This window comes from Hypanus sabinus, chromosome 17 (genome assembly GCF_030144855.1).
Source record: "Hypanus sabinus isolate sHypSab1 chromosome 17, sHypSab1.hap1, whole genome shotgun sequence".
Classification (NCBI taxonomy): Eukaryota; Metazoa; Chordata; class Chondrichthyes; order Myliobatiformes; family Dasyatidae; genus Hypanus; species Hypanus sabinus.
In genome coordinates, this window is record NC_082722.1 from 84983582 (window position 1) to 85044529 (window position 60948).

The following is a 60948-nucleotide window of genomic DNA, read 5'->3' on the forward strand; positions in this document are numbered from 1 at the left end:
CTAATTTTTTCCAAGTTTAAACATGCTATCATTTGGGAAAACCATTGAAATGTGGTAGGGGATTGGAATCTTTCTATTTAAGTAAAATTGATCTTCTGGCTATTAATATAACAAATGCAAATAGACGACAAGCTGATGAGAATAAATGACTGGAGTCTATCATTGGTAGTCCAAAAATTGCAGTAATAGGATAGGGTTGTAAATCAAAACGCGGGACTACTGAACTAATATCAAAAATATCTTTCCAATATTTTCCCAGAAGAAGGCAAGACCAGAACATATGTGTCATGGAAGCTACTCCAGAATTACATCTATCACAAGCAGGACTTATATGGCAGTAAAAGCGAGCTTATCGTTGGACATATGAGCACTATGAACCACCTTAAATTGTCTCAAAGCATGTCTGGAACACATTGAAGAAGTATTAACTAGTTGAAGAATTTTCAACTGGGTTAGAGATATATAGTAACAGGTCATCTGCATATAGTGATACTTTATGTGTCCCACTCCCACGAATAATGCCAAATATATTGGGTGAATCACATAGAGTGATTGCCAGGGGCTTCAGGGTAATATCAAATAGTAAAGGGCTTAAAGGACAGCCCTGTCTCATACCTCGAAAAAGCCTTAGAAAAGGGGATCTCTGATTATTGGTACATACAACATCCAAAGGTATATGATATATCAATTGAAATTAAGATATAAAATTTGGGCTAAAATTAAATTTCTCAAGTATATTAAATGAATATTCCCATTCAAGTCTATAAAACATCTTCTCAACGTCAAGCGAAATAACACATTCTGGAGTATTAGATGAAGTAGTGTATACAACATTCATTAACCTCCTAACATTAAAATGTGAGTAACAATTTCAAATAAATCATGCCTGATCCTCGGGGACAATTTGTGGGAAAGTCTTCTCTAATCTAATTCATAATATTTTGGAAAAGATTTTAGAATCCACATTCAACAAAGATATAGGTCTGTATGATACACATTCAGTGGGATCTTTATCTTTTTTAGGAATTAAAGAAATAGATGCTTCATAAAAGGATTGTGGTAATTCACCTACAAATAAAGCATCTTTAAAAATTCTACATAACCAGGGAGAAAGTAAATCTGAAAAAGATTTAAAGAGTTCAGCTGTATACCCATCCGGGCCAGATGCTTTACCAGAGTTCATTGAAAAAATTGCTTTCTTTATTTCCTCTTCAGTAATGGGCGTATCTGCTAAACATCCATCACCTGGTAATTTCGGAATATTCAATTTCCTTAAAAATTCATGCATTATGGTAGGATCATCAGGAAATTCTGATTGGTATACATTGGTATAAAATTATTGAAAAGATTTGTTAATTTCATCATGGCCAATCATCAAAATACCATGATTCCTGATGAAGGGTCTCAGCCCGAAATGTCAACAGCACTTCTTCCTATAGATGCTGCCTGGCCTGCTACGTTCCACCAGCATTTTGAGTGTGTTTCTTAGTTTTAAGTAATTTGTTTCAATCCAGGATGTTAATCACAAACTATGTTGCATCTGAAGTTCAACTCTCTCTTTATAAAGCTCCAGATTGGGAGCAATAGAATATTTTTTATCAATTTCTTTAATCTTATCAACCAATGTACGTATTTCACTATTAATTCCATTTTTTCAATCCCGCAGAGTATGGAATAATTTGCCCATGGATATATACTTTAAAGGTATCCCATAATATCCCACTGGAAATTACTTCCATTGAGTTAATTGAACAGAAAAATGCAATCTATTCTTTAATGAAATTAACAAAATTTAAATCCTGAAGCAAAGTAGAGTTGAACCTCCATTGTCTAGTACTAAAAGTCACGTCAATTAATTTAATTGGTAATTTCAAAGGCTCATGATTGGAAATGGCCATTGCATCATACTCACAGGCAGTGACAAATGAAACTAATCAAGAATTAATAAAGAAGTAATCAATTCTAGAGTAATAATGATATACATGAGAAAAGTGTTACATACCCCGTAACTGGGTTAACAAGCCAGCAGAAATGGACTGATACATTGGAGTCTGGTGGTACTGTAACTAAAGGTGTTTATTAGTAAACTAAGTAATACAGTATCAAAAATGCAAATATACATATAAAACAGGTTAGCAATGATAAATACAGAAGTGTAGGAATAAGAATCAAAACTAGGCTCTATCAAAGTCTAGGGGTAAATGAATAGTCTTCAGATAATGTAGAGTTCAGTTCAGTTCAGTTTAAGTTGAGGTAGTTGCTGTTGTGACATTTGGAGAGTGAGAGAGAGAGAGAGAGAGAGAGATGAGCAGCTGCAGCCAGCAAGCCTTCCGTTGTCTTCTTGTTCCGTTGTACTGATGTGGTCATTCAGTTATGACCCCTCCGTTCTCGGCTAGACCATTCTTCTGTGGGGGACTCGTCACTCTGGCATGAGTGGACACACGCACAAGCCCCCACCAGTCCTGCCGTCACACTGTGAGCTTTGTGACCGATCACCCGATTCGGTCCTCCAAGCCCCCACCTTCCTGTGGGTGCACAACACTCTTACAGTGTCCCATGGCATGTGTCCCGGTGTCTCAGCAGACCCATCTTTTATCTCCACTGACCGGGTATCAGCTATCCATCAACTCCATGTCCATCAAACTGACCGCTCCCTGTTGTCTCCACAGGAATGTTAACGAGCAAAGAAGTGTCCTTGAGCAAAAGATAAATAATCAGTGAAGAAGCCATAATACTAAATCATGTGTGTGTGTGTGCCTCTCTCTCTTATCTGTATCAGATGCCTCTCCCTCTGTTCTCCATCTCTCTCTCTCTCATTAGTAGCATAGTTCACGGGGGGGGGGGGGTCAACTCTGGTCCCCATCTCCATCTGATTTTCTCATCACATATAACAAAAGAAAGATAACTCTTTATCATTAGGATGTAAAAACCTCCAAATTTCTAAAATTCCAGAGTCAACTAAAAAGGAATTTATAAAAGTAGCAGATTTGAAAGTACCTGATTGGGCACAGACCTATCCATCATAGGATTCAGACAACAATTAAAATCTCCATCCATTATTAATATATATTCATTTAAATTGGGAAACGATACAAATAAATGCTTAAGGAATTCGGGATAGTCAGTATTTGTGCATAAATATTAACCGAAACTACTTTGTGGTTATAAAGTAAACCAGTAATTAATAGAAATCTACCATATAGGTCTGAGACTGTATCATAACGAACAAATGAGATCGAGGAGTCTATAAAAATGGAAACACCTTTCACTTTGGTTGATGAGTTAGAATGAAACTGTTGACCTTTCCAAAACCTAAAAAAGCACTGATTATCCTCCTTCCTCACATGAGTCTCCTGTGCAAAAATAATCCAAGCATTCAATCTATGAAAAACTTTAAAAATCTTCTTCCGTTTAATTGGATGATTCAAACCATTCATGTTCCATGAAACAAAATTAATAATATTATCCATTTTCTTTAAATAAACCATACAGTATGTAAAGGGTTAACCATATTGCATAGGAAACTCATGAGTCAGGAAGAGAGAAAAAAGCTTAAAGAGGAATTGGAAATTACGACAATACAGAGATTTTTGCAGTTTCAAATCAGCCCAAATGAAAAAATACTGAACTAAAAATAGCCCCCCACCCAAAAAGACCTGAAACTTGGCCAAATAGACAGCCAGAAAACTATCTAAGAACCTCCCTACCACAATCTCTCTTGAGGGCAAGTCTCAAAATTAAAAAAATTTTTAAAACACCCATAGTCAAAACATTGCAAAAGGAATGCCAAACACATGTTAAGAAAAAAAAACAATTTGCAGACCATTTCAAAAGACAAGGTCTTAAAAATGAAGCAGAAAAAAACAAATAATCACTGGTCAGAATCTTAATAATTTCCAAAAGTGAACAATTAAAAATAATAAAGTAAAATAATAAAGGAAAAAGAAAGGAACTTTAACAAAGAAACATAATAAACATCCGTACGCCAAAGCAAGGTATCAGAAGAATCAGCCCAAGGGCAAAGTTCTATGAACTTAAAATGTCCAAATCTATAAGCTGGTTATTAACTAATAAACCAGATGTATACAAACATAAAGGAATGGTAAATTTATTAAACATCTGAGCTCAAACAATAATCCTCAAGAAATTGTTGTGCATCATCCACAGATTTAAACCATTTAAACGATTGATCAGGCAGAACAACCCTTAGACGAGTGAAGTATAGCAAAGCCAGTCGGAGATTCCTTTGATATAATTCCAACATCACCGATTGAAAACACAATCTTTCTTGCATTACCTCAGGACAATAATCTTCAACCAGACGAAACTTAAGATTTTGATGTTGAATAATTCCTTTCCAACGAGCAATTCGAAGTAAATGCTCCTTAGTATTCACATAGTGAAATTGAAGAATCACAGGGCGTGGTTTTAACTCTTTCGACTGTCTGGGTCTTAACACCCGATGCGCGTGGTCGAGTACTGGAGGGGAGGAAAATACCTCCAAGCCAAAGACCTCCATTAAGAATTGAGAAAAAAATTTAGTAAGATCCCTGCTCTCAATGTCTTCACTGAGTCCTATTATTCGCAAATTCTGTCTGCGACTACAACTCTCCAAATCAATAATCTTGACTTTATACCACTTCAATGTATGAGTGGTCGAAGTTAATTTCTTTTCCAAAGAATTCAATCTGCAATCTCTCTGTTTCCCACCTTCAGTAAGCTCTGAAATTTGTCGCTGCTGTTTTTTGTTCTCCTTTTCAAGTGCTGCCTGTCTACCTTCGTTCTCCTTTAATATTACTTCCAGAACAGCAAACCTTTTATCGAGTTTTTCATCCAAAAGATTCGAGATTGCCTGCAAAGTGAGTTGAGACTGTTTAGGCTGTTCAAAGACAACTTCTTTCTTCCCATTTCCATTACTAGTTTCCTTGCCTTTGGCTAATGCCTTTCTTCCTCTGGTAGTCATTTCGGTCGATTAAAATTCAGAATTCAAGCATATAAAGGTGTTATAAACACTTTGACATATATATATAATAAAAGGATGGTAAGGAAATTAAAAAATGACCAGAGCAGAGCCAAGATGTGACCTACTCCATCTAGCGCCCCCAAGAGAGTCCCCAATGCTATTGCAAAGGAGATAGAATTATGATCACTATCTCCAAAATGCTCTCCCACTGAGAGAATTGACACCTGACTAGGTTCATTTCCCAGTACCAAATCAAGTACAGCTTCTCCTTTTGTAGGCTTCTCTGCATATTGTGTCAAGAAACCTTCCTGAACACACCTAACAAACTCCACCTCATGTAAGCCTCAACCTGTGAGCCAGCCTCCTCTTCCCCAGTCTCCTCAGTTCAGTTCCCAGAGGCACAGGTAGGCTGTTCCCCCACCCCAACAGTACTCAAACAGGAGTACTTATTGTACAGCCACAGGGGTACTCTCTAGTACCTGTCTCTTCCCCTTCCCTCTCCTGATTGTGATCCACTTGTCAGTCTCCCGTAGCCCCAGTGTGACCACCTTCCTATCACCTTCTTGCTCTCCCTGACCAGGCAAAGGTAATCGAGCTGCATCTCCAGTTCCCTAACGCGGTCCCTTAGGAGTTGCAGCTCGACACACAGGGTGCAGATACGGCTGTCCGGTTCAGTTCGGATTTGCGAAAACATCTCTCACTTTACACCTGTGACTGTGTGGCTAAGTACAGCATATACAAGTTTGCTGATGATACCACTATTGTGGGTTGTATCAAAGGTGGTGATGAATCAGCATACAGGAGGGAAATTGAAAACTTGGCTGAGTGGTGTAATAACAACAACCGCTCACTCAACGTCAACAAGACCAAGGAATGAAATGTAGACTTCAGGAGAGGGAAACCAGAGCTCCATGAGCCAGTAATCATCGGAGAATCAGAGGTGGAGAAGGTCAGGAGTTTTAAGTTCCTGTGTGTGAATCCACCCGCCCTAGACCCATCACATAAATAAAATGGTGAAGTAAGCAAAACAGCACCTCTACTTCCTCAGCAGTCCATGGAGATTGGGCATGTCATCGAAAACCTTAGCAAACTTTTATAGGTCTGTGGTGGAAAGTGTGCTGACTGGCTGCATTATGGCCTGGCATGGAAACACCAATGCCTTTGAATGGAAAATCCTACAAAAGGTAGTGGATTTGGCCCTGTACATCATGGGTAAGCCTCCCAACCATTGAGAACATCTACCTGAAATGTTGCCATAGAAAAGCAGCATCCTTCATCAAAGATCCCCACCACCCAGGCCATGCTCTTTTCTCACTACTGCCTTCAGATAGATGGTAAAGGTGCATCAGGATTCACACCACCAGGTTGACGAATGGTTACTATGCCTCAACCATCAGGCTCTTGAACAAAAGGGGTAACTGTGTTAATTTAAGGACTCTTATCTGGTTATTTCATGCTCATTATTTATTCCTATTTATTTATTATCAGAATTTATGCAGTTTACAGTTCCTGATGTTTACAGTTTACATCCTGTTTACAGTTACTGTTCTATAGATTTGCTAAGTCTGAGTCTAGACCTTTGTCAGTCAGAGTTGACCATGGATATTGCATTTCACTGTCTAGATACTCAAGCTGGGCAGTACAATATGGCAATACAAGCTCTTGCCCATGCAGAAAACTCCCCCTTTCCACACACCTGATGAATCCAAAGGAATGGCAGAGACTGATACAGTTTGGTACCAGCAGCATCGCAGGAGTTGCCAGTCAACTTTGAACTCTACGTAAGTCTGCCTTCAGTACTCCAGCTCCAGACTTTCCCCTTGGGGTTTACTCCTGAAGCCTTCCTCATGAGTGGGTATAGCCACAGGGCAGCGAAGGTTTGAGATCTGAGTTTTCCTTCTCCTAGATGAGCTGCCAACCACAGCTGATGAGTCCCATCTGCCAAAGCGACTGGTTTTAAGATACCAGTAACCTGCACTTGCCCTTTCTCCTGTCAGTAGAAACGGTTCCACCAGACTTAGTAGTTCTGCCACATGTGAAGGCCAGATTTGCCAAGTATGCCCACAGAAAAAGAAGCTCAGGGTTGTATGTGATGTCATGCAATGTACAAACGTACTTTTAAATTGACAATGAACTGCAGATTTCATGATCTTTTGAAGGACTCAGCAGACATACAGATATAGCACCTTTAATCAAACACAAAGGCTTCTTGATACACAGGATGGACTGAACTGCTGATTTGGAAAAGGCAAAAGGTGGGGGTGTGTGTTTTATGATAAAACTCTCTGTGGTGCTTAGGCATGACAGTTTTGATGTACTCATGGTCCCCCTGACCTTGAACACCTAATGATCAAATGCCAACAATTCTACTTACCAAAACAGTTCTCCAACATGTTCCTGACCACAGTTTACATTTCACCACTGACCGACTGCAATCAGGCAATTATGGTACTCCATGGTGCCATCTCCAAACAAGAAACAGGCCACCCTGACTCATTTCAACTCATTGTGTGAAAGAGGTGATTGGTGAAAGAGATGATATGGAGTCCAGCTCCTAACTCTTCGTAACTTCTACCATCTGCTACGGGATCCCACCAATAAGCTCATCTTTTCCTCTCCCCCACTTTCTGCTTTCCCTTGTGACTCCCTCGTCCATTCATCCCTCCCTGGCACAGATCCTTGCAAACAAAACAAGTACTACACCTGCCCCTACACCTCCTCCCTCACTACCATTCAGGACCCTAAACAGTCCTTCCAGGTGAGGCGACACTTCACCTGTGAGTGTGTTGGGGTCATCTACTGTGCTTGGAGCTCCTGGTGTGGTCTCCTCTATATTGGTGAGACCCGATGTAGATTAGGAGACCGCTTCACTGAGCACCTATGCGCTGTCCACCAGAAAAAGCGGGATCTCCCAGTGACCACCCATTTTAATTCCACTTCCCATTCCCATTCCCATTCCAACATGTCAATCCATGTCCTCCTCCACTGTCGTGATGAGGCCACACTCAGGTTGGAGGAACAACACTTTATATTGCATCTGGGTAGCCTTCAACCTGGTGGCATGCACATCAATTTCTCAAACTTCGGATAATGCCACACCCACCCCTCCCCACTTCACCATTCCCCACTCTCACCTTATCTTCTTACCTGCCCATCATCTCCCTCTGGTTCTCCCCCTCCCCCCTTCCCTTTCTTCCATGGTCTTCTGTCCTCTCCTTTCAGATTCCCTCTTCTCCAGCCCTGTATCTCTTTCACCAATCAACTTCCCAGCTCTTTATTTCATCCCTCCCCCTCCCAGTTTCACTTACACTCTGTAGTTCTTCCTCTTTTCCCCCCACTTTCTTACTCTGACTCCTCATCTTTTTTCACAGACCAGATGAAGGGTCTCAGCCTGAAAAGTCAATTGTACTCTTTTCCATAGATGCTGCCCGACCTTCTGAGTTCCTCCAGCATTTTGTGCGTGATACATAGATTGACTGTATGTCCACAAAGTAATGTTAGGCACAGGAGCATCTATACACAAGGTGACTGTCAGGAAATGATAAATTAGTGCTGGTTGGGGGTGTGGGGGGGGCGTGTCAGTGGGTGGAGGTGTTGATCAACCTTACTGCTTGGGGAAAGTAACTGTTTTTGAGTCTGGTGATCCTGGTGTAGATGCTACATAATCTCCTCCCTGCTGGGAGTGTAACAAACAGTCCATGAGCAGGGTGGGTGGGATCCTTCATGATGTTACTAGCCCTTTTCTGGTACCTTTCTGTATATATAATGTCCTAAATGGTGGGTAGGCTGGTGTCGGTGATGCGTTCTGTTTGCAGAGCCTTCTGTTACTACTTTACTTCAGCTGTTGACTTGTCTCCCTCTTTACATATGCAAGGTACATTCAGATAAAGAGTTTTCAGCTTCAGCTCTGCACACTTTACTGAAACATATGGGAATACAAGAAAATAGGAGCAGGAGTAGGCCATTCTGTCCCTCAAACCTGTCGCATCACACTCCATGTTTACCTTCTGCTCTTTCCTGTCACTCCTTGAGTTTCATTTTGCTTGTCCCCCATCTTGTGGCAGCACTCATTTCTTTTTTGATATTAACTCTCCATCTCTAAAGCCATGCCTGTGCCACCTCTCTAATTAGTTGGAAGTCCTGTGTACAACAGTTCTGACAATATATATCCTAGCGTTTTGATAGAGAGAGATGGTCATGGAGCTTTTATATTCAGTATTGACTACTAGCCAGGCAGTATTGATTGCTCTTCTTTAACTGCCGGTGAGAAATTGGACGAGTTGCCATCGGGCAGTGATGCAGTAATTCTGGTGAAGGGACTTCCAGTGCTTTAAGGTGGAAATTTCCAGAACTGAGACCCAGTGGCAGTGAAAAGAGAGTGAAAGATCTCCACTGATCTGGGGGTGTGCCTGAAGAAGGTGGTACTCCCACTCATCTGCCATCCTTGACCTCCAGAGATGGTGGATTTGGGACCTGCTGAGCAAGAATTGCAGTGCATTTTTACACATTCAACGACTGTGCGTCAGTGACTGATGAAATCAATACATAGGTTCTTGAGGGATACCCATCAGATGGGCTGTTTTATCCTGCATGGTGTTCATTTCTTGAACAGATTCTGCAGATGATAGCAATCTTGAGCAACACACACAAAATGCTGGAGGAACTCACCAAGTCTGACAGCATCTATGGAGGGGAATTATCAGCTGAAACTTCTTATCAAGAGAGTTGTTGGTGCTGCATCTGCCATGTAAATGATGGAAATGGAATTGAGGAATGGGAAAGGTGTAGTAACACTTATAGGGGTGTATTTTAGACCTAATGGGGAGTGAGAATTGGAGGAGCAAATTTGCAAGGAGATAGCAGATATTTGTAGTAAGCACAGGGTTGTGATTGTGGGAGATTTTAATTTTCCACACAGACTGGGAAGCCCATACTGTAAAAGGGATGGATGGTTTGGAGTTTGTAAAATGTGTATAGGATAGTTTTTTGCAGCAATCCATAGAGGTACTGACTAGAGAAGGGGCAGTGTTGGATCTTCTGTTAGGGAATGAGATAGGTCAGCTGACAGATGTATGTGTTGGGGAGCACTTTGGGTCCAGTGATCACAATAGCATTAGCTTCAATATAATTATGGAGAAGGACAGGACTGGACCTAGAGTTGAGATTTTTGATTGGAGAAAGGCTAACTTTGAGGAGATGCGAAGGGATTTAGAGAGAGTGGATTGGGTCAAGTTGTTTTATGGGAAGGATGTAATAGAGAAATGGAGGTCATTTAGGGTGAAATTATGAGGGTACAGAATCTTTATGTTCCTGTTAGGGTGAAAGGAAAGGTTAAAGGTTTGAGAGCACCATGGTTTTCAAGGGATATTAGAAATTTGGTTCAGAAAAAGAGGGATGTCTACAATAGATATAGGCAGCATGGAGTAAAGGAATTGCTCGAGGAATATAAAGAATGTAAAAGGAATCTTAAGAAAGAGATTAGAAAAGCTAAAAGAAGATACGAGGTTGGTTTGGCAAATAAGGTGAAAGTAAATCTGAAAGGTTTCTACAGTTATATTAAAAGCAAGAGGATAGTGAGGGATAAAATTGGCCCCTTAGAGAATCAGAGTGGACAGCTATGTGTGGAGCCGAAAGAGATGGGGGAGATTTTGAACAATTGCTTTTCTTCGGTATTCACTAAGGAGAAGAATATTGAATTGTGTAAGGTAAGGGAAACAAGTAGGGAAGTTATGAAAGCTATGATGATTAAAGAGGAGGAAGTACTGGTGCTTTTAAGGAATATAAAAGTGGATAAGTCTCCAGGTCCTGACAGGATATTCCCTAGGACCTTGAGGGAAGTTAGTGTGAAAATAGCAGGGGCTCTGATAGAACTATTTCAAATGTCATTAGATACGGGGATGGTGCCGGAGGATTGGCGTATTGCTCATGTGGTTCCATTGTTTAAAAAGGGTTCTAAGAGTAAACCTAGAAATTATAGGCCTGTCAGTTTGTCATCAGTGGTGGGTAAATTAATGGAAGGTATTCTTAGAGATGGTATATATAATTATCTGGATAGACAGGAATAGTCAGCATGGATTTGTGCGTAGAAGGTCATGTTTGACAAATCTTATTGAATTTTTTGAAGAGGTTACGAGGAAAGTTGATGAGGGTAAAGCAGTGGATGTTGTCTATATGGACTTCAGTAAGGCCTTTCACAAGGTTCCACATGGAAGGTTAGTTAGGAAGGTTCAATCGTTAGGTATTAATATTGAAGTAGTAAAATAGATTCAACAGTGGCTGGATGGGAGATTCCAGAGAGTAGTGGTGGATAACTGTTTGTCAGGTTGGAGGCCGGTGACTAGTGGTGTGCCTCAGGGATCTGTACTGGGTCCAATGTTGTTTGTCATATACATTAATGATCTGGATGATGGGGCAGTAAATTGGATTAGTAAATATGCAGGTGATAGTAAGGTAGGTGGCGTTGTGGATAATGAAGTAGGTTTTCAAAGCTTGCAGAAAGATTTAGACCAGTTAGAAGAGTGGGCTGAACAATGGCAGATGGAGTTTAATGCTGATAAGTGTGAACTGCTACATTTTGGTAGGAATAATCCAAATAGGACATACATGGTAAATGGTAGGGCATTGAAGAATGCAGTAGAACAGAGTGATCTAGGAATAATGGTGCATAGTTCCCTGAAGGTGGAATCTCACGTGGATAGGGTGGTGAAGAAAGCATTTGGTATGCTGGCCTTTATAAATCAGAGCATTGAGTATAGGAGTTGGGATGTAATGTTAAAATTATACAAGGCATTGGTAAGGCTGAATTTGGAGTACTGTGTACAGTTCTGGTCACCGAATTATCGGAAAGATGTCAACAAAATAGAGAGTCAGGAGAAGACTTACTAGAATGTTACCTGGGTTTCAGCATCTAAGTTACAGGGAAAGATTGAACAAGTTAGGTCTTTATTCTTTGCAGCGTAGAAGGTTGAGTGGGGTCTTGATAGAGGTATTCAAAATTATGAGGGCGATAGATAGAGTTGACGTGGATAGGCTTTTTCCATTAAGAGTAGGGGAGATTCAAACAAGAGGACATGAGTTGAGACTTAGGGGGCAAAAGTTTAAGGGTAACACGAGGGGGAATTTCTTTACTCAGAGAGTGGTAGCTGTGTGGAATGAGCTTCCAGCAGAAGTGGTAGAGGCAGGTTTGGTATTGTCATTTAAAGTAAAATTGGATTGGGAAATAGACAGAAAAGGAATGGAGGGTTATGGGCTGAGTGCGGGCCAGTGGGACTAGGTGAGAGTAAGTGTTCGGCACGGTCTAGAAAGGTCAAGATGGCCTGTTTTCGTGCTGTAATTGTTATATGGTTCATTATCCAAAATGCCACCTATCTTAGTATCATCTGCATACTTACTAATCCAATTTACCACCCCATCATACAGATACAAAGATCTTTAGGTTCTTACCCATCTGTTTTGGCTCCACAGATTTACCATTCTGGCCTTCCAGAGGACCAATTTTGTCCCTTGTAATCATATTGCTCTTAATATATCTATAGAATCCCTTGGGATTCTCCTTCACCTTGTCTGCTAGAACAACTTCATGCCTTCTTTTAGCTTCCCTGCTTTATTTAAGTTTTCTATACTCCACAAGTACCTCATTTGCTCCTGCTTGCTTATACCTGCTATGCACCTACGATGAGGAACATTATAAGAGTCAGGAGCTCCAAGTACGGAGGGGCAATAACTCTCCAGCAACCAGAGACCAACCATCATGGAGAAGGAGAACCCAATGGACACGTGGAGATCAGGACCATGAGGAACACCTGGCCACCTATTTCTAAGATTTCTAAGTCACTTAAAACAATCTTAGTTTTCTCTACACTTCCTGGCATATTGCTAACATTTTCACAGGGGAATGCTTTAGCAAAATAGGAGTTAAGAGCATTAGCAATGTGCTTCTCTGCATAATTTAATACCCCACTATTATTCTTAATACTTACCTTCCTCCTTGACTTTTCTTTTACTACTAAAGTATTGAAAAAATTTCCTATGGTCACTCTTAGCATTTTTAGCAATATCCTTCTCAACCTGCCTTTGGCCATCTGAATTTCTCTCTTGACTAGCTTTCATCTTTTCATATGCCCTACGGTTAACATCATTACTATTTTTCTATATTCCTTATATTGATGTCTTTTCTTCAATAATTTTTATGTATATCTTTATTCATCCATGTAGTTGATCTATTGTTTTTATTGCTTCTGATCTTGGGTATGAACAATTCCTGCACTGTGTGTATTACCTCTTTAAAATAACCCCACTGTTCCTCATCTGACTCAAACAGTCCCTTCCAGTTTACCTTCTGGGGTTGTTGCCACACCTGCACAAACTTAGCCTTTCTGAAATTCAATTATAATTGCTTTGGTTTATATTGATATACTCTCCCAAAAACTTTGAGACTAACAATGTTATGATCATTTGTTCCTAAAGGCTCAACAACTTCAGTAATTCAAAATTCTATTCTGATTGTTAAAGAACCAAATCTAGACAGGCCTCCCCTCTTGTTGTTGCCTTAATGTACTGGGTCAAAAAACCCATCATTCAATAACTGAATGAATTCACTTTCCTGTAACCCATTAGTCACTATTTCCCACTCAATATTTGGGAAATTAAAGTCCCTCATAAACATAACATCACCCTCAGAACTCAAATGAAATCAAATTAAGTTCTTTGTGTACATACCCAGTAGAGTATTTGGATTATCACAAGGTTCCATACTACAGGCTCTGAACAGAGTTAATATCCCTCACTGATCGCTGGTCACACTCCAACCCTGACCTCAACCCCGGGCACATCACAGACCTGGCCTCAAATGACATCTTAATCTTGACCACTGCCCCAGATCCTGTCTCCTGGACACACACAGGTCCTGACACCTGACCCTGACCACTGACCCACACCCAGGTCTGACCCCTGGTCACACTCCAACCCTGGCCCTGACTACTGGCCTGTAGACTACACCTGGGTCTGACCCCTAGTAACCCACATCTCAACCCTGTCCACTGACCACTCACTGGGGCATCGCTGGCCAACTACGAGGAATGGAACAAACGTGCCCGCTCTCGATGATGACGTAAAGAGGCCGTGGGCGCGCGTTTCGGATTATACATGTGCGCGCCCGGTGGTGACGTCAGTGCGCGGCGGGCGCGCTCCCGAGACAGTGCCGGGATGGAGCAGAGGGCGGCGGTGGGCCCCGGATCGGTAGCGGCGACTTCGGACTCCCGGTCCTCGGCTCCGGGCGCAGGGCCGCCGCGCAACGTGCTGGATCTACCGCCTGAGCTGTTGGTGGAGATCTTCTGCTTCTTGCCCGGGGTCAGTCTGCCCGGCCTGGCCGCCGCCTGCAAGAAATTCCACCAGATCCTCAGCACCGACACCATCTGGAGAAGGCGGTGCCGCGCAGGTCCGGGCAGGCGGGGGAGGAGACAGTCGGGTCCGGACCGCCCGGAGTGGGGAGAGAGGGGTTTTTGGGGAGGGACGTGCTGGGTGGAGGTGGGGAGGGAGGAGTTTTTACAAGTTCAAGTTTAAATGTCATTCACTCCTGCATGAATATAGGCAAACAAAGCAAGATTTGCAGGGGGTGGGGACCGAAGTGAAGAGGCATAGGATGGGGTGGTTAGCGCGTAAGTAGAGACAGCTTGTAGGGAGTTTGTGAGGAAGGATAGGCAGATGATAGAGCAACGATACACTCAACCTGGGAGTTTGCGATTTATCTATTTTAATGCAAGGAATATCATAAGCAAGGGTGATGACTTAAGCGTGGATCAGTACGTGGAACTACGATGTGATCATTGCAGAGACTTGGATGTCTCGGGGGCAGGAATGGCTGCCCAGTGCGCCGGGCCTTAGATGTTTGAAAAATAAACATCGAGGAGCACATAGGGATGCAGATTCTGGAACGGTGCAATAATAACAGGGTTGTTGTGATAGGTGATTTTAACTTTCCTAATATTGACTGACATCTCCTTAGAGCAAGGGGTTTAGATGGGGTGGAATTTGTTAGGTGTGTTCAGGAAGGTTTCCTGAAGCCAACTAGAGGAGAGGCTGTACTTGATCTGGTATTGGGAAATGAACCTGGTCAGGTGGGAGAATATTTTAGAGGTAGTGATCACAACTCTTATTACCTTTACCATAGCGCTGGAGAGGTATAGGAGCAGACAATTTGGGAAAAAAATTTCATTGGGGTAGGAGGAAATATTAGGCAAAACTTCGGAACATAAATTGAGAATAGATGTTCTCAAGGGAAATGCATGGCTGAAATGTGGCAGATGTTCAGCGAACATTTGTTTGGCATTCTGCATAGGTATGTTCCATTGAGGCACCGAAAGGATGGTAGTGTAAAAGAGCCATGGTGTACAAAGGATGTGGAAAATATAGTTAAGAAGAATAACTTACAAAAGGTTCAAGAAACTACATACTATTAGACCTCTAGAAAATTACAAGGGTGCTTGGAAGAAGCACAAGAATGAAATTAGAGCTAGAAGGGGCTGTGAGAAGGGCTTGGTGAGCAGGATTAAGGAAATCCCCAAGGCATTCTCGCGGCTACTTAAGACTCCCGGTCCTCGGCTCCGAGCAAGAGGATGAGCCGGGTGAGAATAGGACCGACCTGCAGCGATAGTGGAAATGTGTGCATGGAGTTGGAGGAGCTAGCAGAGGTACTTGCTGAGTACTCACCAGGGAAAAAGACCTTGGCAATTGTGGGGATGACTTACAGCAAACTGAGTGTATAGACAATAAGAAAAATGATGAGCTGGAGGTTTTGAAGTTAGATAAGTCGGCAGGAGCTAGATGACCTATACCCTGGCTACTGTGAGAAGTGAGGGAGGAGATTGTTGAGCCTCTTGCAATGATCTTTGCATCATCAGTAAAGATGGGAGAAGTACCAGAGGATTGGGGGGGGGGGGGTTGCAAATGCTGTTCCCTTGTTCAAGAAAGGGAGTTGAGCTAACTCAGGAAATTATAGACCAGTGAGTCTGACTTAAGTGATTGGCAATTTGTTGGAGAAGATTCTGAGAGGCAGGATTTATGAACAATTGTCAAGGGCAGGTCGTGCCTTACGACCCTGATTGAATTCTTTGAGGATGTAACAAAACAAATTGATGAAGGTAGAGCAGTGGGTGTAGTGTATATGGATTTCTGTAACACATTTGATAGGGTTCCCCATGCAAAGCTCATTTAGAAAGTAATGAGGCATGGGATCTAAGGAGGCCTTGCTTTGTGGATCCAGAATTGGCTTGAACTCAGAAAGCAAAGGGTGGTTGTAGATGGTTCCTATTCTGCATGGAGGACAGTGTCCAGTGGTGTTCTGCAGGAATCTGTTCTGGGACCTCTCCTCTTTGTGATTTTAATAAATGACATGGATGAGGAAGTAGAAGGGTAGGTTAGTAAGTTTGCTATGACACAAAAGTTTTGGATAGTCCGGGGGTTATCAGAGGTTACAACGGGACGTTGATAGGATGCAGAACTGGGCTGAGAAGTGACAGATGGAGTTCAACCTAGATAAGTGTGAAGTGATTCATTTTGGTAGGTCAAATTTGGAGGCAGAATATAATATTAATGGTAAGACTCTTGGCAGTGTGGAGGATCAGCGAAATCTTGGGGTCCGTGTCCGTAAGTTGCTGCACAGGTTGACAGTGTTATTAAGAAGGCGTATGGTGTGTTGGCTTTCATCAACGGTGGAGATGAGTTCAAGAGCTGTGAGGTAATGTTACAGTTATATAAGACCCAAGTTAGACCCCACTTGGAGTACTGTGTTCAGTTCTGGTCACCTCACTACAGGAAGGATGTGGATACTGTACATAGAGAATAGGTTGAGTGAACTTGGCCTTTTCTCCTTGGAGTGACGGAGGATGAGAGGTGACCTAATAGAGGTGTATAAAATGATTAGAGGCATTGATCGTGTGGATAGTCAGAGGCTTTTTCCCAGGGCTGAAATGGCTAACACGAGGGGGCATAGTTTTAAGGTGCTTGGAAGTAGGTACCGGGGGGATGCTGGGTAAGTTTTTCACACAGATCGTGGTGGGTGCGTGGAATACACTGCACAGCGACAGTGGTAGAGGAGGATACAATAGAGTCTTTTAAGAGATTTGGATAGGTATGTGGAGCTTAGAAAATTAGGGCTATGTGGCAGGGAGATTCTAGGCAGTTTCTAGAGTAGTTTACGTGGGCGGCACAACATTGTGAGCTGAAGGGGCCATGATGTGCTGTAGATTTCTATGTTCTATGTTAATCTGGAGGTAAGGTGTAAAACACAGTATCAATAGTCTCTCACAGCACAAGGCACACAGAGCACATACTGTATAAGACAGCAAGCGAATATAAGATATCAGTACAATACCGTCGCACACTAATATATATTGTCCAAGCCCCATGTTGGGGATTTGGCTGCCAGAGATTGTCCTGGGATGTAACCAGTGGTCGGATGAGGGAAACCAGGCAAGGCATGGATTTCCAGCAGCTCTTTGCTTTACCGATTAAGAGGAAGCTATCTGGCCCATCTAGTCTTTGATCGTGCCACAGTGACCCTTTGACCCATGGATTTGCCTTGATCACTCCCCCAAAAATAATAAGGAAGGAGCAAGCAGAAGGTAACAATACTGAAGGGTCTCGGCCCAAAGCACTGACTGTACAGTCGGCCCTCCATATCCGCGGATTCAACCAACCGCAAATCACAAGAGCCGGGAAGTGCTCTTCCAACACTTGTTGTTCGAGCATGTGCAGACTTATTTTTCTTGTCATTATTCCCTAAACAATGCAGTATAACAACCATTTTACATAGTGTTTACATTGTATTATATATTATAAGTAATCTAGAAATGATTTAAAGTATATGGGAGGATGTGCGTGGGTTATCGTGCATCGGGATTGAAAAAAATCAGAAGTTCTCTTACGTAATTACTGTTACTGTTCTCTTACTGTTGTGCCAATGTTACGTAAGTCGGAACAGGTACATCCGGTATTATTTAGTGTCAGTTAGTCAAATGTTTGTCTTAGTATATAGTATATACTTCACCTTTCTATGCATATAAAACACTTAAGAACGTATGTTTCAGCGCCCGGCTCGGGAACGGAAGTTCTCAGGACTCGGGACATACCGCTCCTGAGTGCGCTCTCCACCGTGCCGGGTTGATGTGGGGTATCAAAAACCCAATAATTAAACCACTGTGTTGCTTAGTAATAATTGTAGCTTTCATCAGGGCAGAGTTTTTCTCACTTTATCCTTTAAAATTGTTCCGATCGTTGACCGATGTAGCCTAACACTTTTCCAATGACCGATGGCGTTTCACCTCTTTCCGGTCGCTTTATTATTTCCACTTTATTTTCAATTGTGATCGTGACTATTTTCGTGAACAGAAACACTGCGCATTCAGAGCTCTGGCACCAGTTCCTAACGTCCTGACTGAGACAGGTTGAATAAGGGACTTGAGCATCTGCGAATTTTGGTATCCATGAGGGGTCCTGGAACCAATCCCCCGCGGATGAGGAGGGCCGACTGTACTGTTTTTCCACTGATGCTGCTTGGCCTGGCCTGCTGAGTTCCTCCAGCATTTTGTGTGTGTTGTTTGGAATTCCAGCATCTGCTGATTTTCTGTTTTTAACAATACATTTCATGGCAGTAGCTCTTAGGTGGTATAACTGTGAGACACTTTCAGACAATTTTAATTTCACCTTTAAACTTTTTATAGAATATGGAGTTTCGGAAAATCAACGGCAACTGGAGACAGTGGGGATCGCTTGCCGTGACTTGTACATTAAACGTAAGTAGTGATCAAATCTCATTTTAAGGACTGGTTCCTCTGAATACTTCCTGAGCCCAATGCAGTTGATATCTTGACATCTTCCAGAGCACGATGAGCATTACCTTGACCTGATTAGTCTAGGACTGTTGTCAGGCTCCTAGTATGGCAGTTGGCTGTCATATCTTTAGAAGCTGATGAGTTAAAAATTTGTTGCTTTCTGTTACATCGGGGGTTGGAGGGACCCTAAATCCTTTGGTCAGTTCTACTAAAACTATCCTCAGTCACCTTCTCGTGTCGAGCTGAGAGGGTGTTTGCATTGTGAGTTCATTGCTGGAGGTGCAGGAGGCTGGTGCTCTCAGCATCTGACGATCAATTCAGTCACCAAGGCAAGGTAGACTAAGTGCTGGGAAATGGGGTGAGTGTAGTTGGGTACAGGATGGTTAGCATAGAGATGGTGTGCTGAATGGCCTGTTACTATTTCATATGATTTGATAGGACACTTTTACTCCAAAAATGTAGCAGAAAATAGCCAGTCTTGCTTGCTTCCATAAGTCACATAGATGTCTAATGTGGCAAAAGGAAACACTTCTCTTTTTGGTTCAGATATTCTCTGAGCTATTGGATGTTGTGATGATAATGCATATGGAACTTCATATCCAAAAGTGTTTCATGGGTTAATGTGTTCCGTTTGGTCCACTTGGTCCATGTAGACAAGTTGTGTCAAATACTTGGTCCCCATGCTGACAGGTTTGTGACTGTATGACTGCAATATGAATGTTATTGTCCAAACTTGTGCTGCCCACACCTGGGAGATAGTAGGGTGCAGTTGCTTCTGCTTTCCACAAAGTTTTGTTTTCTAAGCTTTTGGTTGTAGTGCATGCATTTCTAAGATGTAGTGGCATAGAGAGCCCATGACTTCACTTTGAGTTCAGTTTTATTACAAGTGGTATTGTGGAAGGGTGAATTATTTCAGATCTTCTGTGGTGGAGCTTGTATCGGCTTTTGGAAGAGAATTTCTCAAGGTGCTTGCAAGTGTGCTGAGTTTGTGACTGGAGATGTGGAACAGAGTTCAGTCAAGTCTCATTAACCTGTGTGTTTAGGTGTTGATCCGCGGCTCAAATCGCCAAGGTTCGTCAAGTTGCTTCCTGACTGTGTGAAGGTGGATCACCGGAATGTGTACACTCACTGTATGTACCATGGTTTCATTGGTTAATGAGCACTGCATGGCAGTCATCCTGTTTCACTGCTGTGCATAATGCTACGCTAATGGTAGATGCATGCAGGCAATGAGACGAATTTGGAGCAAGACTTTCCTCTCTCAGATACTGGGCAGGATACCTGGTCTGAAAGAAAGGCACTAACCCTCCAGTCATTGCAGTTGTTCCAAAGGTGCCTTTCTGTACAGCCCACTGTTCCATCAAACTGGCCATTCTCCACCTCTCACTGGGACTTTGAGTGGTAACAGGTCTAAAATGAGGTGGTTGAAGATTGTGATCTTCACTCCTTCCTGTTGGAGCAGGAGAAGGCACTAAGGCATTACAGTGACTTTAATTTCCCTTGAGTTTAAAAATCAGCTTGGCTGCTTTACGCTGAGTGGTTTTAGGGGATTTAGGTTGAGGGAATTGGATTAACTGTTTGTGCCAGCTCTTTTGCTGACCGTTTTCCACTGTGTGTAATTGCAGGAAATCACGCTTTGCTGATTCCTTTATCTCCTAGGATGTGCTGGATGCAGTGTTGTGGTGTGGGTGCTCCCTGCACTATTGTGACAGGGGATACCCAAGGACTGTGCTGGGTGTAACTGAGAAAGATACTGGTGGGGAGAGAGCTCGGTGAACGGGGCAGTGGGGAGAGAGCTCGGTGAACGGGGCAGTGAGGAGAGAGCTCGGTTTACGGGGCGGCGAGGAGAGAGCTCGGTTTACGGGGCGGCGAGGAGAGAGCTCGGTGAACGGGGCGGCGGGGAGAGAGCTCGGTGAACGGGGCGGCGGGGAGAGAGCTCGGTGAACGGGGCGGCAGGGAGAGAGCTGGGTGAACGGGGCGGCGGGGAGAGAGCTGGGTGAACGGGGCGGCGGGGAGAGCTGGGTGAACGGGGCGGCGGGGAGAGAGCTGGGTGAACGGGGCGGCGGGGAGAGAGCTCGGTTTACGGGGCGGCGGGGAGAGAGCTCGGTGAACGGGGCGGCGGGGAGAGAGCTGGGCGAACGGGGCAGCTGGAAGAGAGCTGGGCGAACGGGGCGGCGGGGAGAGAGCTCGGTTTACGGGGCGGCGAGGAGAGAGCTGGGCGAACGGGGCGGCGGGGAGAGAGCTCGGTGAACGGGGCGGCGGGAAGAGAGCTGGGTGAACGGGGCGGCGGAGAGAGAGCTGGGTGAACGGGGCGGCGGGGAGAGAGCTCGGTGAACGGGGCGGCGGGGAGAGAGCTCGGTGAACGGGGCGGCGGGGAGAGAGCTGGGTGAACGGGGCGGCGGGGAGAGAGCTGGGTGAACGGGGCGGCGGGGAGAGAGCTCGGTGAACGGGGCGGCGGGGAGAGAGCTGGGTGAACGGGGCGGAGGGGAGAGAGCTGGGTGAACGGGGCGGCGGGGAGAGAGCTGGGTGAACGGGGCGGCGGGGAGAGAGCTCGGTGAACGGGGCGGCGGGGAGAGAGCTGGGTGAACGGGGCGGCGGAGAGAGAGCTGGGTGAACGGGGCGGCGGGGAGAGAGCTGGGTGAACGGGGCGGCGGGGAGAGAGCTGGATGAACGGGGCGGCGGGGAGAGAGCTCGGTGAACGGGGCGGCGGGAAGAGAGCTGGGTGAACGGGGCGGCGGAGAGAGAGCTGGGTGAACGGGGCGGCGGGGAGAGAGCTCGGTGAACGGGGCGGCGGGGAGAGAGCTCGGTGAACGGGGCGGCGGGGAGAGAGCTGGGTGAACGGGGCGGCGGGGAGAGAGCTGGGTGAACGGGGCGGCGGGGAGAGAGCTCGGTGAACGGGGCGGCGGGGAGAGAGCTGGGTGAACGGGGCGGCGGGGAGAGAGCTGGGTGAACGGGGCGGCGGGGAGAGAGCTGGGTGAACGGGGCGGCGGGGAGAGAGCTCGGTGAACGGGGCGGCGGGGAGAGAGCTGGGTGAACGGGGCGGCGGAGAGAGAGCTGGGTGAACGGGGCGGCGGAGAGAGAGCTCGGTGAACGGGGCGGCGGGGAGAGAGATGGGTGAACGGGGCGGCGGGGAGAGAGATAGGTGAACGGGGCGGCGGGGAGAGAGCTGGGTGAACGGGGCGGCGGAGAGAGAGCTGGGTGAACGGGGCGGCGGGGAGAGAGCTGGGTGAACGGGGAGGCGGGGAGAGAGATGGGCGAACGGGGCGGCTGGGAGAGAGCTCAGCGAACGGGGCGGCTGGAAGAGAGCTGGGCGAACGGGGCGGCGGGGAGAGAGATGGGTGAACGGGCGGCGGAGAGAGAGATGGGTGAACGGGCGGCGGGGAGAGAGCTCGGTGAACGGGGCGGCGGGGAGTGAGCTGGGTGAACGGGGCGGCGGGGAGAGAGATGGGTGAACGGGGCGGAGGGGAGAGAGCTCGGTGAACAGGCGGCGGGGAGAGAGCTCGGTGAACGGGGCGGCGGGGAGAGAGCTCGGTGAACGGGGCGGCGGGAAGAGAGCTGGGTGAACGGGGCGGCGGAGAGAGAGCTGGGTGAACGGGGCGGCGGGGAGAGAGCTCGGTGAACGGGGCGTCGGGGAGAGAGCTCGGTGAACGGGGCGGCGGGGAGAGAGCTGGGTGAACGGGGCGGCGGGGAGAGAGCTGGGTGAACGGGGCGGCGGGGAGAGAGCTCGGTGAACGGGGCGGCGGGGAGAGAGCTGGGTGAACGGGGCGGCGGGGAGAGAGCTGGGTGAACGGGGCGGCGGGGAGAGAGCTCGGTGAACGGGGCGGCGGGGAGAGAGCTGGGTGAACGGGGCGGCGGAGAGAGAGCTGGGTGAACGGGGCGGCGGAGAGAGAGCTCGGTGAACGGGGCGGCGGGGAGAGAGATGGGTGAACGGGGCGGCGGGGAGAGAGATAGGTGAACGGGGCGGCGGGGAGAGAGCTGGGTGAACGGGGCGGCGGAGAGAGAGCTGGGTGAACGGGGCGGCGGGGAGAGAGCTGGGTGAACGGGGAGGCGGGGAGAGAGATGGGCGAACGGGGCGGCTGGGAGAGAGCTCAGCGAACGGGGCGGCTGGAAGAGAGCTGGGCGAACGGGGCGGCGGGGAGAGAGATGGGTGAACGGGCGGCGGAGAGAGAGATGGGTGAACGGGCGGCGGGGAGAGAGCTCGGTGAACGGGGCGGCGGGGAGTGAGCTGGGTGAACGGGGCGGCGGGGAGAGAGATGGGTGAACGGGGCGGAGGGGAGAGAGCTCGGTGAACGGGCGGCGGGGAGAGAGCTCGGTGAACGGGGCGGCGGGGAGAGAAATTTGTGAACGGGGCGGCGGGGAGAGAGATGGTTGAACGGGGAGGCGGGGAGAGAGCTGGGTGAACGGGGCGGCGGGGAGAGAGCTGGGTGAACGGGGTGGCGGGGAGAGAGCTGGGTGAACGGGGCGGCGGGGAGAGAGCTGGGTGAACTTGGCGGGGAGAGAGCTCGGTGAACGGGGCGGCGGGGAGAGAGCTCGGTGAACGGGGCGGCGGGGAGAGAGCTGGGTGAACGGGGCGGCGGGGAGAGAGCTCGGTGAACGGGGCGGCGGGGAGAGAGCTCGGTGAACGGGGCGGCGGGGAGAGAGCTGGGTGAACGGGGCGGCAGAGAGAGAGCTGGGTGAACGGGGCGGCGGAGAGAGAGCTTGGTGAACGGGGCGGCGGGGAGAGAGATGGGTGAACGGGGCGGCGGGGAGAGAGATAGGTGAACGGGGCGGCGGGGAGAGAGCTGGGTGAACGGGGCGGCGGAGAGAGAGCTGGGTGAACGGGGCGGCGGGGAGAGAGCTGGGTGAACGGGGAGGCGGGGAGAGAGATGGGCGAACGGGGCGGCTGGGAGAGAGCTCGGCGAACGGGGCGGCTGGAAGAGAGCTGGGCGAACGGGGCGGCGGGGAGAGAGATGGGTGAACGGGCGGCGGAGAGAGAGATGGGTGAACGGGCGGCGGGGAGAGAGCTCGGTGAACGGGGCGGCGGGGAGTGAGCTGGGTGAACGGGGCGGCGGGGAGAGAGATGGGTGAACGGGGCGGAGGGGAGAGAGCTCGGTGAACGGGCGGCGGGGAGAGAGCTCAGTGAACGGGGCGGCGGGGAGAGAGATTTGTGAACGGGGCGGCGGGGAGAGAGATGGTTGAACGGGGAGGCGGGGAGAGAGCTGGGTGAACGGGGCGGCGGGGAGAGAGCTGGGTGAACGGGGTGGCGGGGAGAGAGCTGGGTGAACGGGGCGGCGGGGAGAGAGCTGGGTGAACTTGGCGGGGAGAGAGCTCGGTGAACGGGGCGGCGGGGAGAGAGCTCGGTGAACGGGGCGGCGGGGAGAGAGCTGGGTGAACGGGGCGGCAGGGAGAGAGCTGGGTGAACGGGGCGGCGGGGAGAGAGCTGGGTGAACGGGGCGGCGGGGAGAGCTGGGTGAACGGGGCGGCGGGGAGAGAGCTGGGTGAACTTGGCGGGGAGAGAGCTCGGTGAACGGGGCGGCGGGGAGAGAGCTCGGTGAACGGGGCGGCGGGGAGAGAGCTGGGTGAACGGGGCGGCGGGAAGAGAGCTGGGTGAACGGGGCGGCGGGGAGAGAGCTGGGTGAACGGGGTGGCGGGGAGAGAGCTGGGTGAACGGGGCGGCGGGGAGAGAGCTGGGTGAACGGGGCGGCGGGGAGAGCTGGGTGAACGGGGCGGCGGGGAGAGAGCTGGGTGAACGGGGCGGCGGGGAGAGAGCTCGGTGAACGGGGCGGCGGGGAGAGAGCTGGGTGAACGGGGCGGCGGGGAGAGAGCTCGGTGAACTTGGCATTGCAAGTAAATTGGGTGCAGCTTGACACTCTCTATCAGCAGGCTGTTGAAGATCTTTGTGCCTTGTAGTCTTCCCAGATGGCAAGGAGCAAGAGGAATCAAATTCAAAATAAATCCATTATCAAAGTGCGTATATATTATCAAACAGATTCGTTTTCTTGCAGGAATTTATAGGAAATATACAGAAATTAAAAAATTTCCTTTAAACTGTACATAAACAAAAGACTGACAACCAATGTGCGAAAGAGGATAGACTGTGCAAATAAAAAAAATACTGAGAACAATTTGAAAAGAGTGAATCTGTGGGTTGTATTATGAGTGGTGATTGAAGTTACCCACACTAGGCCTGTCTTCAGCCAGTCAGGTTTGCTGAAAGACTCGTTGGGTAATAAGTGCTGTGTGATTGGATGAGGAATTGGTGATGTGCTCCCATTGCCAAGCAACAGTGCATCCTGCAGAACTTTGAAGATTTAAGCTGCATCCTGTCATATGGTAACTGTTGAAGTTGAATTAAATTCTTAGTGATACTAAACCTTAAACTTCCTGGCAGCTTTGCGCAGAAATAACCATTAGTCCAATTAACAGCACAGAAGGCATAACCCAGGGCTGAGGGCCTGAACTAATCTGCACAGAGCTTGATGCCTGTGACAAAATCCCACTTCACTGACGGTGCCAATGACACCTGATTCTCGTGCATTGCTCCTTGCTGGCTCCAGTTAGTAATATTTGACCTGGTGCATCATAGGTTTGGTGAGTTCTGGGGCCACTCTTTTGTGTTTCAGTGCTGCATCCGTACCGGAATATCCTGGGCTTGTGGCAGCCAGACATTGGACCATATGGAGGGCTACTCAATGTCCTTGTAAGTACATGATTTCACATCTTGATCATCCAGTTCTTGATTTCAATCGCAATTCTTTCAGAATCAGTTGAATTTTATTGTAAGTTTTATTGTTTCTTTATAGAACATTGACCAGCACAGCTTAGTACAGACCTTTTGACTCATAATGTGCTATAGGATCAATCTAACCCTTCCCACTTATACAGCCCTCATCCATGTGCCTACCTCCCTAATGTATTTGCTTTTACCACTACCCCGGTAGGGTGTTCCACGTACCCATCACTCGTGTTTATAAAGAAAAACTTAACTCTGACGTCCACCTATACTTCCCTCCAATCACCTTTTAATTAACCATTTAATTTAATTTCCACCCTGGGGGAAAAATATTCTGGCTGTCCACCCTATCTCTCTAATTCTAAAATCAAAATTCTTGTTTAAACTCATCCATGCACATTGCCTTAAATTTGTACACATTACAGGGATTCTCTGAGGTGATTTGAGACCATGTTCTATACAACTTCACTGATCCTGCAGGAATAAAATCTTCAGACTAGGGGACTGAGGAGGAATCATCTCGTGCTCACTTCCAGTTTTCAAATTGGTATTCCCTCTTTCTAATCGTCTCTCTGTAGTCCTCCTAAATATTCCAGTCTGTCTCTGGAGTCATGATCATTCTATAATTTAACCCATTTCCCCCATCACTAATCCCACTCTTCCCATTGTACTTGTTTTCCTTTCTGTAAAAGAGTGAAGCTTCTTGTGGTTTAGTGACAAATTTAGTCAAAAGCTGCTTTGAAGCATTTTCACTTTGTTTTTGGATTACACCATGGGTTGCCGTAACATTCTGTCTGGTGAGCTCTCTACAATTCTTCATCAACGACTCTGTGGTTGGCAGTTGTACTCTTGGCTGACAAGATCCTATTTGAGCGAAAGCAGAGATAAGATATAGCAGCAGAATCAGGCCGTTTGCCCCACCAAATCTATGCGATTTCATCATAGCTGATCCATTTCCCTCTCAGCCCCAATCCCCTGCCCCCCCCACCCATATCCCTTCATGTCCTGACTAATCATAACATCCTGCACTAGATGCGGGGCAATTGGTTCCTCCTCTGATCACTGGAGTGGTCTTGCTGGGAGGTGTGTATGCATTGGGCAATTAATGCATTGAGTTTGGATTTGCATTTGCTTTTGTCTTTTGTGGTGTACTATTTGACCAGATGTAGTGGTGAGGTTAGAGGACAATTAGTACTTGTGGCCTGAGACTGGGGTGGGAATGTGGATAGTGTCTCTATAGACTGAGTTGATAAATAACCATGCCAGGGACAGGTACAATATTGTGTCATACTTTCCATGAGATACTCACTGCAGTTTGTCTCATGAATTCACAGGTCGATGGGTTGTTTATCATTGGATGGATGTACTTGCCTCCTCATGATCCCCATGTCAATGATGTCATGCGTTGTAAGCCCTTGTTTCGAATTCACCTCTGGGAAAAGAACAAGGCGCAAGTGGAATGTATGTATGGTCACAAAGGCTCTCACAAGGGAGACATACAGGTAGGAGTTAAAGACAGTGATTACCAACTTCTTGTTCACGTATCCAAACCCTTCCTGTTCTAACCTCTCCTCAGCCTGTCTCATAGAGAAGTGGGAGTTCTGTATCTGAACAGAGAAGGTGTTGACTTGCTTAGGACTTGGTTACGTGTGATTTAGGAGCACGAGGAGGCAGCTTGGTACCTTGAGCCTGCTTCACCAGTCAATAATATCATGGTATCTAACTGTAACCTCAACACTGTATTCCTGATTCCTCGGTAATCTTTCACCCCTTTGCTTATACAGAATCTATCTGCCTCTTTCTTTAAAGTATATAAACTGTTGTCTTCCTCTGCTCATTTGAAGAAATCCTCTCGTTCTAGATTCTGCACTCTCCCCAGATCCACCCTGTCAGGACCCATGAGGATCTTGAATGCTTCAGCCATGCCAAACTCCAGCAGAGACAAGCTGAGCCTGTCCAGTTTTCCCTCTCGAGACAACTTAGCCATTCCAGCTGTTCAGCTTCACTTGACCAATCAATTTTATTTGTATTAAATCACCAATTGTTTGTATTGAATGGCACAGTAGTGTAGTGATTAGCACAATGCTTTGCAGTAGTGACACAAGTTCAATTCCCGCCTTTGTAAGGAGTTTGTATGTTCTCCTCATGACACTGTGGGTTTCCTCTTGGTGCTCTGGATTCCTCCCACATTCCAACGATAGGTTGTAAATTGTAAATTGTTCCGTAATTAGGAAAGGGTTAAATCAGGGTTGCTGGATGGTGCAACTCATAGGGCCAGAAGGGCCTCTACGGCAGTATATCTCAATAAAATAAGACATAGTAGAACAATTAGGCTATTTGGAACCAATAGATTTTACCATTACCATACACACTCAGTGGCAACTTTATCTGGTACCTCCTGTACCTAATAAAGTGGCCACCGAGTGTATGTTCATGATCTTCTGTTGTAGCCCATCCACTTCAAGGTTTGACGTGTTGTGTGTTCACCACTGCTCACCACTGTAATGCGTGGTTATTTGAGTTATTGTCGAATTCCTGACAGCTTGAACCAATCTGGCTCTTCTCTGACATTTGTCATTAAGAAGGTGCTTTCACCTGCAGAACTGCCACCCACTGGATATTTTATTTTGTTTTCCGCATCATCCTTTGTAAACTCTAGAGACTGCTGTGCATAAAAATCCAAGGGGATCAGCAGTTTCTGAGATACTTAAACCACATAATTTGGCACCAACAATCATTCCACGGTCAAAGTCACTTAGATAGAAACATAGAAAACCTACAGCACAATACAGGCTCTTGGGCCCACAAAGCTGTGTCGAACATGTCCTTACCTTAGAACTACCTAGGCTTTACCCATAGCCCTCTATTTTTCTAAGCTCAGTGTACCTATCCAGGAGTCTCTTAAAAGACCCTACCATTTCCGCCTCCACCACTGCCGCTGACAGCCCATTCCACGCACTCACCACTCTCTGCGCTTAAAAAAAATACTTACCCCTGACATCTTCCCTACCTACTTCCAAACACCTTAAAACTATGCCCGCTTGTGCCAGCCATTTCAGCCCTGGGAAAAAGCCTCTGACTATTCACACAATCAGTGCCTCATAATCTTGTACTCCTCTATCAGGTCACCTCTTATCCTCTGTTGCTCCAAGGAGAAAAGGCCAAGTTCACTCAACCCACTCTCATAAGGCATGCTCCCCAATCCAGGCAACATGCTTGTAAATCTCCTCTGCACTCTTTTTATGGTGACATTTCTTCCCCATTCTGATGTTTAATCTGAACAACAACTGTACTTGTTCACCATGTCTGCATGCTTTTATGCATTGAGTTGCTGCCACATAATTGGCTGATTAAATATTTGTATTAACAGGTAGGTTACCTAATAAAGTGGCCACTCAGTGCATATCAGAACTATTAGTGGGGATAGTGTTAGGTGTTGTCCAGTGAGGTTATATGGGTAGAACTTCAAATTCAGGGTATGATCACTTTGGGATTGTACCATACACCCTCCCACATGAATCTGTAGGAACAAGACATACAAATACATAGGAAGATGAGATAAGGATAGATGTGGGAACAATATGTTTGTAATAGTAGTGGATTTTGTCTGGGATATTCATAATTCAAAGTCTTGGCTGGAGTGGAATTGGTGTAGATGACCCAACAAGAGAGAGGATAAAGGTGGGGCAAATGATTGAGAGTCACTGGGAGAGCTCTTTGGGGCCAGTGGCCGTAATTCTATTAGTTTCTAAATTAGTTTAAGAAAAAGATAGGACTGGTCCACAGATTAAAATACTGAGTTATGGCAAGGAAATGATGAAAGCTTTCAACAGGAATTTGCAAAGGTTGATTGGGAGAGGCTGCTTTTTTAAGTAAAGGGACAGCTGGTAAGTGGGAGGCGTTTAACGGTAAGTAGAAAGATTGGTGCTTCAACCCTTCCTGATCCAGGTTCTCCCATTGATCAGAAGAGGCGAGAGAGAAAAGATCCCAGCAGCTTCAGACAGTACACATGGATTTCACAGCAAAGTCTTGGTAAATGGACTAAATAGTATGCCTAGCTCATTCTTTGGTTCAGTTATTCCTCTTTGTTACATACCCAATAATACAAACAGTAGATCCAACCAAAGTTCATGTGGACTGACTACCGTTGATTGAATCATAAATCTGCCTCCACACTCCATCATATCGTTAACTAAATGGGTTATGAAGCCCATGTCTTGGGCACTCTTTGGCACAAGGGCTGTTCCTTGGTCTCGGGCCACTCATTCTTCGCTGGGTTTTTTTCAGTTATAGCTTGTTGTTTCCTAACTCTAGAATGGGGGGTCTTTTATTGACCTATGTTATATGATGTGAACAAATAAGGGTACCTTTTCTGCCAGTTCCAGAATACTGTATCCAACAACTATTCTTCTATTTGCAGATAGTGAAGAAAGATGAGTTTTCTACCAAGTGTGATCAGACAGATTTTCACCGGATGTCTGGAGGGAGGCAGGAGGTAAGTGTTAGAACATAGAACATAGAAATCTACAACACATTACAGGTCCTTTGGCCCCAATGTTGTGCTGACCATGTAATCTACTCGAGAAACTGCCAAGTTTCTACCCTACCGCATTGCATCTATTTTTCTAAGCTCCACGTACCTATATAAGAGTCTCTTAAAAGACCCTACTGTATCCCCCACCAGCACTGTCGCCGGCAGTGCATCCCACCCACCACTCTCTGTGAAAAACTTACCTCCGATGTCCCCTCGGTACCTACTTCCAAGCACTTTAAAACTATGCCCCCTCATATTAGCCTCGGGCTATGTACATGATCAATGAACAGTCAACGTTTCCACAGATGCTGCCCGAGCTGCTGAGTTCCTCCAGCGTGTTGTATGTGTTGATTTGACCACAGCATCTGCAGTGCTAATGTCCTACTTTGTATTTACTACATGATCAATGCCTCTCATCATCATCTACACCTCTATCAGGGCACCTCTCATCCTCTCGCTCCAAGAAGATTAGGCCAAGTACGCTCAACCTATTCTCATAAGGCATACTCTCCAATCCAAGCAACATCCCTGTAAATCTTCTCTGCACTATCTTTATAGCATCCGCCTCCTTCCTGTAGTGAGGTGACCAGAACTGAACACCGTATCCAACTGGGGTCTGACCAAGGTCTTAAATAGCTGTAACATTACCTCACGGCTCTTGAACTCAATCTCATAGTTGATGAATGCCAACACACCATACGCTTTCTTAACAACTTCGTCAGCCTGCACAGCAGCTTTGAGCAACATATGGACATGGACCCCATGTCACCATCTCCAGCAGCCCATTCCACACACTCACCACTCTCTGCTTAAAAAAACTTACCCCTGACATCTCTGTACCTCCTTCCAAGCACCTTAAAACTATGCCCTCTCGTGCTAGCCATTTCAGCCCTTGGGAAAAGCCTCTGACTCATCCACATGATCATTGCCTCTCATTATCTTATACACCTCCATCAGGGTCACTTCTCATCCTTCAAAGGCCGAGTTCACTCAACCTATTCTCATAAGGCAGGCTCCACAATCTAGGCAGCATCCTTGTAAACCTCCTCTGCACCCTTCCTATGGTTTCCACATCCTTCCTGTAGTGAGGCGACCAGAACTGAGTAGGAAAAGTGAGAAGGTCCTGAATACAGAATATGGGGAATTAGGCAGAAAGCTGAAAAGCAGGACCTCCAAGCTAGTAATCTCTGGATTGCTGCCTGTGCCACATGCAGATGTGGCTAAGAATAGGATGATTTGGCAGATGAAGGCATGGCTGAGGAATTGATGCAGGAGACAGGGTTTCAGATTTCTGGATCATTGGGATTTCTTCTGGGGAAGCTAGGACCAGTACAGAAGGAATGGGCTACACCTGATCCAAGGTGGAACCAATATATACATTTGCTAGAGCTGTAGGAGAGGATTTAAAGTAATTTGTTAGGGAAGTGGGAACCAGAATGATGGGGCTGAGGACAGGGCAGTTGGTATATAAGCAGAGGCAGTGTGTAGTGAGACTGACAGGAAGAACAGGCAAGTGCATGGGCAAAATTGCAGTCAGTGGGATGAGTTGCAATGTAGAAGTGACAAAATCAAAAAGGGTGATGAATATAGTACTAAAGATATTAAATGTATGCAGTATATGGAATAAGATATTGTAGTGCATTTAGAGATTGACACTGGACATCTGAGTCATGGCTGAATCATTATTATAGTTGGGAGCTTAACATCCAAGGATACACCTTGAATTGAAAGGACAGGCAAGTAAACAGAAGGCATGGGGTGCTCTTTTGTTTTTAAAAAAATGAAATAAAATCCTTTGAAAGAGGTGACATGAGATCTGAAGATGTAGAAGTTAGGAAATGCAAAAGGCCTCCAGACAGATGTGGGTTGCAAATTACAATGGGAGATAGAAAATGCATTATCAAAAGGGTAGTGTTATGATAATCATTGGCTATTTCAATATGCAGGTAGATTGGGAAAATCTGGTTGGTACTGGATCCCAAGAGAACTTCCTCTGAACCTTCTCCAATTCCAGCAATTCTTTCCTCAGATGAGTCTAAAACTATTCAAATACTCAAGGTGTATCCTCACCAGGGTCTTATAAAGCCTCAGCATCATATCATATTCAGCTATGTGTGGAGCCGAGGGAGATGGGAGAGATTCTGAACGATTTCTTCTCTTTGGTATTCACTAAGGAGAAGGATATTGAATTGTGTAAGGTGTGGGAAACAAGTAAGGAAGTTATGGAACTTATGACAATTAGAGAGGTGGAAGTACTGGTGCTTTTAAGAAATTTAAAAGTGGATAAATCTCCAGGTCCTGACAGGATATTCCCCAGGACCTTGAGGGAAGTTTGTGTAGAAATAGCAGGAGCTCTGACGGAGATCTTTAAGATGTCATTAGAAACGGGGATTGTGCCAGAGGATTGGCGTATTGCTCATGTGGTTCCATTGTTTAAAAAGGGTTCTAGAAGGAAGCCTAGCAATTATAGACCTGTCAGTTTGACATCAGTGGTGGGTAAATTAATGGAAAGTATTCTTAGAGATAGTACTAATAATTATCTGGATAGACAGGATCTGATTAGGAGTAGCCAGCATGGATTTGTGCGTGGAAGGTCATGTTTGACAAACCTTATTGAATTTTTTGAAGAAGTTACGAGGAATGTTGACGAGGGTAAAGCAGTGGATGTAGCCTATATGGACTTCAGCAAAGCCTTTGACAAAGTTCCACATGGAAGGTTAGTTAAGAAGGTTCAGTCGTTAGGTATTAATGCTGGAGTAATAAAATGGATTCAACAGTGGCTAGATGGGAGATGCCAGAGAGTAGTGGTGGATAATTGTTTATCGGGATGGAGGCCGGTGACTAGCGGGGTGCCTCAGGGATCTGTTTTGGGCCCAATGTTGTTTGTAATATACATAAATGATCTGGATGATGGGGTGGTAAATTGGATTAGTAAGTATGCCGATGATACTAAGGTAGGAGGTGTTGTGGATAATGAGGTGGGTTTTCAAAGCTTGCAGGGAGATTTATGCCGGTTAGAAGAATGAGCTGAACGTTGGCAGATGGAGTTTAATGCTGAGAAGTGTGAGGTTCTACATTTTGGCAGGAATAATCCAAATAGAACATACAGGGTAAATGGTAGGGCATTGAGGAATGCAGAGGAACAGAGAGATCTAGGAATAACAGTGCATAGATCCCTGAAGGTGGAGTTTCATATAGATAGGGTGGTGAAGAAGGCTTTTGGAACGCTGGCCTTTATAAATCAAAGCATTGAGTACAGAAGTTGGAATGTAATGTTAAAATTGTACAAGGCATTGGTAAGGCCAAATTTAGAATATTGTGTGCAGTTCTGGTCACCGAATTATAGGAAAGATATCAATAAATTAGAGAGAGTGCAGAGACGATTTACTAGGATGTTACCTGGGTTTCAGCAGTTAAGTTACAGAGAAAGGTTGAACAAGTTAGGTCTCTATTCATTGGAGCGTAGAAGGTTGAGGGGGCATTTGATCGAGGTATTTAAAATTTTGAGAGGGATAGATAGAGTTGACGTGAATAGGCTGTTTCCATTGAGAGTAGGGGAGATTCAAACGAGAGGACATGATTTGAGAGTTAGGGGGCAGAAGTTTAAGGGAAACACGAGGGGGTATTTCTTTACTCAGAGAGTGATAGCTGTGTGGAATGAGCTTCCTGTAGAAGTAGTAGAGGCCAGTTCAGTTGTGTCATTTAAGGTAAAATTGGATAGGTATATGGACAGGAAAGGAGTGGAGGGTTATGGGCTGAGTGCGGGTAGGTGGGACTAGGTGAGATTAAGAGTTCAGCACGGACTAGGAGGGCTGAGGTGGCCTGTTTCCGTGCTGTGATTGTTATATGGTTATATCCTTGCTCTTGTATTCTAGACCTCTTGAAATGAATGCTAACATGGCATTTGCCTTCCTCACCACCAACTCTACCAACAAGTTGACCTTTAGGATGTTCTGCACAAGAACTGCCAAGTTCCTTTGCATTTTAGATTTTTGGATTTTCTCCCTATTAAGAAAATACTCTTGTTGGCGTGTGGCCTAGTGGTTAAGGCACTGGTCTAGTGATCTGTGGGTCACTGGTTCAAGCCTCAGCTGAGGCAGTGTGTTATGTCCTTGAGCAAGGCACTTAACCACACATTGCTCTGCGACGACAAGCTGCATGGGTCCTAGTGCCCTTCCCTTGGACAACATCGGTGGCGTGGAGAGGGGAAGGCCTGCAGCTTGGGCAACTGCCGGTCTCCCATACAACCCTGCCCAGGCCTGCACCCTGGAAACCTTCCAAGGCGCAAATCCATGGTCTCACGAGACTAAAGGATGCCTATATAAGAAAATACTCTGCACATTTATTTCTACTACCAAAGTGCATGACCATGCATTTTCCAACACTGTATTCCATTTGCCACTCTCTTGCCCTTTCTCCTAATCTAAGTCCTTCTGCAGCCTACCTGTTCCCTTAACACTACCTACACCTCCACCAATCTCTGCATCATCTGCAAATTTGGTAACAAAGTCATCTACTCCATCATCTAAATCATTGACATACAGTATTTAAAGAAGTGGTTCCAACACTGACCCCTGGCAGCCAGCCAGAAAAGGATCCTTTTAGTCCCATTTGCTGCCTCCTACCAATCAGCCAATGCTCTAACCATGCTAGTAACTTTTCTATAATACCATGGGCTCTTAACTTGATAAGCAGCCTCAAGTGTGGCACCCTGTCAAAGGCCTTCTGAAAGTGCAAATATACAACATCCACTGCATCCCCTTTATCTATCCTACATGTAATCTGCTCAAAGAATTCCAGCAGGTTCGTCAGGCAAGATGAAGTGGTGGCTGACTTTGTCTTATCTTGTCCTGTGTCTCCCAAGTACTCCATAACCTTATCCTTAACAGTTGACTCCAACACCTTTCCAACCACTGAGGTCAGGCTAACTGGTCTGTAATTTCCTTTCTACTGCCTTCCTCCTTTCTTAAAGAGCAGAGTGACATTTGCAAATGTCCAATCCTCTGGCACCATGCCAGAGTCCCATGATTTTTGAAATATAATTACTAATGCCTCCACAATCTCTGCCACTGCTTCTTTCAGAAAGAACCATAGGGTGCAGTTTATCTGATATGGGTGACTTGTGTACCCATAGGTCTTTCAGCTTTTTGAGCACCTCTCCCTTGTAATAATAACTGCACCCACTTCTCTTCCCTCACACCCTTTAACACCTGACATACTGTTAGCTTGCATCAGTCTTCGTGGAAGACACGAGCAGTATGCCAGAAGTTTGAGTGTCAGGGAGAGAAGTGAATGCTATTTCTATTACTAGGAAGAAAGTGCCTGGGAAATTGAAAGGCCTGAAGGTGGATAAGTCACCTGGACAGAATGGACTACACCATAGGGTTCTGAAAGAAATAGCTGTGGAAGATTGCGGAGGTATTAGTAGTGACCTTTAAAAATCGGGAGAATCTGGTATGGTTCTGGTGACTGGAAAATTGCAAATGTTACTCCACCCTTCCAGAAGGGGGAGAGGCAGAAGAAAGAAAATTATAGGCCAGTTAGTTTGACCTCAGTGGTTGGAAAGATGTTAAAATCGATCGCTAAGGATGTGGTTTCGCGGTACTTGGACGCATGTGATAAAATAGGCCAAAGTCAGTATGGTTTAAGGGAAAATCTTAACAGACAAATCTGCTGGCATTCTTTGAGGAAATAACAAGCAAGATAGACTAAAGAGAATCAGTTGATGTTGTGTACTTGGATTTTCAGAAGGCCCTTGACAAGCTCGCGCATGACGCTGCTTAACAAGATGAGAGCCTAAGGAATTGCAAAAAAGATAGGAGCATGGATAGAGCATTGGCTGATTGGCAGGTGGCAGTGTGGGTATAAATGGAACCTTTTTTATTGGCTGTATGGTTCGGTGTTAGGATTACTTGTTTTTAGGTTGCTTGTCAATGATTTGGATGATAGAATTGATGGCTTTGTGGCCAAGTTTGCAGATGATACAAAGATAAGCAGGGGCAGGTAGTGTTGAGGAAGCAAGTAGGCTGCAGAAGGACAAACAGATTCGGAGAATGGACAAAGAACTGGGAGATTGAATACAGTGTTGGGAAGTGTACATTGGTGGAAGGAACAAAAGTACAGACTATTTTCTAATGGGTGAGAAAATTCAAAAATCTGAAGAGTAAGTGAATTTGGGAGCCCTCATGCAGGATTCCCTAAAGATTAACTTGCAGCTTGAGTTAGTGTTGTGGAAAGCAAATGCAATATTAGCATTCATTTTGAGAGGGGTAGAATATAACAAAGATAGACAATAGACAATAGGTGCAGAAGTAAACCATTCGGCCCCTCGAGTCTGCACCGCCATTCTGAGATCATGGCTGATCATTCACTATCAATACCCAGTCCCTGCCTTGTCCCCATATCCCTTGATTCCCCTATCCATCATATATCTATCCAGCTCCTTCTTGAAAGCATCCAGAGAATTGGCCTCCTGTCTCCCGAGGCAGTGCATTCCACACCTGCACAACTCTCTGGGAGAAGAAGCTCTTCCTCAACTCTGTTTTAAATAACTGACCTCTTATTCTCAATCCATGCCCTCTGGTACTGGACTCTCCCAACATCTGGAACATATTTCCTGCCTCAATCTTATCAAATCCTTTAATTATCTTAAACGTTTCAATCAGATCCCCTCTCAATCTCCTCAATTCCAGTGTGTACAAGCCCAATCTCTCCAATCTCTCTGCGTAAGACAGCCCTGCCATCCCAGGAATCAACCTAGTGAAGATGTAATGTTGAGGCTTTATAAAGCACTGGTGAGTCCTCACTCGGAGAATTATGAGCACTTTTGGGCCCCTTAAAAAAGAACAGTTGCACTGACATTGGAGAGGGTTCAAAGGAGTTTCATGAAGATGATTCTGGGACTGAAAGGCTTGTAGGGGCCTCGAGTCACTAAAAGAATGGAAAAGAGGGGGGAGTGATCTAATTGAAACCTATTGAATGTTGAAAGGCCTAGTTGGAGTGGATTTGGAGAGGCTGTTTCCTAATAGTGGGGGAGTCAAGGACCAGAGTGCACAACCTCAGAGTAGAGGGACGTCCATTTAGAATGATGAGGAATTCCTTTAGCCAGAGGGTGGTAAATCTGGAATTTGTTGCCATAGGCAACTGTGGAGGCCAGGTCATTAGGTATATTTAAAATGTAGACTGATAGATTCCCAGTAAGTCAGGGCATGTAAGGTTATAAGGAGAAGGTGGAAGAATGGGGTTGAAAGGGAAATGGATCAGCCATGGTGAAATGGCGGAGCAGACTGGGACTGAATGGCTGAATTCTGCTCTGATGCCTTATGGTCTATATTGGAGCACTCCGACTCCTCCTTCACTGCACAGATGTTTCTCTTCAGATTCTCAACCAGTTCCCTAATGGGCTCAACAATGAGCTGCTCCCAAAAGCCACCTTGTAGGCATTCTAGAAAATACCCCTCTTGGAATCCAGCATCAACCTGATTTTCCCAATCTACCTGCATATTGAAGTCCCCATGACTATTGTAACATTATCCTTTTGACATGCATTTTCTATCTCTTGTGTAATTTGTAGGGCACATCCTTAGTACTGTTTGGGAGTGTGTATACAACTCCCATCAGGGTCTTTTTTCCCTTGATTCCTTAGCTCTATTCACAATGATTCAACACCTCAGACCCCATGTCACCTTTATCTAATGATTTGATTTAATTTTTTACCAACAGAGCAATGCCGCCCCCTCTGCCTTCCTTACTGTCCTCTTGATACAATGTGTAACCTTGGACATTAAGCTCTCAGCTATAATTTTCTACATGCCGTGATTCAGTGATGCCTACAAAATCATACATGCCAATCCATAACTGTGCTACAAGTTCATCTGCCTTATACCATGTACTGCACATATTCAGATACAACACCTCCTCTCCTGTATTCACCCATTTCGATTTTGTCCACCTTTTACGTTGCAACTCATCCTGTTTGACTGCCCTATGAACAGCATCTCTTCACTGCACATTGCCTCTGTTTGTAAACCAGCTACCTCACCTTTAACACTATTATCCACCTTTCCTACGATACTTGTATTGATATATACGCAACTCAGGACACTAGTCACACCATGCTCAACTTTTTGATTCCTAGCTTTATCTGAGGTCTTACTAACATATGCCTCCACCACCTCTCCATTAACTGTTATGGCACTCTGGTTCTCATTTCCCTGCAACTCTTGTATACCCTCAACCCCATGGGATAAATCCTGTGCATCTCCCTCATAATTCTCTATACTTGTCATGATCTTCCGCACCTTCAAATCTCCTCTCCCCAGCTGTTGGCCGTTTGCGATGTCTCTGACTTCACTGAGTCCATTGTTTCTCTCCTCCTCTTGCAGCGTCATGCAGGTGTGGCGATACTTCAGAGCAGCTTCTTTGGTCCATGACGACCAGATTGGTAACATCTTTCCTACAGAGAGTAGGTTGTCTTTGGATGGATCGTGTACATCTCAGGGTTTCTTTGTTCTTCTCTCAGGAATTCCGGACCTGGTTGGCAGAGGAGTGGGGTCGGACCCTGGAGGATATCTTTCATGAGCATATGCAGGAGCTGATCTTGATGAAATTTATCTACACCAGTCAGTACGAGTGAGTTTCGGTCCAGGGAGAACTCTGGTATGCTTAGCATGACTGCAAGAGTATGCAAAGATCTGCCCTACTTCCACTGAGTCACCAGCTGAGGAAGGAGTGAGAAATGGGGAGGGGCTGTGGTATGGCAGAGGAAGGGGATGCTGGGGAGAAAGGCAGGTACCTGGGTCATTGAGGGTCCGAAAGTTAATGTTAAGTGCTGGGGGCTGGCTCGTTTCTTGGTGCTGATCGGGAAGTGAAAATAAGAACTAATGGGCACATCAGCTTTTCATCTGTTGGCAAGATGCTAGAACTTATAATCAAAGTAATTTGGAGATGTTTAACACAATCAAAACAAGCAAATTTAGTTTTTCAAAATGTTTTTAAAATTTGCTTGAGTTCCACGAGGATAGCGGGGTCAAGGGATATGGGGAGAGGGCAGGAACGAGGTACTGATTGTGTATGATCAGCCATGATCACAGTGAATGGCGGTGCTGGCTAGAAGAGCTGAATGGCCTACTCCTGCACCTACTGTCTATTGATATAAAGAGAAGAGTTGATGAAAAGTAAAGAAGTGAAATGCAGAACCCAGTGGACTGTAACTAATCAGTAGAACATCCCAGGGCAAACAGCTGGCCTGTTACATAGGTAGAGCACATCCCAGGGCTAAAAGCTGGACTGTTACTTTGGTAAGTGCTTCCCAGGGCAAACAGCTGGCCTGGCAGAGCAGACGTTTGGGCCACCCAACCTCTAGAGTGTGTGTGCTGATGATCATCAGAGGTACAAATTTCAGGTCCTGCCAGTGCGGCTTGGATATACCCTGTATGAGTGGCTAAATATGGTGAAAGATGCAACTGAGGAATAGAATTAGGAAGGCATTGACTAGGAGTGAACCCATATTTGGTATTGAGTGTAAATTTCCTGGTGATTGGTGTAATTTGAGCATGTGTTGCCTTTTTTTTCTCTTTGCTGAGGGTGGTCTGAGGAGCATGGCAATGAGCCCCGAGCCATCTCTGTCTGTTAGGTCAATTGTTTAATAAAAACTCTTTGCTTGCACCTTGGCAGATAGTGCTAATATTGGCCACTGAGATATTCTAAAACGATGAACTAGAATACATTTGATAAGGTGCTGCATGAAAATCTAGGATTAGAGATTGAAGAATTGAGTTGTTGTGGATTGAAGATGCTAGAACAGGTCTTCTTCAGACTGGAAGATTGTAACAATGGAGAACTTTAAGATTCAGTTCTTGGTCCTCAATTATATCAGTGACTTGGAGGAGGAAAAACAGAAGGGTAAGGTGTCCAAGTTTGATAATATCTGGGAAAATAGGTGGGAAGACATGGGGCAGGGAGGATATAGGGTTCTGCAGGATATGGGTAGATCCAGTCAGTGAGCAAATAGTTTAACGTGGGAAAAGTGAGAACTTGCTGTATAATTTGAGAGGAGAATATTGTTTAAATGTAGGGAGACTGGAAATGAGTGATGTACAAAGTGGTTATGTGCTTAAATTACAATTTAGAAGGCATGTTCAGCTGCTGGTTAGGAATGCAAATGGCATGTTGGCCTTTTATTGCAAGAGGTTTGGTGCTCTAAACTAGAGAAGTGTTGTTAAACTTGGTGAGTCTGCACCCTGTCAAGTTTTAGTCCACTTCTTCAAGGAAGTAGTTATACTAGATTGAAGGTAGTCCAGAAGCAATTCTTTGAAGTAGTTACTGGGATAAGAAGTAGTCTTATAAATAGCTGAAGAAGCTGGGTCCTGCTCTTTAGAGATCAGAATGAGGGGTGATCTTATTGAAACACGAGAAGATTAGTTTTTGAAAGCTGGAGTTGTGGGCTATGGGAAACTGTCACAAAGTGTTGGAGCCTTGGGACAGAGCAGCTGTGATTATATTAAAAGCACCTTGCCTCTTTTTTGTAGCTGGTTGACTTATAAACAATTGGACAGGTACGAGGATAGGAAGGTTTTAGAAGTTATTTGTCAAACACTGGCAAATGGGACTAGCTTCAATGGGCATCTTAATTGATGTGAACCAGTTGAGCTGTTTCTGTCTTCGCTGTGGTGTTTATATCTATTTGGCTTTAAACAGACAATGGCTGCACTTTCATCTCTGGTGTTTGCCTTTGTGTTTCAGTAACTGTCTGACATATCGTAGGATCTACCTCCCACCCTCCAGTCCCGAGGATCTGATACCACCAGGCCTCTTCAAAGGAACCTATGGGAGTCATGGCCTGGAGATTGTTATGTTGAGTTTTCATGGAACCCACATTAAAGTGACAAAGATTACTGTAAGTTCAGTCATCTAGAAACAGTTGTGTAGAGTGAGTGGGAATGCTGGCTGCTAGAATTCATTGCTGTTGAAACAGTGTGCAAAGTGTAGAGTGCCAGTTAAACCATTGGTATAGCCTCTTACTCCTCAGTGTAAAGGCCAAACATTCACAAGTTGTTGAGACAGTTTGTCCATCATTGGGAGATCTCAGTAAAGTGCCCAGGGTGCAGTGCCATGTTGATGGCAATACCAGAAGCATGCTCTTTAACCCATCAAATCTATACCAGCCATCAGCTGCCTATTTGCAGTAACCTCATTTTATTTTCCCCATGCTCCCAGCATCTTGCCCCGATTCTACCCCTCACCCACACCCCAAGCAATTTCTGATGGCCAGGTTTGGGGTGTGGGAGAAATAGGTGCATGTAGTGGAAGCTCACACAGCCATGGGGTGAACATGTGAAGGTCACGCACAGAGCAAAGGTCAAGGTTGAAAACTGGATAATTGGCACTGCGAGGTACCAGTTCTACCAGATGTGGCACCCACAGTAGTAAATGTCATGCTTTGCTTTAGATTTAAGGGAAATTGTGGCGACCCACTTTCTGTGCACGCGAACCAGCTGACAAATAGCCAGCGCGTGGGGAGAGACTTTGATAATGCACCTCTGACGTTATTTCCGGCTGGAGAGGACGGGCGCTAGGGATTAAATGCCAGCGCCACGAAGTTTGAATAAACTAGTCTCGAAATGACTTACCGACTGCGTGTCGTTGTCTCTTGCTCTGTGTGTAGCACATCGCTACATTGGTGACCCCGACAGTCCAAACGGGATTTGGACCTAATATGACGGACTCTTCATCTGTTCACGCAGTTTCGCTAAAATTGCCGACTTTTTGGATGCCGCGACCACGTGTGTGGTTTAGCCAAGCAGAAGGCCAGTTCCAGATTCGGCAGATATCCTCTGATTCCACGCGTTACTACCACGTGGTGTGCACCCTTGACCAGGAGACGGCCGCCCAGGTTGCGGATTTCATACTGTCTCCCCCGAAAGAAGGCAAATATGAAGCATTCAAAGCACTGCTTATTGAGACCTTTGGCCTCTCTCGGGGTGAGCGGGGTGCTCGCCTGCTTCACCTGGATGGTTTGGGAGACCGGCTACCGTCAGCATTGATGAATGAGATGCTGGCCCTGGCTGACGGACACAAGTCCTGCCTCATGTTCAAGCAAGCGTTCCCAGAGCAGCTGTCCAGGGACATACATCTGCTGCTGGCCGACACAGATTTCAGTGACCCCCGGAAGGTGGCGGCCCGGGCAGACGTGCTGTGGAAAGCCAAGAGGGAGAGCGTGGCATCCGTCGGTCAGATTACCAGGCCATGTGCCCAACAGCGGACCAGACCAAGCCCGGCGGGGGGCGCACACAACATAGGCAGGAGTGAGGAGGACAGTGAACAGTGGTGTTTCTACCACCAGCGGTGGGGCACAAAAGCCCGCCATTGTTGCCCGCCCTGCAAGGGCCAGGGTCAGCTGCCGCTAATGACAATGGCGGCTGGCCACCAGGACAGCCTCTTGTACGTCTGGGGCAAACAGTCGGGATGCCGCTTCTTGGTGGACACCGGAGCGGAGATCAGCGTCTTGCCCCCAACAGGGTACGACACCCACAACAGGAAGCCAGGACCCACCCTGAGGGCCGCAAACAGCAGCACGATACGGACCTACGGCACCCGCACAGTGCAGCTGCAGTTCGGCGCCAGCTGGTTCACATGGGACTTCACACTGACCGCGGTGGCCCAACCACTCCTGGGGGCGGACTTCTTGCGAGCTCACAGCCTGCTAGTCGACTTGCAAGGGAAAAGACTGGTACACGCCGAGACTTTCCAGGCGTTTTCCCTGGGTGAAGCCTAGTTGCCAGCCCCACACCTGGACTCCATCACGCTGTCGGACAACGAATTCACCAGACTTTCCATTGATTCTGGCACCGCAGTTCTCGGCAACCATGCCCAGACACGGGGTTCAGCACCACATCCCGAACCAGGGACCACCCCTCCATGCCCGCGCACGAAGGCTCCCCCCCCCCCCCCCCCAGAAAAGCTCCACCTGGCGAAGGAGGAGTTCAAGAGGATGGAGGAATTGGGGATCGTACGGAGGTCCGACAGCCCATGGGCCTCCCCCCTGCACATGGTGCACAAAGCAGCCGGGGGTTGGAGACCATGCGGCGACTACCACAGACTGAATGAGGCTACAACTCCAGACCGCTACCCCGTGCCGCACATACAGGACTTTGCAGCAAACCTGCACGGGGCAAGAATCTTTTCCAAAGTAGACCTCGTCCGGGGATACCATCAAATCCCGGTGCACCCTGAGGACATCCCTGAAACAGCACTCATCATCCCGTTCGGCCTGTTTGAGTTCCTCCGAATGCTGTTCTGCCTGAAGAATGCCGCACAGACATTCCAGCAGCTAATGGATGCGGTGGGACGCGACCTGGACTTTGCGTTCATCTATTTGGACGACATCCTTATAGCCAGCAGTAGTCGCCAGGAGCATCTGTCCCACCTCCGCCAGCTCTACTCCCGCCTGAGTGATTTCAGCCTCATGATCAACCCGGCCAAATGCCAGTTCGGTCTCGATACTATCGACTTCCTGGGCCACAGGATTACCAAAGACGGGGCAACACCTCTGCCCACCAAGGTAGACGCTTTCCGCCACTTTGCCCAGCCCAACACGGTCAAAGGCCTACAGGAGTTCGTTGGTATGGTGAACTTCTACCACCATTTCCTCCCCTCAGCAGCCCGTATCATGTGCCCTTTGTACACCCTGATGTCGGGTAAAGGCAAGGACATTACTTGGGACGAGGAGGCCGCGGCCGCTTTCGTTAAAGCCAAGGAAGCCTTGGCAGATGCCACGATGCTGGTGCACCCAGAACGGACGTTCCGACCGCCCTCACAGTGGACACATCTGACACAGCAATCGGTGGGGTGCTGGAGCAGCTCTTCGAGGGGTGCTGGCAACCCTTGGCATTCTTCAGCAAGCACCTACGACCACCCGAACTCAAGTACAGTGCTTTCGACCAGGAGCTGTTGGCACTGTACCTGGCAATCCGGCATTTCAGGTACTTCTTGGAAAGCAGGCCATTCACCACGTTCAAGGACCACAAACCGTTGACCTTCACGTTCACGAAGGTGTCCAATCCCTGGTCGGCTTGCCAGCAGCGATATCTGTCCTACATCTCCAAGTACATGACAGACATCCAGCTTGTTTCGGGAAAGGACAATGTCGTGGCGGATGCACTTTCCAGACCAGTTATCCAGGCCCTGTCTCTGGGGGTGGACTATGCAGCACTGGCGGAGGCGCAACAGGCAGATGACGAGACGCCCAGCTACAGGACCGCAGTCTCGGGTTTGCAGCTGCAGGACTTTCTCGTAGGCCTAGGTGAGAGGACCCTCCTGTGCAACGTGGCTACCGGCCAACCTCACCCATCATCCCGGCAGCCTGGAGGCGGACAGTTTTCGACTCCATACACGGTTTGGCACACCCATCTATTAGGACAACTGTCTGGCTGGTCTCCAGCAAGTTTGCATGGCACGGACTTCGCCAGCAGGTCAGTGAATGGGCCAGAACATGCGCGCAGTGCCAATCAGCCAAGGTGCAGCGGCACACTAAAGCCCCACCTCAGCAGTTTGAACCCACCCACCAGAGGTTTGACCACATTCATGTGGTTATTGTGGGCCCCCTACCAGTGTCCCGAGGAGCGCAGTACCTCCTAACTATGGTAGACCGGTTCACGAGGTGGCCAGAGGTGGTCCCGCTCACCGACACATCTGCCGATTCCTGCGCCCGTGCACAGATTGCAACGGGTAGCACGCTTCGGGGTACTGGCCCACATTACTTCCGACAGAGGCCCCCAGTTCACCTCCAGCCTGTGGTCGGCTGTGGCCAGCCTGTTGGGGACGCGGGTACACCACACAATTGCCTATCACCCACAGTCAAACGGACTAGTGGAACGCTTCCACCGTCACTTGAAGTCGGCTCTCATGGCCTGCCTGAGAGGACCTAACTGGGTGGACGAGCTTCCCTGGGTCCTGCTTGGGATTCACACAGCGCCCAAAGAGGATCTGCATGCCTTGTTGGCCGAATTGGTGTACGGCACGCCCCGACCATCCCAGGAGAGTTCATACCAGCCCCAAAGGGGCAAGAGGAAGAACCCGCAGCAGTCCTGGACAGGCTATGCGAAAGGCTCAGCAACCTGGCCCCCGTACCAACTTCACAGCATGATCGGACCCCAACCCATGTACCCAAAGACCTGCAAAACTGTAAGTTTGTGTTTGTGCGAAGGGGCGGACAGCGGCCATACGAGGGGCCGTTCAGGGTGATCAACAACAACGGGTCCACGTACATTCTGGACATTGGGGGGAAAGAGGAGATTTTCACGGCGGACCAACTCAAACCAGCCCATGTGGACTTGGCGCAGCCGGTGGAGGTTCAGGCACCGCAGCGCAGAGGCAGACCTCCCAAACAGAGGCTGATCCAGACCGTGAACATTGGGGGGGTGTATCGCCGGTTCTGCGGGGGGGGGGGGGGGGGGGTTATGTGGCAACCCACTTACTGCGCATGCGAACCGGCTCACAAATAGCCAGTGCGCGGGGAGAGACTTTGGTAATGAACCTCTGACGTCATTTCTGCCCAGAGAGGGCGGGCGCTAGGGATTCAATGCCAGCGCCGCGAAGTTTGAATAAGCTAATCTCGAAATGACTTACCGACTGCTTGTCGTTGTCTCTCGCTCTGTGTGTAGCACATCACTACAATATGATATAAGACAACATTATGAGCTGTCACGAGGAAATCTGCAGATGCTGGAAATTCAAGCAACACACACAAATTGCTGGTGTAATGCAGCAGCCCAGGCAGCATCTATAGGGAGAAGCGCTATCGGTGTTTCGGGCTGAGACCCTTCGTCAGGACTAACTGAAAGGAAAGATAGTAAGAGATTTGAAAGTAGGAGGGGGAAATTCAAAATGATAGGAGAAGACCGGAGGGGGGTGGAGTGAAGCTGAGAGCCAGAAAGGTGATTGGCAAAAGGGATACAGGGCTGCAGAAGGGAAAGGATCATGGGATGGGAGACCTAGGGAGAAAGAAAGGGGGAGGGGAGCTGTGTTGCATTTTACAAGTCCTAAGACATACTAACCCATGTCTGTTGAAGTGGACCGATTTCATCTACAGGGACAGAAGGGAATGCGGAGTTGGCATCACAGCTATGATAACATAGAATTATTCAGCATAGGAACAAGCCCTTCAGCTAACTTGTTAATGCTGACCTTAACCCTAATCCTGTTTGCCCTTGTTAGGCTGTATCCAGCTATGCTATTCCTATTCAATGACTTGTCCAAACACCTTCTAAACAGAATCATATCTGCCTCTAGCATCTCATCCCAGATAACCATGCCTTCTTTGTGGAAAAACCTACTTCTCACATTCCCCGTAAATTTCTTCTGTCTCATCTTAGACCTCCATCTTGACTCTACCCATCAATTCTGCTCTGTCATTTTGTCATGGCTGATTCATTATCACCCTCAACCCTATATTCCTACCTTGTCGTGATATTTGACACCCTAACTAATCAAGAAAGGCCAAGTGACCTGCTGCTACTTCAGGTGTTTATATGCTTAGTGGAGAATTAAGACCATAAGATATAGGAGCAGAATTAGGCCCTTTGGCCCATCGAGTCTGCTCCACCATTTCTTCAAGGCTGATCCATTTTCCCTCTCAGCCCCAATCTCCTGTATTTTCTCCATATCCCTTCATGCTTTGACTAATCAAGAATTCAAAGAGGATGTGTACCTGGTCTTAAATTCCCTCTCACCATAGAGAACATCCTCTCCACAAATATCAAAGCCTTTCAACATTTGATGGTTTCAATGAGATTTCCTCCTCATTCTTCTGAATTCCATTAGGAGTACTGAATGATTAAGAGCTCATTCTGCAGTTTGTGCTCAGATTGGTTTTCCTGAATCGTCTGTGTGACAGATTGAATACTGTGGCTATTTGGGTGCAATGGCAGATGAAATTAAGGAATGATCTATTTGGTGTGATTAATAATGGCTCTGAAGAAAACAAAGAAACTAATGAATTTGTTGTTCACATGGATGTAGGGAGATCCAAACGTTCCTGCTGGACAGCTGACTCTGCACATCGACATGAACCGTCGAGTTCACTTGCCTGACATTGAGCACTTGCAAAACTTTGACAAACTTTCTCGAATCATCCTGGAGATTCACCAGCAGGTGCAGTGTGCCGACACTCAACACCGTGAGGATGACTCACAGCCCGTGTGTAATGGTGTGCCAGAGCTGAAGGAGCAGGGTGCAAATGCTGCGGGGATGAATAGACACACTGAGGCAGAGGGAGCGACTGCAGGGGAGCCTGCTGTAGAAGGGCAGCCCTTTGTGCTTCCTCTGGGAGTAATGGCTCGAAATGAGGTTTATCCAAGGACTTGTCATGCCTGGTAAGTGAAGCAATCGAATAACAGCAACTTATTGGCTCCTTATGCAGTTCAGAGTAACAAATAGTGTGAAGGCAGAGGTGGAGGGGTAGTGCTGTTTTTCTGATTTTGTAAAATAGTGTGGAGGTGGAGGGGTAATGGCAGTATAGATTGTGAACTCTGATTCTGTGAAGGTTGAGGCAAGTGGACTTTGTGTTAGAGGAATGGGAAAGATACTGAGGTGGGTTAAAAACAATGACGTCATTAAAGTTGGAACTGTTCTGAGGAAAGATCACTCATAGAACCATAGAACATTACAACACAGTACAGGCCCTTCAGCCCTCCATGTTGTGCCGACCAATATAATCCTTAAAAAAAACGTACTAAACCCACACTACCCCATAACCCTCTATTTTTCTTTCATCCATGTACCTGTCCAAGAGGCTCTTAAATACCCTTAATGTTTTAGCCTCCACCACCATCCCTGGCAAGTCATTCCAGGCATTACCCTCTGTGTAAAAAAACTTACCCCTGATGTCTCCCCTAAACTTCCCTCCCTTAATTTTGTACCTATGCCCTCTGGTGTTTGCTATTGGTGCCCTGGGAAACAGGTACTGACTATCCACACTATCTATGCCTCTCATAATCTTGTAGACCTCTATCAAGTCCCCTCTCATTCTTCTATGCTCCAAAGAGAAAAGTCCCAGCTCTGCTAACCTTGCTTCATATGACTTGTTCTCCAAACCAGGCAACATCCTGGTAAATCTCCTCTGCATCCTCTCCATAGCTTCCACATCCTTCCTATAATGAGGTGGCCAGAATTAAACACAGTACACTAAGTGTGGTCTCACCAGAAATTTGTAGAGTTGCAACATGACCTCTCTACTCTGGAACTCAATCCCCATTAATGAAGCCTAGCATCCCATAGGCCTTCTTAACTACCCTATCAACCTGTGCAGCGACCTTGAGGGATGTATGGATTTGAACCCCAATGTCCCTTTGTTCATCCACATTCTTAAGTAACTGACCATTAATCCTGTACTCAGTCTTCTGATTTGTCCTTCCAAAATGCATCACCTCACCCTTATCCGGATTGAACTCCATCTGCCATTTTTCTGCCCAACTCTGCAGCCTGTCCATATCTTCTTGTAACCTTCAACAGCCTGAAGCTCCATCCACAACTCCTCCAATCTTCATGTCATCCGCAAACTTACTCACCCATCCTTCCACCTCTACATCCAGGTCATTTATAAAAATCACAAACAGCAGGGGTCCCAGGACAGATTCCCACGGCACTCCACTAGTCACCGACCTCCAGGCAGAATACTTTCCTTCCACAACTACCCTCTGCTTTCTTTCTTTAAGCCAATTTTTTATCCAAACAGCCACGCCTCATGACTTTCTGGATGAGTCTCTCATAAGGGACCTTGTCAAATGCCTTGCTAAAGTCCATGTAGACCACATCCACTGCCCTACTCTCATCAATTTCTTTTGTTACCTCTTCAAAAAACTCAATCAGGCTCGTGAGGCACGATCTACCCTTCACAAAGTCATGTTGACTATCCATGATTAGACTGTACTTCTCCAAATGCTCCAAATGTGAAGCTTTAACTTATTATAAGGATTAGGAATGGGAGTTGGCTATCTGGCCCTTCATGCCTGCTCTGCCATTCAATAAAAAGATAAGAACCAGGAGCAGGAGTCAGCCATCTGGCCCATTGAAACTGTTCCACCATTCGATAAGAACATGAAGACCAGGAGCAGGGGTCAGCCGTCTGGCCCATTGAAACTGTTCCACCATTCGATAAGAACATGAAGACCAGGAGCAGGGGTCAGCCGTCTGGCCCATTGAAACTGTTCCACCATTCGATAAGAACATGAAGACCAGGAGCAGGGGTCAGCCGTCTGGCCCATTGAAACTGTTCCACCATTCGATAAGAACATGAAGACCAGGAGCAGGGGTCAGCCGTCTGGCCCATTGAAACTGTTCCACCATTCGATAAGAACATGAAGACCAGGAGCAGGGGTCAGCCGTCTGGCCCATTGAAACTGTTCCACCATTCGATAAGAACATGAAGACCAGGAGCAGGAGTCAGCCGTCTGGCCCATTGAAACTGTTCCGCCATTCGATAAGAACATGAAGACCAGGAGCAGGAGTCAGCCGTCTGGCCCATTGAAACTGTTCCACCATTCGATAAGAATCTGAGGACCAAAAGCAGGAGTTGACCATACAGCCAGTCGAGCCTGCTCTGCCATTTGATAAGATTGAAGGACTAGAAGCAGGAGTTGGCCATCTGGCCTGGTAAGCCTGCTTGAACATTAAATAAGAACATAAGGACTAGAGTCATAGAAAAGTACAGCATAGAAACAGGCCCTTTGGCCCATCTAGTCTGTGCTAAACCATTTAAGCTGGCTACTCCCATGGACCTGCACTGAGAACATAGCCCAACATGGCCCTACCATCCACCTACCTAACCAAGCTTCTTTTAAATGTTGAAATTGTGTTTGCATGCACCACTTGCACTGGCATCTCATTCAACGCTGTTAGGAAGTAAATGAAGACGTTTCCCTCATGTTCCCCTTAAACTTTTCCCTTTCACCTTTAACCCATGACCTCTAGTTACAGTCCCACATAACCTCAGTGGAAAAAGCCTGCTTGCATTTACCCTATCTATACCCCTCATAATTTTGTTTACCTCACCTCAATCTTTTACATTCCAAGGAATAAAGTTCTAACCTATTCGATCTTTCCTTATAACTCAGGTCCTCCAGTCCCAGCAAGCTCCTTATAAATTTTCTCTGCACTCTTTTAATTTTCTTGTCATCATCCGAAGAACTGTTCCATCTTCCTGATGGAATCAATTCTATAAGGCCATAAAACATAGGAGCAGAAGTCAGCCATTCGGTCCATCGAGTCTGCTCCGCATTTCATCATGAGCTGATCCAATCTCCCCTTTAGTCTCACCGCCTTCTCACCATAACCTTTGATGCCCTGACTACTCAGATACCTATCAATCTCTGCCTTATCTACACCCAATGACTTGGCCTCCACTGCCGCCCGTGGCAACAGATTCCATAGATTCACCACCTTCTGGCTAAAAGTTTTTTTTCGCATCTCTGTTCTGAATGGGCGCCCTGCAATCCTCAAGTCATGTCCTCTCGTACTAGACTCCCCCACCATGGGAAACAACTTTGCCACATCCACTCAGTCCATGCCTTTCAACATTCGAAATATTTCTATGAGGTCCCCCCTCATTCTTCTAAACTCCAAGGAGTACAGTCCAAGAGCGGTCAAACATTCCTCATATGTTAACCCTCTCATTCCCAGAATCATTCCAGTGAATCTTCTCTGAACCCTCTCCAATGTCAGCACATTCTTTCTTAAATAAGGAGCCCAAAACTGCACACAGTATTCCAAGTGAGGTTTTACCAGTGCCTTATAGAGCCTCAACATCACATCCCTGCTCCTATACTCTATTCCTCTAGAAATGAATGCCAACATTGCATTCGCCTTCTTCACCACCGACTCAACCTGGAGGTTAACCTTAAGGGTTTCCTGCACGAGGACTCCCAAGTCCCGTTGCATCTCAGAACTCTGAATTCTCTCCCCATTTAAATAATAGTCTGCCCGTTTATTTCTTCTACCAAAGTGCATGACCGTACACTTTCCGACATTGTAATTCATTTGCCACTTCTTTGCCCATTCCCCCAATCTATCCAAGTCTCTCTGCAGACTCTCTGTTTCCTCAGCACTACTGGCCCCTCCACCTATCTTTGTATCATCAGCAAATTTAGCCACAAAGCCATCTATTCCATAATCCAGATTGTTGGTATACAACGTAAAAAGAAGCGGCCCCAACACGGGCCCCTGTGGTACACCACTGGAAACCGGCAGCCAACCAGAACAGGATCCCTTTATTCCCACTCTCTGTTTCCTGCCAATCAACCAACACTCTATCCACATATATAACTTTCCCGTAATTCCATGGGCTCTCATCTTGTTTAGCAGCCTCATGTGCGGCACCTTGTCAAAGGGCCTTCTGAAAATCCAAATACACAATATCCACTGCATCTCCCTTGTCTAGCCTACTTGTAATTTCCTCAAAAAATTGCACTAGGTTTGTCAGGCAGGATTTTCCTTGAAGGAAACCATGCTGAGTTCTGTCATATGCCTCCAGGTCCTCCAGAACCAGGTCAGAATCTATCGACTTTTTGAAGATCATTGCTAATGGCTCTGCAATCTCCACTGCTACTTCCTTTAGAACACAAGGGTGCATTCCATCTGGTCCAGAAGATTTATCTACCCTTAGACTATTCAGCTTCCTGAGTATTTTCTCTGTCGTAATTGTGACTGCGCATATTTCTCTTCCCTGACGCCCATGAATGTCCGTTATATTGCTGATGTCTTCCTCAGTGAAGACTGAGGAATTCTGTCCAGATATCTTGCTATTTCTTCTTTAATGATGGCTTGAAGCATTTTCTTGAGTGCAGATGTTAAGCTAACTGGCCTATAGTTATCTACCTTTTGCCTACATCCTTTTTCAAACAGTACCGTGACATAGAAGCATAGAAAACCTACAGCACAATGCAGGCCCTTCGGCCCACAAAATTGTGCCAAACATGTCCCTACCTTAGAAATTACTAGGCTTACCCATTGCCCTCTATTCTTCTAAGCTCCATGTACCTATCCAAAAGTCTCTTAAAAGACCCTATTGTATCCACCTCCACCACCATTGCTGGCAGCCCATTCCACGCACTCACCACTCTCTGAGTAAGAAACCTACCCCTGACATCTCCTCTGTACCTACTGTCCAGCACTTAAACCTGTGTCCTTTTGTGGCAACCATTTCAGCCCTGAGGAAAAAGCCTTTGACTATCCACACGATCAATGCCTCTCATCATCTTTTACACATCTATCAGGTCACCTCTCATCCTCCGTCACTCCAAGGAGAAAAGGCCAAATTCACTGAACCTGTTTTCATAAGGCATGCTCCCCAATCCAGGCAACATCCTTGTAAATCTCCTCTGCACCCTTTCTATGGCTTTCACAGCCTTTCTATAGTGAGGCGACCAGAGCTGAGCACAGTACTCCAAGTGGGGTCTGACCAGGGTCTTAAATAGCTGCAACATTATCTCTTGCCTCCTAAATTAAATTCCACGATTAATGAAGGCCAATACCCCAAATGCTTTCTTAACCACAGAGTCAACCTGCTCAGCTGCTGTGGACTTGGACCCCAAGATCCCTCTGATCCTCCACACTGCCAAGAGTCTTACCATTAATAGTATATTCTGCCATCATATTTGATCTACCAAAATGAACCACTTCACACTTATCTGGGTTGAACTACTAAATATCTACCACTTCTCAGCCCAGTTTTGCAAATATCAATGTCCTGCTGTAACCTCTGACAGCCCTCCACACTATCCACAACACCTCCAACCTTTGTGACATCAGCAAATTTACTAACCCATCCCTCCACTTCCTCATCCAGGTCATTTATAAGAATCACGAAGAGTAAGGGTCCCAGAACAGATCCCTGAGGCACACCACTGGTCACTGACCTCCATGCAGAATATGACCCGTCTACAACCACTCTTTGCCTTTCGTGGGCAGGCCAGTTCTTGATCCACAAAGCAATGTACCCTTGGATCCCATGCCTCCTTACTTTCTCAATAAGCCTTGCATGGGGTACCTTATCAAATGCCTTGCTGAAATCCATATACATTACATCTACTGCTCTACCTTCATCAATGTGTTTAGTCACATCCTCAAAGACATTTGCTGTCTTGCCCAGAGTGCAGAGAATTTTGATAAATTATCACAAATACTTCTGCTATAACTTCCAGTATTTCTTTCTATACCCTGAGGTGCATTCCATCAGGATCAGGGGATTGACTTGTCTGCATTTAGGCTCACTAGTTTGCTCATCACTACTTCTTTAGTGGCGGTAATTGTTTCAACTTCCTCACTTCCCGTTGCATTCAGAACATCTCTCTGACATGTTGGATATGTCCATCACCATGAAGACTGACACAAAATAACCGCTTAAGGCATGGCCATTTCCACATTACCCACTATTAATTCCCCATTCTCATCTATGTCCACTTTAGCTACCACTTTTCTGCTTGATTATAAAAGCTTTTTTGTCTCTTTTTAAATTTTTTTTATTAGTTTACTTTCATAATCTATCTTCACTTTTCTTGTTGTTTAGCATTTCTTTGTTGCTAGTTTGATATATTTTATTTCCTTCATTACCAAGGCGGGCTCTCCCTATCCTCAGGGAATGCAATCTCATTTTACAGATTAGTATATCATGTGATAACAGAAGCTGTGATCACAATCACTCAACTTTCTTTGGATGTCAGAATGGTGGGTTAAGGATAGGTAGGTCGCTCAGGCTAATCAGCCTAACATGAGTGATGGGGAAACTGAGGAATCCCTGTCCATAAAACCATAGGTCCATATGGAAGAGTGTGGGACAGGCAGCACAAGATTGTTAAAGGCAAACTATAACCGATCTGGTTGAAATCTGTAGACTTTCAATAAACTTGAGATTAGAAACGTGTATGTTAATGGGACATGAGTGCGCAGAGTCTGTGGAGTAAGTTATTACTGGAGAATAGTTGAAACATAAAAATGCTAGAAATACTGAGTATGTGTTGCACATCTGCCTGTATTTGTTCATCACCCTCTAAACTTCTACCCACTTGCATGTTATCAATGTGTCTACCTCATTACAAATACCACCTTTTGTGAGGAAACTTCCCCAAGTCTTTTTTTTAAAACTCTCGCCTCTGATTTAAACTTTGCCCTTTTTTTTAAGCACACCCCTCGTCATAGGGGGGTGGGAATTGTGCTTTCACCATATCTCTGACCCTCATGATCGTGTATACCTCCATCAGGTCATCTTTTAATCGCCTATATTCCAGAGAATAAAATCCTGGTGTACATAACCTTTCCTTGTAACTTGGGGCCCCAGGTTCAGGCAACTTCCTGGTTTCAAGTTAACATCTTTTCTATAACAGGATGACCAAAACAGTACACAATACTCCAAGTGACACCTCCTGAATGTCTTGTATATCTGCAACATAATGACCCAAATCCTGTACTCAGTGCCTTGACTGATAAAGGCCAGAGTGCTGAAAACCTTTTTCCACCATCCTGTGAGGCCCATTTCACTGAACTATGCCCTGTTCCCTAACACTCTCCAGAGCTTAGCCCATTCACTGTATAGTTTAGCTGTTTATAAATGTTTTGAAATCTGGTATGTTTACATTGATGAATTGTCATGTAAAATGTGTTTCCTCAGCTGCTTGCAGTGATCAAAATGTGTGTGTTTCTGGTCTTATGCTAGCTTCTATGGCACTGGGCTGATTGCAGGGCACGGCTTCACCAGTCCTGAGAGGACGCCTGGTCTCTTTGTTCTCTTCAATGACCAGTGTTTTGGTTTCATCTGGCTTGACCTGAAATCCTTCAGCCTGTACAGTCGAATTGAAGACACACTGAAAAATGCGCAAGCCCCTCACAGAGAAGCTTTCGAACTGATGCTGAAGAACATGCAGTCATGGACGTCCTGAATCACGTCCGCCCTGAAGGAATGGAGCGCTCACAACCATAGGTCTGCAGTTCCTCCTCATGCCCAATGAAGCAGGCCTGCCACTGTCCGCCCCCAAGGAATGGAGCGCTCACAACCATAGGTCTGCAGTTCCTCCTCATGCCCAATGAAGCAGGCCTGTCACTGTCCGCCCCCAAGGAATGGAGCGCTCACAACCATAGGTCTGCAGTTCCTCCTCATGCCCAATGAAGCAGGCCTGTCACTGTCCGCCCCCAAGGAATGGAGCGCTCAGAGCTGCAGGGCTGCAGTTTCTCCTCACACCCACTGAAGCATGCATGCTGGGAAAGAAGGACCAGAACCATGTAATGGCTCCTGCTCACCTTGGCCCCTCTCCCTCTCACCTGAGCTACTACCTTAAGTAATCTTGTTGCAATGGTTTCGTAATAGTTTCTTTTCAATGCACTTGTGTGGTCAGAGCAGAGAATGGAGCCTAAAGAGGAGTATTGAAAGCCTCCCGGCATTCTGTGGAAGGTAACAAAGAATGATGATTGGAAGAAGCTTTAACTTTACGCACTAATGTTTGACTGTACCCTATCTTTAAGGGAGTTTGTTTAATTCTGTTGAAAATCATTGCACACGTTTAGTTTTGTTGTTTAGAATGGAGTAGAAAGAGGAAAAAAGTGATAGTAATTCAAATCACAGAAAGCAAACCTTATCTGGACTGAATGTATAATAAACCTTTTCACCTTCAAACTCTACACCAGCCAGCTGAGGCAGTCAGACAATATCAGGAAATAAAGTATTATTTAAATTTGAGTTTATATGGTTAAGATTGAAAGATTTTAATATTTATGTTAAGAAAATTTATAAAGAGATTTTCAGTTTATTGTTTTATGTTTGAAAAAGAATAATTTAAGTTTTATGATCTTGAACTTGATTAAAAGAAACTTTTGGAAATGGTGTGTTTTCTTTTTCCCTGACAACTTTGCAAACTGTGTGGGGTCCCAAAAGCTTTGCTTAGACTGTTTGTGAAACAGAACTTCTCCAGATGTGGCAGGCAGTGATCATAAGAGGGACTGACTGACTGACAGAGGGGGTGGGGGGAAGGATTGCATAGTTGGGAGCATGTGATTCATTGCAAGCTGCTCTCTGTAGATCTTTACATTTAATTGGTCCAGCACAACGTATTGTCCATCCCTCACTGCCCACAGCCAAGCATGTGGTATCAGTCAGACTGGGGGGGGGTGGGGGGGGGGGGAGTCACAGCAAACAAAGCTCTCTCATTTTAAATTTTAATGAACTCATTGCGAAAACAAATGAGATTCTGCAGATGCTGGAAGTTCAGAAAAAAGCACACAAAATGCTGGAGGAAAGTAATAGAGTTCTTGTTTCAGGCTGAGACTTGCTGGGATTTGAGCATGGAATTTCAGGATTGCTTATCACACTGCTAGAAATTCCTCCTTGCAGTATTCACAACTTAGTCTTACATGGAAGAAAATTCGCTCTCTCTGGGGGAAATAAAAAAAAACTTATGTTCTGGATCAGAATCAGATTTATTATCACTGACAAAAAATGACAAAATTTGATTTGTAGCAGCTAAATGTAAACTTATTTCTTGATGCTTAGGCAGTTAATGCAGTTTTACATTATGTAGAAGTGTGATGCGGACTGTTTTCTGTGATTTCCACAATGCTCCTCAAAATGCAGGGTCAACTGAATTAGTTCTGAGGTTCTCTAACAGACTTCATACAACCACTATGTCAAGTGATGCTGTAAATTTCCATGGTTCTTTAGCAGAAAACAGGTGAGAAGAGTCGCAGGATTAACTTGGGTCTCAGCAAGCTAGGCAGTATCTGTGGAGGGGAATAAATGACCTAATGAGTACCTCCAGCATCTTTTGTATTTATGAGTTAACTTGGCAGCTGTTTTTTTAATTTATGAGTACCACCTTCAGTTGATCAATCAGTGCAGCCTTTGGAAGAGGGACTTCTGCTGTCAAGGGTGCAGAAAGTGCTCTGCATTGGGAACTGGTTTTCACCACACTGGCCGAGTCCTGAAAAGCATCCCCGTTGACTTGGCTCTGTGGTAGGTGATAAATCAACAATATCCAGAAATAAAGGGCTTGTCTTTGTTTTGATGCATCTGTGAGAATATTGGTAGGAATGAACATCTTTTAGTTGTGGAGGCAAAGCCCACCTTAACATGAAAGGATGCTTTACATAATTTGTGGCTTTACCATCGTGTTACAGGGATACTTAGATGTCTGACTCGTTGGGCCGTCAAAGCAGCAGTGCAATGTATATATATATCACAGCAATGATGTTTGGCATATACTGGTTCAGGCAAGCTGAGTATATCCTGGTATGACAAGGTACTTTCCTAGGTACAACGGTGTGATTAACAGATTATCAACAGATTCTGCAGGATGGAAATCTTGAGCAATACACAAAATGCTGCAGCACAGACGATTTAAACTTCTTCAGGGTAGGCATATCTCAAAGAGACTTCACATAGAGCAAATTATAGACACAGGATCCTGCAGATGCTGGCAATGTATAAAGTTTTGTTTTGCTTTATAAAGATAAGATGTTTCAATATTTAGAAACTATCAAAACACTGATTTTAATAAAAAGTGGAATTTGTGTATGTCAGAAATATCTTAACATCACAATAGAAATTTGTATAAGTATCAACAAAGCTGGGTGCAGGGCTTTGGTGAATTTTGAACAGGAAGGGACACTTAAATAGACAATGGTAAAAAATGGGAAGATCAGGTGCAGAGAACCATGTAGTCCATTCCCACTTCTATCAACATTTATGAGAATATCAATTTGGAGCCAAAGGAGACGAATATACCCCTCAATGCTTACTCTCCCATTACATAACATCCACACTAATCTAATTGTAATGTCAACTCCAAATTCCCAAATATGTTTTCGAAATCTTTCACAAACTCCAAGGGTAGCCATAGCCGAAGGGTGGTAGTGGGGACGAGCTCCCTCTGCTAAACAATTGCTCTTCATGGTGTGTGTCTCAAACAGCCTCTGACAACCAAGCCCAACTCCTGGCCTTCACGTGTGGCATAGTTCTTATGCCCGATGGAGCTGTTCTCACTGACAGAAGGGGCAAAGGTCAGCCACTGGTACCTTAAAACCAGTTGCTCTGGGCAAATGGGGTTTGCTAACCATGGATGGTAGCTCATCTATAGAATAGTACAGCACATTACAGGCACTTTGGCCCACAATGTTGTGCTGACCCTCAAACCCTGCCTCCCATATAACCCCCCACTTTAAATTCCTCCATATACCTGTCTAGTAGTCTCTTAAATTTCACTAGTGTATCTGCCTCCACCACTGACTCAGGCAGTGCATTCCATGCACCAACCACTCTTTGAGTGAAAAACCTTCCTCTAATATCCCCCTTGAACTTCCCTCCCCTTACCTTAAAGCCATGTCCTCTTGTACTGAGCAGTGGTACCTTGGAGAAGAGGCGCTGGCTATCTACTCTATCTATTCCTCTTAAAATCTTGTACACCTCTATCATGTTCTTCTGTCATCCTCCTCTCCAAAGAATAAAGCCATAGCTCCCTTAATCTCTGATCATAACCCATACTCTCTAAACCAGGCAGCATCCTGATAAATCTCCTCTGTACCCTTTCCAATGCTTCCACATCCTTCCTATAGTGAGGTGACCAGAACTGGACACAATACTCCAAGTGTGGCCTAACCAGAGTTTTATAGAGCTGCATTATTACATTGCCACTCTTAAAACTCTATCCCTCGACTTATGAAAGCTAACACCCCATAAGCTTTCTTGACTACCCTATCTACCTGTGAGGCAACTTTCAGGGATCTGTGGACATGTACCCCCAGATCCCTCTGCTCCTCCACACTACCAAGTATCCTGTCATTTACTTTGTACTCTGCCTTGGAGTTTGTCCTTCCAAAGTGTACCACCTCACACTTATCCGGGTTGAACTCTATCTGCTACTTCTCAGCCCACTTCTGCATCCTATCAATCTCTCTCTGCAATCTTCGACAATCCTCTACACTATCTACAACACCACCAATCTTTGTGTCGTCTGCAAACTTGCCAAGCCAACTATCCATGTCGTTAATAAAAATCACGAAAAGTAGAGGTCCCAGAACAGATCCTTGTGGGACACCACTAGGCACAACCCTCCAATCTGAGTGTACTCCCTCCACCACGACCCTCTGCCTTCTGCAGGCAAACCAATTCAGAATCCACCTGGCCAAACTTCCCTGGATCCTATGCCTTCTGATTTTCTGAATAAGCCTACCATGTGGAACCTTGTCAAATGCCTTACTAAAATCCATGTAGATCACATCCACTGCACTGCCCTCATCTATATACCTGGTCACCTCCTCAAAGAACTCTATCTAGGAGAGGGAAAACTGATTTCAAACCTCTGCTGCCTTGCGACTATACCCGCTCACGGGAAAGGCTTTGGGAGTAAACCATGAGGAAAAATCCAGAGTCAGAGTCCTAAAGGCAGCTGACTGCTGTACCCAGCACCGGCACGGCAACTCCTGCGATGGTGCTGGCACCAAACTGTATTGACTTTCGTCGTTCCTTTGGACCTGTCACCAGCATGGAGAGGGGGGTCCCACTGCATGGGCAACAGACGGATCTCCATATCAACTCTGCCCTGGCTTGCGCCCTGGAGAGGCCACTCCCAGTGACTACCGGGGTGCAGTACCCATGGTCGACCACGACCGACGGAGGCCACACAATCTTTCACAAGTATCTAACCACCAAAAACAAAAAAAAAACTGCTTCCATTATCATTTGAACAATGAAGTTTCCAAAGTTAGATTTCACCCATGAGGGTCCAGACATTTATGAGAATGATGCGAAGAATGAAAGGGTTGATGTATGAGGAGCATTTGATGGTTCTGGACTTCTAATGAGTGAGTTTAGAAGAATGGTGGGAGGGAAAATCTCACTGAAACCTATTCAATATTGAAAAGTCTAGTCAAAATGGATGTTTCCTATACTGAGGTATTCATAGATGAGATAGCACAGCATCAGAATACAAGAATGCCCTTTTAGAAAGTTCAAAATAAATGTTATCAGGGTACATAAATGTCAGCACATACATATGGGCATACTCAACAAACCTACAGAATTGTATCTAGAGCAGGATTCAGTGAAAAATGGAATAGTAACTAAAAGGATTCAATGAGAGATGCAATAGAACCATAGACTACAGTGCTGTACAGGCCCTTCAGCCCTCCATGTTGTGCCGACCAATATAATCCTTAAAAAAAGTACTAAACCCACACTACCCCATAACCCTCTATTTTTCTTTCATCCATGTACCTGTCCAACAGGCTCTTAAATACCCCTAATGTTTTAGCCTCCACCACCATCCCTGGCAAGTCATTCCAGGCATTACCCTCTGTGTAAAAAAACTTACCCCTGATGTCTCCCCTAAACTTCCCTCCCTTAATTTTGTACATATGCCCTCTGGTGTTTACTATTGGTGCCCTGGGAAACAGGTACTGACTATCCACACTATCTATGCCTCTCATAATCTTGTAGACCTCTATCAAGTCCCCTCTCATTCTTCTATGCTCCAAAGAGAAAAGTCCCAGCTCTGCTAACCTTGCTTCATATGACTTGTTCTCCAAACCAGGCAACATCCTGGTAAATCTCCTCTGCATCTTCTCCATAGCTTTCACATCCTTCCTATAATGAGGTGGCCAGAATTAAACACAATACTCTAAGTGTAGTCTCACCAGAGATTTGTAGAGTTGCAACATGACCTCTCTACTCTTGAACTCAATCCCCCTGTTAATGAAGCCTAGCATCCCATAGGCCTTCTTAACTACCCTATCAACTTGTGCAGCGACCTTGAGGGATGTATGGATTTGAACCCCAATGTCCCTTTGTTCATCCACACTCTTAGTAACTGACCATTAATCCTGTACTCAGTCTTCTGATTTGTCCTTCCAAAATGCATCACCTCACACTTGTCCGGAT

At 46.0% G+C, this 60948-nt stretch overlaps 1 protein-coding gene across 3 annotated transcripts; it reads left to right on the forward strand.

Annotated features, from left to right (window-relative positions):
• Positions 1–14146: 14146 nt before the first annotated feature.
• fbxo31 (F-box protein 31) lies at positions 14147–55899 on the forward strand. 3 transcript variants are annotated; one of them, XM_059993386.1, is made up of 10 exons: positions 14147–14399; positions 18682–18753; positions 19836–19922; positions 25395–25471; positions 26839–27006; positions 29925–29999; positions 38560–38669; positions 40782–40935; positions 47058–47410; positions 54742–55899. In XM_059993386.1, the coding sequence occupies exons 1-10, from the start codon at positions 14168–14170 to the stop codon at positions 54962–54964; spliced, it is 1551 nt and encodes a 516-aa protein (XP_059849369.1). In that variant the 5' UTR covers positions 14147–14167; the 3' UTR covers positions 54965–55899. The 3 variants fall into 3 exon arrangements, with proteins under 3 accessions (XP_059849369.1, XP_059849370.1, XP_059849371.1); XM_059993387.1 differs by lacking the exon at positions 19836–19922; XM_059993388.1 differs by lacking the exon at positions 19836–19922 and having other exon boundaries at positions 14171–14311.
• The last annotated feature ends 5049 nt before the right edge of the window (positions 55900–60948 follow it).

Bases quoted from the DNA above. Each gene is read 5' to 3' on its own strand.
- fbxo31 (XM_059993386.1), top strand. From the start codon at position 14,168: ATGGAGCAGAGGGCGGCGGTGGGCCCCGGATCGGTAGCGGCGACTTCG. The intron at 14,400-18,681 runs GTCCGGGCAGGC...AACTTTTTATAG, and splicing joins GAGAAGGCGGTGCCGCGCAG to AATATGGAGTTTCGGAAAAT. The intron at 47,411-54,741 runs GTAAGTGAAGCA...GTCTTATGCTAG, and splicing joins CCAAGGACTTGTCATGCCTG to CTTCTATGGCACTGGGCTGA.